The sequence below is a fragment of the Psittacula echo genome (assembly GCF_963264785.1).
Source record: "Psittacula echo genome assembly, chromosome: 1".
Classification (NCBI taxonomy): Eukaryota; Metazoa; Chordata; class Aves; order Psittaciformes; family Psittacidae; genus Psittacula; species Psittacula echo.
The window spans coordinates 10,918,312-10,990,400 of record NC_137735.1 but is presented as its reverse complement, the minus strand read 5'-3'; the positions used below and the strand labels follow the sequence as shown (position 1 = coordinate 10,990,400).

The 72,089-nt window shown below is 43.5% G+C and overlaps 2 protein-coding genes across 2 annotated transcripts; both read right to left on the bottom strand.

Annotated features, from left to right (window-relative positions):
• Positions 1-28,768: 28,768 nt before the first annotated feature.
• LOC308229049 (homeobox protein HMX2-like) lies at positions 28,769-30,065 on the bottom strand (the record flags this gene model as incomplete). Its single annotated transcript, XM_080632819.1, has 2 exons — positions 28,769-29,355; positions 29,867-30,065. 2 exons carry the CDS (start codon positions 30,063-30,065, stop codon positions 28,769-28,771), a joined length of 786 nt encoding a protein of 261 aa, XP_080488945.1.
• A 7,869-nt stretch (positions 30,066-37,934) lies between these two features.
• LOC308227841 (homeobox protein HMX1-like) lies at positions 37,935-40,407 on the bottom strand (the record flags this gene model as incomplete). Its single annotated transcript, XM_080630728.1, has 2 exons — positions 37,935-38,512; positions 40,146-40,407. 2 exons carry the CDS (start codon positions 40,405-40,407, stop codon positions 37,935-37,937), a joined length of 840 nt encoding a protein of 279 aa, XP_080486854.1.
• Positions 40,408-72,089: the final 31,682 nt, after the last annotated feature.

Below are 72,089 nucleotides of genomic sequence, written 5' to 3'. Positions count from 1 at the left end.
AAAAGATGGAAAACAGATCAGAAACAGAGGATGTGTATTATGGCAATGTCAAAATGAACTTGTGTCCTGAGAGGAATTCTTTCTTCTCCCCAGCTCCACAGAGGATAATAGCTGATAACTCATCAGGTCTTTGCCAAGTGTACTGCACTGAGCTAATACTGATGGAGTGGCTTTCTGTTTCCTCCAAGTTAAATATCGTGCTCTTGGCCAAAATATTTGTTATTACACAAAGACAAGGTTCTCAATTTCCTTTCATTTTTAACATACAGGCAATCAACTGCTTCCATTTTTTAATTGCTCTCATTTCTCATTTTGTTGGAATACTGGCTCTCAGCCGGATCCTTAAAGATCCCTCAATAATGACAAACAAGTAACAGTGAAATGAAAGCAGATGACCTCTTCTCATTATCTAAACAGCAGTAGATGGCAGAGGAATGCTATTTTCTTTGGGTTGTTTTGGTTTGGCTTGGTTTTCCACTGCTAGGTGTAGGTACATTTTCAGGTTGGTCAATAACATTGAAACAACTTGCTTAACACAGAGGATATCTTTAGTCTTCACTCCCATTATCTTCCCAGATTTACATATTAGGATTCCATTCATTTCAATTGACCATAATTTTAAACCTCTGCCACTCTCTCTTGCAGGATGGATGACAAAGCATGCAACCATGCTGTTCAGTTCTGGGCACACTGCAAAGAATTCCTCCCTAATTTGACATTAATGTGAACATAGAGTGGTTATAATCGCAGCACTGAGTTGTTTCACTGAGAACTAGACAAAGGATGAGAATCTGACTCAGAATCCAGGTATTTCAAGCCAAAAGCTACCCTTCCCAGTTGGCTTTTCTATTCCAAGAGATGATAAACTCTTAAAGATTCAGGGCTTGTGCTGCATTCCTCACACTGTGTATGATTGTTTCATACAACATACATGAACCCTGGGAAACAGAGACTTGCGATTTGTCTGGCATTTTTAATACCTATTCACATATATTCCACACTGCAGAAAGATAGAAATATTTCATCTTACCATAACAATGTATCTACCACATGAATGAAGGACTTGCAGCCCAATTCCATCTCTCTTAAGACCAATGTAAAATCCATTGTAAACAGGGCCATTAGGTTTTGGCAGTAAGGATCAGGAGACTTGGGCCTGATTCCAAGGCCAAGACCCTCAGCTGAGAGCGATGGAATTGTAGAGTATTAAATAGCTCTCCAGATTTTAACAGAACTACACAATTTCCAGCACTTTTCTTCTCTAGTCCTGATTCTCTCAGATACTTTTTTGGACCACACCTGTTACAGTCACATAATACACAGTACATCTACTTCATTCATCATTTACTTGACATTTTATCACGCTGTGGAAAACACTCCCAAGGTCAGTTCCCTATGTATGAAGCCCTCAAATGTCCATCGCTGGTTTGGTAATGTCTTGAACGTCACATTTCAACCATGTCTTCTGGACATTTTAACTATACTGACACTGCACTGGAAGCATACAGACCATGGACATAATTTTAAAAGGCCTCTGTAAAGTTTCTTTATGAGAAAATCTTTATTTCAATCTTCTCTTTAGATATGAAATTGAGGATTGTTAACAGTACTGAGCAAATCCACTGCTTAAAGCCACAAACCAAGAGATGCATTCATCCTCCAAAAAAACATTGCATCACTCCTGACTACAGAGAGCATTCTCTGCTATCACAGAGCCCTAACCACCCAGCAGAGCATGAAACTCATTCCACAGATAACTTTCCCATGTAATGTTTGTTTGGGGTTTTTTTAAAACTGTTCACAAACTATTTCCTAATTTGCATCTTCATAGTTTCATTTAAAAAAAGAAATAAAAAAAAAAAAAAAAAAAAAAGAAAGAAAAATTAGCTTTCATGTTTGCCAGAAGTCACAAAGTCCTTTAAAAAACAGCCAGCTATTGGGGAAGCTGGCAGATGAGCATACACACTTTGTTTTCCTGTCTCATTCACAGCATAGAGGTTTCAGTTCTTACTCCTGCCCCATGTTACTGCCCAGATTCTGTTCACGATAGATAAGCCAATCAGTATACCCTTTTTATGATAAAACAACAACTCCACTGCAGTAAGTTGAAGACTTACATTCAGCAAAGCAGTGATGTTTGTGAGGTGGTTTAAAGACTATATTGTTTTGGAAGATAACTTTTCTAACATGTTCAATTCCTCTATTTTGTTAAATGAACCAACCCGAGAAATGAGGCAGCCTTTTCTTTTTAATGCTTTCTCATGCGGTCATTTCCTGGTAGTCAACAGAGGGGAAGTATGAGTCCAAGTAGAGTGTAATCATATCTTTATTTCAGTACTCACCTGCATATGAGAACACTGTACTTGTGCCAGATTTTGCATGGACAGAAAACAAAATTCTTGCAGCCATATGCTAAACATGACATGTTTTGAAGCAAAAGCTGGAAATTTGGTACAAATACCTACAGTGATGGATAAATTCCTTTCTCTGCATCCTGGATTTGCCAGAATATATTCCCATTTGCAAGGGCATCCTTGTGTGTTTTTTCTCCTAAGTATTTACTATCCAGATTTTTTGCTAGAATTTTACTTCCTGCACAAAACATCATTTCACAGAAATATAGGCTTCTCTATTCAGGAAAAAAAAAAGTGAAAATGGACAGAGAGGTTATCTTCACAGCTGTCTACAGTTTGTATGAATGCAAAAAGACATTTGCCTGCAAAATATCACAACTGAATCCTTCCAGTAAATTATATGTAGCCTGATTTATTCTTTCAGTGTCGAGCAACCTGTTGAGTGCTATTTTTAGTTGAAGCTCAAATCTGGAGTCTCATATGTCCAGGAAGACATTTACATTTTTGCAATGAATAAAGCCTTGGTGAAATTAATGGTATCAAATAGTTGTTTGATTGTCACTTGGCATCCTTGATATATTTTGTCTTTTTTGCAGAGAATAGTATCTTGAAAATCCTCCCTATGCATTTTTGTTCCTTACAGAATTATGCAGCGCATCTATGGGAAAAATCAATCTTTTAATTGGTATTTGAAGATCTGTTGCTTGGTTTTGTCATTATTGTGTTAAAGGCTATTAAAATGCATACTGGTAGCAATGACTTATTGCTGTAAAGTCACCCTCATACCATCCCCCTTTAAAAAGCAGCAGCAAGAACAAAATCTGCTCTCTGTTAAACAGATGCAGCTTTTACCCGAAGAGTTCACTCAGCTTAAATATCTGGTTGCTGCCTGCACTAAATTTCATTCTACAGGCCAGGTGCTTGATACTGAATAAATCAAATCTTCACTAAAACTTTCTGTTGATTTTTCATCTTTTTCTGAAAATTAAGTTGTTTAAGCCTGAAGGTCATTCAAGCCATTAAAATGGAAAACTTGCCATTTCTATTTCATACTCTAGCACATTTTTAATCAGCCATGAATAACAGCAAGGAGTCAGTGTTAGAAGCAGACTTTCTGCACAATGTCCACTGTTCATTTTTCTACAGATGGTCCAGAAGGGACTGCCCAGAGTCGCATTAGAGGCCATAGGTGTACAGGCATTGCTGTCCTCTCACTTCTGCCAAAGACATCGAGACAACAGACACCTTCCACTTCTGCTGTCACCATAGGGTAAGTCTTCATTTAACCCAGTTTCTTCAAAAGAAACCCAACCTATTGCATGTACCAGTGCGCAAGTTCACCATTAGCAAAGAGTTTTATGAAGTATTCTCTCTCCCCTGCTTCTCCCCATCTCCACCCTGCAGATATAAAGCACTGCACCTTACAGGGTGAATGCAGGTACATGAGCATGACAAGGGGAAGAAGAATAAAGTAAGGCTAGAGAGAGGGGGGTGGAAACCTGTATTCCTTTCACTGGTTTGGAAGGGCAGGGTTGTCAGTATTATGAAGCGCATTGAGGACATCCACTTGTTTCTGTTGAGAAATGTTTTACTTTTTCCCTGGTTTTATAAAACACAGTGGCACCTCCCAAGTCTTTGCTGGTTCAGGTACTGTCTCACACACATCTCCCAGTGATACAAATCCTGTCTGTGATGATGTGGACTCTGCCATTCCCAGCCTTCATGCTAGATTTCTTGTCTTGTTAGTCTGTAACTTTAAATAAGTCATAATGGACATAGCACCTGTTTTCTCTCAGTGTAGGTGATTGTCTATTTTTTTTGAACAGAAATGAATCTATTCACAGGTCTAAGTTTGTGGTTAAATACTTTACTGGGCCAGGTTCTGATTAACCCTTGCAGAATGTTCTGGTAAAAGGTAATAGGAAGCAACAATAAAAATCCATTTACAAATTTTCACTGATTTTATAACCTTTTCCCTTTGAACAATTTCTACCAAAACCAGTTGGTTTCATCAGAAAAAGAGTTTACATTTTTAGCTGACATGCTCAAATGCAAAATCCATGTCTGCTGAAAATACCCCATGTATCAGTTATTATATTTTCCTTTACCTCTGACATCTATTTTCCTGTCCAGGGCTCATCTAAATACTTGTCAGTTAGGCTAGCTTTGAGCACCTACTCGTACCAAGGTGCAAGTAGACAGGTCTGTGACCAGGCTGCCGACTCTGAAGCAGGAGCTAAACAAGACAGAACGAAAATACAGGGCTTAACTAAGAGAGATCTGCTCCATAACAACACCCTGCAGTGGTGCAAAATATACAGCTACTACTACTAATAGCAACCAAGTGCAAGCAGATTCGTCTGGGAGATATGAATAAAACTATAGGTTTAAACACCTTTCTCCATTGGAGGCATTGGGACACATAACCAGCATAACAATATAGTATATTGTGAGAAGATAAGTGCAATGTATAACATGCAATGTTGCAATCATTTTAAAGGAAGCTTGTTCAGCTTGCTTTGAAAGCTGCTGTGGAAGCAGGGGGGTGGGAAGAGAGCACCTGGAGATTGCAGATGGGAAATCTGATGCTCAGGTTTAAAAGTGAACTGTGTCCGTTGTCTATAATAGCTACAAATGAAGGCAATCAATACTATGTATGAAATACCATTGTACTGCTCTATAGTCTTAGATATTGCTAAATGAACACAGATGGCATGTGTTCATTTGAAGTACTTAGATCAGATGGAATATAGCATAGATTTTTGTCCCTAACAAAGCTCGACTCAAAACAAGATGCAAAATGGAATGGGCCAGAAGGTCGTGTTAACCTTGTGGTTTCATAGCAAAGTGCAGTGGGAGACAAAAATGGCCCAATGTTTAGAAGTTTTGCACATGGGTAGAGCCAGAAAGTCTGGCTGCTATCTGTTATCCTAGCATTAGCAGGCAAAGGAAGAAGCGTTAATGGGGGTTTAAGGCAAAGATTGGTAACCTAATATTAGTAAACCAATATGTCTGTCACTTTTGTGTTCATTAATTTGATGAAGCTGTCAAAGCTTTAGGAGACTGGTTGATGGAAATAGATCTAGCGATTCCCATTTAATAGCCAGAACTACTTCTATCTCTGTACAGTCTGCTTCAGCATTCTCCACCAGTGTGGGGCCGTAGCAGTGTATCAGATGCTGCAGCATTTCGTACACAGGCTGTGACAGTCTCTTGAATGTTTTGAAGACAGCAGGAAGAGAATGATCAGTCAGTTATATGTTATGTAGAGAAAACATTGAGGATTCAGATAAATCTTCTGAAAACATCAGTAAGTTTAATAGAAGCATTTCCATTCAATGCAAATGATAGAAATAATGCAGCTGCTTCAATTTCACCTCATTTTATAAATGTTAGTGGATACACAGTCTCTGCAGCCTTTCTGGATAAACCAGAGATTTATGGTTCTTTGGCAAAGATTCATTTTGCCAAAAGGATTCATTTTGCCAGACAGCAGCCTGCATCTGAGCTTATGGCACCCTATTTTTGTACCCAGCAATGAAGCGCCTGGCAGAACCAGCTGTCTGCTTGCAGGCACAAGGCTGGGGCTCCAGAGATTTCTCAGATCCTTATGTTTACTTCCAAATCAAGATAGTCTACAAATGGAAATGATTCTTCCAACAGAAAGACCAGCCTTCACCAGAGGGTATCTGTACCAACACCTACAGCCTTGATGCTCATGTTTAGTGTGTCAGACACTATTCCTGTCCCTAAGTAGGGTTCAGTAAGTGATTTCTATAGAAGTAGCGTCATTACTGTCCTGTGAAATCCATTACCTGCCCGCCATACCTTGACAACCTTGGAAAATACTTCTTCCCTGTTTTTGTGGGAATCCATAGATGTCAACAAGTATTGGTGCTTCCACAGTGTCATTATCACTGCTATAATAAACAATCTTTATAGCCTCAAGCTAAATGTAATACTTCAAATTTAAAGAGCCCAAATCAATAGTTTCATTATCTGCACTATAAATTATCCATTAATGGAAGCTCATTAGGAAAGGCACTGTCTTTTTTTCCCTGCACCTCTGAGTGTTGCTCTGGGCTCGCAGCTGGCATTGCAGGCTCCATGGCTTTATGGAGATTGTTTTCCTTAGAAATGGCCAGGAAGCCTGCTGGTTCCAGGCTCCAGAAAACGAGAAGAGAAGAAAGCAAGGGAGCAGGCAAAGCTCTTTTCCTCTTTCTTTTAGGCACAGTGAGAAGATAAGAAATATGTCAAGGCAGACTACTCACCTGCTTTGTAAGCTTCTAGCAGGAATGAACCTGATTGGGACATTTCTTTTTGAAATGGAGAGAGTGCACCGAGAGCACATTCTTCCTCTTCATTCAGACAAGAAGTACTTAACTCAGTTGCCCCCAAGAAGCAGAATTTGGAGCTTGAAATCCAGAAAGTGGTCACCACAGCTAGATTAAAATACCAGAGGATATTTAATTCAGCTGGTTTTACTGAATCCTTTCTCAGATCTCGGAGGTACTCACTAATTCCACCAGAAAAGCAAACAATAGCCAAAGTTGGTAGATTCGAGTATCAGATGACTTTCTTGTGCACATTGAGTTAATTAAGGTAAAAGAGGAAGCAGATTACCTTAAACAGCTATTTTCCTAACATGAACAACCCCAATATTTCATCCATATTCATAATTTAGCTGAATTAAAAAAAAATGCATTAAAATTCATTGGGATTGAAGTGGTTAATTTAGAAAAGAACAATAAATCCAGAATATAATTATGTTAGTTCAAGCCACAGCACTGAGGGAGGCCTTTGCTTCCTGAAGACCTTTTGCTGGCACCCATTGGTGCATTAGTTTGAGAGTTCAAACCCTCTGTAGATCTGACACATTCAAGAAAACTGGAATCTAGCAACACCACAAACCATATAATTGGGTATTTTGCATTGCCTTCACCTGTGGTTGAACTCCTCCTGCCTGACTATACACCAACTAAATATAAAAAAAAAAGTGTAAAAGGAAACATAGCAGATGACACAAAACTGGGGAAGTGACAGGAAAGCTCACTTCAGCAAGTTATGTTGCCTGGCTGAGACACAATGAGAAAATGTGGGAGCAAGTCTGCATTTTTGACCATCCATGTGTCACCCAGACAGCTTACAAATATGCAAGTTCATGGTCTGTAAAAATGTTCCTAACAAGCATTTGTGCTTGGTTTGGGGCTTTTTTCCAACTTGCTATCCATGTATGTGCCTTTTAACATATTCCTGATGAAGGAGAAACTGGAAAAAGTAGCTGCAATATGACATGAAAGGCTTCTTTAGCTCCCAACAGCATCCCAAATGATGCATTTCTAGGACTGTTGAAAGGAGCAGCACAACAATGGACATTCCTCTGGATCAGAGGCCCCTGGCCCCTTCAGAGCCAGCACAGTCTCCAGGAACAGGGGGCTTATAGGTATTAGGGGGCTTATAAGGATGCTGGGGAGGGACTCCTCATTAGGGACTGTAGTGATAGGACAAGGGGTAACGGGTTCAAACTTAAACAGGGGAAGTTTAGACTGGATATAAGGAAGAAATTCTTTACTGTGAGGGTGGTGAGGCACTGGAATGGGTTGCCCAGGGAAGTTGTGAATCCTCCATCCCTGGCGGTGTTCAAGGATAGGTTGGACAGAGCCTTGGGTGACATGGTTTAGTGTGAGGTGTCCCTGCCCATGGCAGGGCGGTTGGAACTGGATGATCTTAAGGTCCTTTCCAACCCTAACTATTCTATGATTCTAAAAGGGTCATCTGAGCTTCCAGAAAGCCACAAGCTCCAAAAGACTCAGAGCGGCACATCAAAGATATTTATAACTGTTCAACATTTGTGCAAGTCAGAGATGCAGCACATCTGTGACGTTCCCTCTGTCACATCATTTTGGAGAGCTGCCCCAAGGACAGCCAAAACTGCAGCTACACAAGTACGCAGACTGTTCTTCTTACGCAAAAAAATAATTGGTGGGTGATCCATTTCTTTTTTTTTCCTTATGATATTAATAAAATGTTTTAGTTTCTTAAACTGCTGCATCTTCCAAGGCAACTCATCATTTCTAAAAGCATCCTAATTCTCAGCAAAACCTTCAGCTTGATGCCAAATAGCCAGACTATATCTAGAATTAGGTTTCCTACCTATGACTTAACAAATCCATAATTTGTTTTACTTATATTGTCATAATGCTTGCAGTTATGCCCTTTATGCCAAGCGAAGAAAGAAACAAAGGTGTCAGAGAAGATTTTCATTTGGATAGAGAAAATACAACTGAGCCACCTTCTGAAACTGAGTTTCTGAGAAAACAATTTCTTGCTTTATGTCAGTGACATACCAAACTTGCAATCTCAGTTTTTCTGACTAAAGCAGGTGTTTCTCAGGAAAAAGAATGCTAAATCATTTTTTTTTATTTCTGCATAAATCAAAGTTGAATGGAAAAATAATTTTCCTTAAATCATTCAGCCCAAACTTTCTCATTTTACTTTTATTAAAAATAAAAAGAAATTACAGATCATTTTCCTCTTATTTATAGAGAAAAAAACCTCAAATTTTTTTTGAGGGAGAACGCAGGAAATAATAATAATTAAGTTTCAAACTGTCTAACAATTTCACCTAGAATTTGCTGTGTCATTGAATAGAATTTATTTTTATCTTCTCTTTTTAATATTTTGAACTCACTTTCTAACTTCCAGGTTTCCTATGTGTGCTCCTGCCTTTTCTTTTTCGCACGCAGTTCCATAACTGCACGCCAGATCCTGAATCACTGTGTAGGTGGCTTTGGAGACACAAAGCTAAGCACTGAAGTGAACTGTTACCCCATCCTACACCAGCAGGACTGGTAATTCCTTCCAAAATACTCAAAACAATGTTGTGTGAGTTTTTCACCCACAGTTTTGTACCTTGGCTTTCAACAATCAGGCCAAACCTAAGCAAACCCTTGAAGGGAAATGTAACACGACTGTTCTGCTGTGCACGACCTCTCAACTTCTGTTTTACCAATTGCCTTTTAATAAAACTTGTCAATTTCCACATATTTCAGACAGAAAATTAATCCTCATAATTGTCACCTGCAACCAGAATATACAACATTCACTCTATTCTAGCTGCTCAAACTTGCCTTTGGGTTCCTTTCTCTAACCAGTTTGTCATCATAGCCTCCAACTCAAGTTTAAATCAAAGACAACTGGAAGCAAACATGGTCGCTTTGTGGTACATTTGTACAGTTATAGTCCAGCATTTATCTTACCCAGCTGTATATCAAAGAAAGTATAAATTGAAGTCATGCATGAACAAAAATACCCCTGGATACAGGGATCTTAAATTGTCAGCTTCTCACTTGTGACATTTATTGGAAAAAACAACATTTCTCAAACACCTTTCTTCCCTATTGCTGTTAGCAAATAAGACAAACAATGACAGTAAGAAAATAACTCTTGATAATGTTACAGCTCAAAGACAGGTTCCGCTATCAGCCATAATGCATATAAGAGATATTTCATACCAGGAAGATATTCAGAATGAAGTCAGGATGGTAGGATGTGCAGAGAGGGCCAGGCTCTTCAGAAAGCTTGTCCCCAGTGACGGAGGAGCACTTCAGACCATGGGGTGCCTATTCACCAGTGGACAGACAAGTGAGGAGCTGAGTAATTCACCCTCAAGGCCAGAACTTGCCTCCTGTCTCACCCCCACAGCTCTCTGTCAGCAGCCAAAGCCATACCTCCTTCCCTGGTGACACAGAAAGTCTTCAGAGTATTCAGTGTTCATATTTACCATGGATAAAGAAAACAGACTTGTAAGAAAATCTCTCAGATTTGTTTCTCACATTCAAACTTGCTGTTCCATCCTCCATCTATACCACTGCTATAAGCTTGGTGATGAGGTGAAATATGAACTTTATGGAAACCTGAGGCAGTGAGGCCATAAACGCCTCTTGGGGCAGTTTAAGTAAGCCAGGTTAAGAGCTAAGAGTGTTCAGCACCTTTGCATGGGTCTCAGCATGCTGCCAAATTTAGCCTTCTTGGTTTTAGTTTCTAGTTACAGCTATTTCGAACTATTCCATGCTTCACTCCACACCGTTACTGTTATTCTGCAACCTCATAAAGTTTCATACTCTGGGTATCTGTATGCTGACCTGTTAGCTTCCTTTCTGTTCGGGTTTAAATTTCCTTCCTTTGGTGTATGTATTTCATCATTTTTCTAGTATCATTTCCTTTGGTTCTTAGCAGGTTTAAAGTCCACAGTATAATCAAAAGATTTTGGTCTACCTATCCTTGCTCCAGCAGTAATGTTTCCTCTGCAGTTGACCATCCAAGCTGGATCTTAATGGCTTTACTACGACTCTAGTGACTGCGCTGAATCCACTCACATGGAAATTCATATGTGCTTTATCAGCTTTATCAGAATTGATCTATATCTTCAGGTTTCATAAGCAGAGACACTCTGGGAAAACAAATGCTGATACTCATCATTAGTGCTTGTGGGAGCCAAGTTTTCTATTTGCATTCATAAATCTTCACTGGCATACATAACCATGGGCTCAATATTACATCACTCACCTGAGCAATCACCACTGATCAGCACAGCTCCCATGGAGCATTATTGTGTGCATAAGGACCGTTCTGAACACAACACATGAACTAAAAACCTCCAGACACTGTTTATTTAGATGAGAATAGAAGATTTCTTACAAGGAATACTGAGGAAATCATGGTCTCTTTGTAGACATTCCTCTTAAAGGAAGAAGATGGTAAATTCTCATATGTAATTTGTGAGCTGCTTTCTGTTACAACTGGAAATACATCAAGAGGACATTGTGGTAAAAGTACATTACATCTTCATTCCGTAATTCAAACCTGCAGAAGCAGCGCCAGATGGGGAAAATTTTCTGTCATGCACTGCTAAATTGTATAAACTCAGTATTCATCACAATAAAAGGGAACACTATGAAAGCGAAAGCAGTAATAGCAGCTACAAGTTGTATCAACCCACAAGCCTTGTCTATTTTATTACTTCCTTAGCATAATACAGAAAGAAATACATATTTCATTCACTGCTGCTATTGCTATCATCAGCAGCATTGAAGATAAGAGGTCTGTCATGGAGAAAAATTGATGAAGGTGGTAAAATATCAGTCCTGGTTGTCAAACTTGATAAAAAACTGACCTTTTATTGAACAACCCTGCTAATAGTTTGACTCATCTATCCCCAGTGAAAAACTAGCCCCAAGAAAAGCTGATAGGTGGATAAGAACATGATAATATGAGATATAGACTACAACTTTTTGTTATGAATAAACTATCTCATGTTCCTTCATGCCCTTATCTTCTCCTTGACTTGAAGTGTGACATAATGAGAGGCCAGAACAACATCAACTGAAATGTACATTACACAGACCATCACAGCTTCTCACTTTTCTGGTGAATAGTAAAATCACAGCAAAAGGTAGTTGAGAGAAGATGGGGAATACAAACATATGATAAACATAAAGGTGAAGGTAGGTTTTGGATTAAGGTGCAGCTTGGCACTCACTGGACTTATTTCAACTCTTAGTTTTGGTAGAAAATTACTTTGTTCACCACTCTCATACAGATTAAGGAAAATATACTATTTATTTGTTTCATTTATTTAGATTGATAGTGATGAGCATCAAAATCTGTTCTATACTGTGGGCACAGAATGGATCTCTTGGGCTGGCTAGTGCCTTTAGATATCCTATAATACAAATCATAGAATCATAGAATCACAGAATCATAGAATCACAGAATGGTTTGAGTTGGAAGGGACCTTAAAGAACATCTAGCTCCTACCCTCCTGCCACAGGCAGGGCCACCTTCTGCTAGGCCAGGTTGCTCTAAGCTCCATCCAACCTGGCCTTAAACACTTGCAAGGATGAGGCAAACACAGCTTCTCTGGACAACCTGTTCCAGTATCTCACCACCCTCACAGTAAAGAATTTTTTCCTTATATCTAATTTAGATCTGCTCTCTTTCAGTTTAAAACCGTTACCCCTTGCCCTATCACAAAAACATTGCTATGCTTTAAAAATAAATAAATAAATTAATAATAAACAAATAAATAAGCAAGCAATTGTAGGGAAAAAACCAAGAGGCAAAACTAAACTCAACAACTGTAGCTGTTGCCTGAAACATCTTTCATGAGCTAAAGCAGACCTGCAACAATTCTGCTGTTATTTTCTGAGGTATTGGTGAATGTTCTTTTCATTGTTCAAAGAACAAGATATTAAGAGTAAGATAGACAGAAGTGGTGCCTGCCACCAAACTATCACTTCATCAGCATCTCCACAGAAGACAAATTAACCAAACAAAACACACTTTATTGCGGTAGGTTGAGTTTTGAGTCAATTTTTCAGTTGAAACACTTGCACGGAAGCAACTACTGGCCTGCCTTGGAGTGCACAGTCCAGTGCACACAGAGGGAGGGTGATATCAAGACAGGACTAACAGGGCTGCATGAATAAGCTGAGAGGAAAATCAGGGACTCCTGCAAACTGTGTTCTGCTTTAGGCATCAAGACACAAAAGAATTTTTTCTAGGAAGCTTGATTGGGAGTCAATGTGTAGACCTTCCAATGGCTTTAAGACACAGGAAGAGTAGAGCAATAAAAATATTAACATAGAGTGGGTGAATAAATGCATGAACCAGATTAGATAGAAAGAAAGGGAAGGGCAAGCAAGCAGCTAAGTTATAGCAAGACCTCTAGAGTCTATGCAACCTCTATGCAACATTGCAGGTTGCCCATATTCCATGTGAACTGAGGTTTTCAGGATTATGTCTCATTAGCTACCACCAAGTTGTAACCATGAAAATAAGGCCAGAAATTATTCCAGAACCAATCATTCTATCTATGCAAAGGAGTATAATAGAATGGCACAAAAGGATCTCAATGCCATGCAAAAATAAAGATCCTTCTAAAAATTATCTGAATGGAAGCTGTTTAGGACTTCATCCCATCCTTTATGTGTTAAGAGGGCAAGAAAAAAACATGCATACACTTTCTCTGATGTCTTTCATTTGACATTAGGGCTTTAACTGGTGAATGGACAACACTGACGTGGCATCACATTTTTCATTCAGCTTTAACATAAGACATATGCAAGTTATTTTTGTTTGTATTGGGCTGGCAGATGCGTCCATTTGAAAAAATGTGCAATGGGAAGCTTGCTAGACAATGACGCAACACAACGTGCAGTGCCAAAGCAAACTTTGTGTCTGTTTCTTTTCACAATGACATTAAATGAATTGGAAGTAAATCCACTGAAGTGACTGGAATTACACTCATCCAGAAAACAAGTTAAAAGTGAGACTCCCACATAATGTCTTTGCACAAGAAGGGAAGCCAAGAGATCCTTGTTCTTCAGGACCATCTTTCTCCCTGACTCTAAGAATTTAAGACAGTGCCAGTAAGCACAACCAAGGTATATATTTCAGTGGGGACTTCATCTCCTCTCCTGCCTTTGAACACCCTGAATTTCATAGGAAGGAGGTGACATGATTTGTTATTCTTTTCGAATGGATTTTACTCAAAGCTCTGTACAATAAAACATAGAACACATCCCACAGATTTTCCAAGTCTTATGCAAGAAACCTAAAGAAATAAAGTACCTTTAGACTCCTTGCTTTGTCACAAACTTTCTGCCTTTAGCTCTTTCAAAGTAATGGTAGTAGTACCAACATCATGTGTGTATGATTTCCATCTTCTGCTGAGAAGTGGAAAGACCTTGCACTGAAACTCACGCTCAAAATTTCTATACATCAGCAAACTTCCCATCATCCAAGACCTGGCTTTGCTCACCTCTTAAAAATAGCAAGCCTGTAGAGTCAGTCCTGTGCTTCCTACCTAGGAAGCTTGCCTACAGAGGCCCCCTGTCAGCAAAGGTCATTATACTTCACTAAAAAGCATACAACAGCCTTTTCCCCTCTCTAAATCTCGGAACAAGTGTTTCTGTTATATCGCTACTACAGATGCTACCCAGTCCCTAGAGAGGTAGTTTAAGATTATGTACACATATAACCAATTTGTAGGGACTTTGCCTTTCTGGAGTATTTTAGCAATTACTGTTGTTGCTCCTTTCAGGAAGCATGCATAGAAGATCCATATGAAGCTTCATCTTGTGCAGCCTGGGGCTTTTTTCTGCCATTGCCAGTCAGAACACCAAGTCAGAGCTAAAGACCCATGAACAGAGCTGAGCATTTGTGTAGGATAATGGTTGGATCAGTTCATATGTACTATGAATTTCCTGGATGAATCCTCTTCAGGATGGAGTTCATTTATAAAATCTGTTAAAATCTTACTGTAGACTTTTTCCAAGTCAATTTCAGGCTGCAAATCTAAAAACAATCATTCGTATATTTAACTTGATGCACATGAGCAGTTCTATTGATTCCTCTTTATATTGAGTTCAGTGGAGCTACTCACATGTGTCAGGGTATGCAAAAGCGTAAGTGTTTGTGGGACAGTGATTTAATTGCTCTGATCGCTTTTTCTTTTTAGCTGTTCTTTGTGAAGGATTGACTGCTGGAAGAAACCACCAAATGGGGTAGTACATTTTCCAGCTCTGGTATTTTCAAATCAAGTTTGCAAATATTTCCTGGAAATATACTTCACCAGCCCAAGGCAACTTAACTGAGCAGTAACTAGGTGAAATGTACCAGCCTGAAAGAGGCACAAAATCAAACTAACAGTATTCTTCCTCATCTTAAACATTAGTGGTCCTCTGGAAAAAAAAAAAAAAACAAAAACAAAATTAATCCTAAATATCTGACTCTAGAATCCTTTTTGATCTATCTTATATCTTTATGGTTTTATATCTATATACACATATATACTGAATATAGTTAAATATATAGTGTGATAACACACATTTCTACATAGTTATATACCTACTACATATGTTTGTTTTGGACTGAAGGTAAGAAACAGAATATTGCACATATAATAAAATAATCTGGAAATATTTATCCCTTTGATTTTTCTTTCCTCTTTCAGAGCAATTGCATATTTGCTGCCCCAAAATATTGATAACCCAGCACAAAGTTCTACCTTCTTCTCATTCATTCTTAACATTTAAGACTGATGTTGGTTTTTCCTACCCCCCTCAGTGGCTTGAACATTAAGAGGAAAGATTGAACACTGAATCTATTTCTCTGTGCACACCAGCCTTCCCTCGTGCTGACCATGTTCAAGAAACTGCACTAGGAATTTTCTTTTTTCTGCTGAGAAGGAGAGGATGAAGGACGAAAGAATGACCAATTATAAACTTTGTTGTCTTTAGATGAAAGAACCTTTTTGTGGTGTTCTTCAATCTCTTGTTTGGGCTGTCAACAGCAATTTGATAAAGAATGTTCCTATGTCTGACCTGTTTTTTCAAGATAGTAACCTATATTGTGTATCATCTAAAGCCAGGGGATAAGCATCCATTATACTCTGTACTGCTGTTCCTGCAAGCTGAGCATAGCCTTTAAAACCCAGATAAGTTGATTGATAGTTATGTTGAGAAAGCTGCTACTAACAATATTTTAGTTAAAGGGGGAAAAAATTAACGTTTCTTTAATCTGATTCTCCCCCACCCCCAACACCACACTTCAGGGGCCAAAGCTCATGATAACTGTTTTGTGGTGAATGGTCAATTGTTACAAAATTCTAATTGGTTCTGGGTCAGTCCCTTTGAAATGGCTGCTGTGCTCTAGTAATTTTTTCAATTAATTCTTAGCAACTGACAAAACTTTGGATCTTGTCAAAAATCATTCAGATTTTTATAGTAGGCAAGAACACGGAACAAGATTAGCCTGGATTAAGACAGATTCTTACATACATTATCACCAAGGTTATAATTATAGTTTAGCGCTCTTTTTTCCTTTGCTCTCAAAATAATGATTAACAAGCCCAGCAGGGTTTTCTTCCCTGTAAGTACTTACTGAGTACTTTTATAATGATAAATTGGAAAAATGCATATGTGTATTCCTTGGTTGATTTATGAATAAATTGGGCAAATGCAAGGTTCAGTTAGGAGTCTTATCAGACATGTTTTCACAGAACTAGATTTTTGGACATAGACAATTAGTGTGTTACTCTATCTTAGGCCATCATTGACATAAGTCAAAAAGTGACCAATGACCACTTCGCTGGTTGTGTTACTCAGAGAAGCCTCAAGACTAACTATTTTTCTATTGAGTTCAGACTTCAGAGAGGATGAACATGTTGAAGGACAAAGTCAGACCACATCTTTCACCAGAAAGTCCTCAGACAGACAATGAAATTACCTGTCAGGTCTCTTTTCTACAGTAAAAATTATCTCTGAGTCTAGGAGCTGATTATATCAATTGTTTGCCTGTAAGACAAGCAGATAAATATGAAAAACTGTCTGAATTTTTCGTATTGGTCTTTCCTTCAGCAGCAGTCATAAAAGTATACAGACATATGAAGTCATGAGGGGTGTTAAATCAAAAGTTCATGAGTAAATTATATTATATTATAGACAACAAATTATCTGTAACTCTAGACACAAATTTCCTAAACTATCAGTAATGCTTAATTGTTTACACAGGATCTATTTCATAGCTTTGTTGTTTGTTCATGAAGACAGAAAAAATTGAGTCCTCTGCAGCTCTGGACTCTGGTGCAAATCCTTCTACCATAACTCAAGCGCACTGGCTTAACTGAAGTTATCTTTACACCTGATCATAAGTGGTCAGCCACTTCATGGAGAAGGGATCAACTTTAACCCACTTCATGCATTTTCAGCCAGCTTGACCTGCTGCACGCTTTTCATAAAAAGACCTATTCTGATGGTGGTTTAATGAACTTGTTTTGATCACATTCATTTAAAATCAGAATCCCACCACTGGAAATATACAATATCTAGGTTATAATGTAAACTAAACATGTTTTAATCTAACAAGAAACAAAGGTCACTGATAATTCTGCAAGCTGGTAACGTTCACTGAATCCTTATTCTGAAAATGCTGTAAGTGCATTGTTCCCGTCCCCTACTTTGGGTTTTCTTTTCATTCTTACACAGCCAATCAAACATGTTAATTCTTGACTTCTTTTCCAAGACTCAATTATTTCCTTGGTTCCTGGTATAACCACTACTTTACTGTTGATGGTAACTTTTCGTGTCGTTGGTTTTGCATATATTTTCCTTTATTCGCAAATGGAAACCCAATTCTGAAAGGTTTTTCTTAGAATTACCCACAGGAGTTTTCCACCTGAAAAGCTTGCAAAATCGAGCCCTTAATTATGAAAGGAATCTGGTTTCCAATAGCAATGTGTTGCCTTCTCAGGATCTACAAATGGAACTTAGATGGTACTTAATCTGGCATTTATAGATTCCAAAAGATTCTGAAACAGGCTTCAGTCTCCTTCTCAAAAGTGTGACAACTTCTGTGTAGATCAGTTTCTGTTTTCCAAGTTCTCAAGAGTTTTCATTGCCTCAGCTACTGATAAAAAATGCAAGTGTGCGTTACTTCTTCAACAGGGTTGCATAAGCCATGGAGAAAGGGCATGGTTTCTCTTTCTTTTCAGGGAATGATAAAGGAAGTATGGTAAAACATACATACTGTTAGCAGAGTTTCAGTCACACTTTAGACTTTTATTTCATGCTCCAGAGAGCAGTTGTGGAAGTCTGTCAAAGTGCACAAAGGTGGGTTATTCAGAGTTAATTCTTGCTGGTCATGTCAGACTACATTTGTTACACTTGCACATGTAACATTGCACTCCTCAACTTTTTGCTTGTGAACTAATCCGTGGAGTACTTCCAAAATATAATTAAAACCAATATTGATTTCACCATATTGTCATTTGAAATACTGCTTGAACAGTCTGCGTGCATTGACTTGTGCAATAACATGGGACAAGAAGGACTGGATTTTATAGATACTCAGCTGCCTTCACAGCCCAAAGCATGACTTTTTGTTGGGTTGGCCCCTAACGTGACAAGAAGCCAGCCTTAAATCCAAGAACCAAACACAACTTTGAATGGTGAAATTAGTGAAAAATGCTCAAAAAGATCTGAATTTCCTCTCTAATCCTTGTTTAATCTGTTAATGGAATAATTTTACAGCACCATAAATATTGTAATTTTCAAAATGTTGCTATTCTAAATAAAGCTGTCAAAAAGTGGAAACAGAACATAAATATTCGAGAATTGGTTTCTCTCATTGGTCAAAATTCCATTTCTACTGCAGATATTTGAAAATTTATTCAGTTGATCTGTAATTCTTTTTCCTCTTTTATGAAAAAAAAATGCTTTCTTTCAAACCACGAAATTAGCTCTTGTCATATTGAAAATATTGCATCTGAAAATTCTGATGATTTTACAGTATTTCCAAATGCCCAAGAGCAAAGTATTCCAGCCAAATACCCACTTTCTCATGATGGGCTTCAGATAAATCAGCATCTATAATTAAATAAGCATTTTGCTGAAAAATTTCTTACGACATTTACAACAAGTATTCCTGTGTGAGGGGAAATAATAAAATGAAAATAGGAACCTTGAGATTCTCAAGGGGTCTCATCCTAACCTTGTCACAGATTACCTACATAACCCTGAACAGCTTGGCTGTTCCTCTCCTTCAATTCACCTCTTTTCAGTTCTCTCATCCCCAGGACAATATTAGCTACTAAATGCATACCAAGGCTAGTTGTATTATTTAACACCAAATTAATCACCAAAACACCCTTACATCCTGGCAGGGACAATTAGATCACAGAATCACAGAATGTTTTGGTTGGAAGCTCGTCCAGTGCCACCCCTCCTACCATTGGCAGTGACACTTTCCACTAGACCAAGTTCCTCAAAGCCACATCCAACTTGCCCTTGAACACTGCCAGGGTAGGGCAGCCACAGCTTCTCTGGGCAACTTATGCCAGCTCCTCACCACCGTCATAGTGAAGAATTTCTTCTTCTGGATGTTTTATTGTTTACTGTCTTCTGTATTTCAGGTACAGGGTAGACCTCAACCTTGGTCAAGTATGCAGAGGAACTTGCTGATCTGGAGTTCCTTTACATGACATTTAATAAAGCTGTTGTAGAAAAGGGAAAAAGTGTCTTCCCTATAAATGTTACATGCAAGACAGGGAGGCACTGATAGAAAATGTGATGCTCCAAGGCAGCCTTGGCTGCAATGATCATGAGATGGAATAAGATCTGCTGGCCAGAAGCAATAACGGAGAGAGGACACCAGCACCAGCTCTGAAAACCTACTAGAGTGATGAACATATTACGCATTTTACCTTTCACAGCCCATTTCTTGCACAGCAGCGGTATAACGAAATTTGCACGAATTTGAGTCCAGGCTATACCTTTCCTAGAGATTACTCAGCCCTCATGCTACATACGTTCCCTTCAGATCCATCTTCCCCTTTCCACCCTAAGGAATTATGCTACTTTTCCAGTCATTCCCATCTGTTTGCAGATCACAAAGATGCACAGTCAAAATTCTCATGTGTATGCTACATGCAGATGTAAGAAAGATTACATATGTAACCATAGAAATCTTCACTGATAGATGTTTCTGGTTGCTTATCTGTATTTAGTGACACCCAGGCTCTCCCTAGCTGGACTCTGTTTTCCAGCATTCACACAGTGAGAAAGTTGGAGTAGATTTCAAGTTACTTCATATTTACTCAGCAGAGGATCTCCAACCACCCCACCAGCATCATTGCTTGTGTACAGCACACTTCTATTTTTCAGCCTTAAGATCATAGCCAAGATGGGTCCCATTTTGCTATGCTAAATACATAATAAATTATATTTCTTCTTTACCATTTTCCCTTGGACATAATATTTAGGGCAGTGGGGTCACTGACAAAATGCTCTTGAGAGACATGCTGCTTACTTGAAAATAAGGGTAGGAGCCATAGATCTGCTTCTGTGAGCAAAATATGTGGTGTTATCGATATACCATGGTTAGATTGCATAGTGGAAGTGGAAGTGAGATAGCTATATTGACAGACAGACAGATATGTGGATAGGTGGGGAGATAAAAGGATTCATTCCACAAATAAAATTAAACAATATATTAAAACACTCACCCTAAACAACAATAATTCAGAAAATTTACATTGCATTGCAGTGTATTCTGTCACTGGAACATAAAGAAAAGGGGATATAGCAAATTTTTTTAAACTTTTAGTGTGCATCACCAGCTTAGGTACTACTTCACTGTACTATGAGTGTTTCTGGTCTATGCATTTGGGAAGGAAACAAAGCAAATCATACACAACAAACACTTCAGGAAAGGGTAAAGAAAAGCCACATCAATGGTAGAAGGATTGGACAGGATCCCAGTTCATAAGCCTGAGGATGGAAAAGATTACACAAGTCCTGGTGACACTGTAAACCTCTTCAAAGTAGATGTTTTAAACAATGTGAAAGTGATCAAACTGAGGAATACAGCCTAAAACTACATGTCATACAACACGAGCTCTTCATTGTCAGGCAGGAGAGAATGGTATCAGACACAGCAGTTAAGCGTTGAGAGAGAGGTAATGGAGGTAATTGAGGCACCATCACCAGAACTATTCAATAATAGATTAGATAAGTAGTAGAAATAATGTAGGGGAATATCCTGCATGATGCAGGGAGTTGAACTAAATCACCCAGGAGGAGAATAATTGCAATTATAGATCTGTTCCATTGCCACTACAAAATGGTGGTGCCAGGTGCAAGTATTAATTTTATTAAAAACTGAACTGGAATGTATATACTCTCAAACATAACCAAAAGCCATATATATTCTATGTAGGAATGAGACTAAACCCCATTTCACAGACATTGTGTTACTTTTAAATTTTGTCAAGTTGATGCTCTATGACAGTAGAAAAGGACTATAAAGTCTGATGAAGGTAAGCCACTTCTCCTCCATTTCATTCATATTGGGAGAGTGAACAGCTTGGCTAGCTATCCCTCTCCTTTAATTGACCTCTTTTCAGTTTTTTCATCCCTGGGTCAATATTAGCTACTAAATGCATAGCAAGGCAACATATATTATTTAACGCCAAATTAGTCGCCAAAGCACCCTCACTTGCTGGCAGGGACAATTAGATTTGCTGGTCAGAAGCAATAAGGGAGAGAGAACCAGCTCTGAAACCCTACTGGAGTGGTGAACAGGTTATATACTTTACATTTGACAGCCCATTTCAATATGTGAAACTGAGATTTCATTGTAGTTTTTTGCATGTTCATTAAAAGGCCTTGGAATAATCTGAGTATATAAAACAAACTGAGAATATAAACAGTATATTCCTCTGGGCCCTGTAGATGAAAGCAAAAACAGCAGTGGAAAATTAGCACACATAGCCTGTCACAAGATGCAAGAGCTTCTCATTTTCTCTAGCTATTTTTAAGAGCCTGATGTACAACACATTTCCAGTGTGGTCTTGCCTCCACTAAATTAAGCCATGGTTTTCTTACCATTTTTATTGAGAGGAGCACCCCAACTCTCCTTCAGAAAACACTTCATCAGGAGAGACTCTTTCTAATCCATTTGACTTACTTTGGTATCATAAACCCATGGATTTGCTACATGTGTTCCTCAGCTTCCAAACAGACCTGTGAGGGTTAGAGTGATCTAACGAAGTCTGATGATAACACTTCACCAAAACATAGCTTCAGTGTGAAATGCTGCAGGTTTAAAAGTGCATGCTTTTCAGAAGTTCCCAGGGCCTCTCCCCAGATTGCTTTCACTTACAATGTTTCTTGGTGTTTGCTTACAGTGATCTCTGTCCGGATTTATGGTGGAAGGTGCTTTCAGCTCATCAAGTACTGTCCCCTGTCACCATCCTAAGTAGCCCTTTCATAATACAAAGCTAGTGAATTCAACAGAAAACATGAGAATCTATCGATCATGGTATCTGACCCAGGGCAAAAGATTATACAATAAAGGGACAAGTAGACATATTAGGGACATTTCCCCATTGATTGAGATCAGAATCCAGTGATATGGTAAAGGGGGCTGATGTCCTAACTGTACCTGCCATCTGCTATTCCTGATAGTGATGCTTATAGATTCTCTGTCTCTCTTGAGATATGCAAATGTCTAAGAGATCGAGTTTCTGTTATGGGGAAACTTCATTAAAGGTGGGATTTGTCTTAATGACTAAGTTGCTGCTCTTACTTATTTTTAAACTATTTTGTGCTTCTAAACCAGAAATCTTCTTTTCAATAAAATGTTATTTCAAGGTAAAATTCATCTAGCAAAAACCACCATGTGAACATTAAGAAACAGTATCTGTAAGCTACTTAATATGAAGATATAACTATATTTTCCATGTACTTTTTCACAGATTTTATGATGCAATCCATAAATTCACGATGCTAAACATACTTCTTTTTTAACTTAAGTGCTGTCTTCTCATCTATTTTGCCTGGATCTCAATTGTACAACTTTTACCACATGGTTATTAAAAGCTTGCTGACATGAGGATATATAAACTAGTGCTGTTCTCCTTATCCATTAAAAAGTCAGGTTTAGGAGTCTGGGGAAGCAGACACATATGTGAAGTAATTATCTAATAGTGGAAATTGAATGCAGATATTCAGTTACAAATCCACAAATTACAAGCTCTTTTAAAAACATATGCACATCCTACCACACAACATTTCCTACAGAGTAATTAGAGCTCTTTGCATCTATAATTTCACATTAACGACTTTCTAAGCAAACACTGAAATTACACGGTAACATACCATAACGGCTCCAGACTGGTTCACTTGTGTTGTACAAAAAGGCAGAGATAACTTATGTCACTGCATGCGTCAGAGAAGTTTTCAAACAATCCTACATGTACAAAATCTTACAGACTGCCACAAATAAAACTCTTAAGCATTTAGTATTTTTCAGTGTTCTACTATACACATAAAACACATATCTGAAAATACATGAACATCAGTTCTATACTCAGCTAATAACTAGGAATCAGTGTAAAGATCTGGCAGATTTGGGGAGAAGAGCCAGGAAAGCTGATCCAGATTCAATCAAGTGCTTCATCAATTGCTAGGATGCCATCCCTACCTGAGAAGATCCATGCTGGTTCAATGATATAAATCCAATAGAAGATAACCATGAAGAACTTCCCAGTTGTTCTTTCATATAGATGTATCCTTTATGAAGGTCATACTACTGACCTCTGTAAATCTGAGTGTGAATGTAATGAAAAACTCAAAAACTGTGGGGAAAGTATGCGTTGCTTAATAAGTTGTCATTTCTCCCTGTATAATGATTCACAAACAACTGATGAAAAACTTTTGGGCAAACTTGGTGGGGTCTGCTCCAACCAGACCAGCTCAGGCACCACCATCCCAAAGGACACATATGACTGCAGTAGACTGTGGAGAGCAAAATCCAGACATGGGTCTGTACAGTGAGGTCTTTACACAAACCTCTGCCACTGCCTTTGTCCTTAAACCCACCCATCGATTCTGGTCTGACACAACAGCCCATTGTCCTGGTAGACTCATAATTTGTATCTCATCTATTGGGTTGCTAACTGCAGATATGGCTCTTGATCCTCTGACCACAGACCTGCTTGTAAAGCAGCCTCCGTTGCCCACTAGGTCCCAAAAGGCTCACAGCTGGGCAACCGAATAATAATCTGTTACCTGCTGCCCTGATTCAGCCCTCTTCAGAGCTCCCTTCAGGCATGTCTGTGTCTTCCTCTCCTGCTTTGTGCCTTCTAGGTTACTGCAGATTGTCTGATCTTGCAGACTTCCTTTGCTTGTATATTCTCAATTGCTTTTTGTGCAAAATAACTTGATGTTGATGACACATCTGTGAACATTGCGCTGTTTCACACTGGACATTCCTTCACATTTCATTTTTCTTGGAATGTCTGGTAATGTTTTCTGGTCTCTGATGAATTTTATACAAAGACTAGTACCAGTGTAATTGATTTCTTGAGAGCAGAGAAGAGGCAGATATGATCATCCCCTCTGTGCACTGATGATATTGCAATCACCATTTCCACTTCAGAACACACTGTCTTCTGTAGAGTTAAATTCTTCTCTGAAAGAAAAGGCTTCCTGCTTTTAGGGGCAGAGCATTCCCAGGTACTACAACACAGCATGGGACACAAGGTAAGTAATCTTGCTACTATCCTATTTGGTGGCCTTTGTTTTTGGTAATAGATGGTGTCCAGATTTTCATTTTAAGACATTTATGTGCAAGCTGTACTTTAAAGTGACAGATGAACCTTGGCAACCACTTCTTATGATGTAAAACTGTGTTCAACATCAGTGTTGAGGCAGATGTAGATGCATGGAGTAATGAGTTACATTCTTTTCCAAGGCTCTCCAGTAAATCCATACCTTATTTTTTCAATACAGTTACTATTTCAAATCATATCTAAGAGGATATTACTACTTCACGAACTTTAAAGAGGAAAATATTTAAGGACTCAATCTGACAAATTCAACTCTAAGTCAAACACATTGTTGTGCCTTTTCTGTGATGCTGTGATGAATTATCTTGCTTAAATTTGATTAATCTTGCCCAGGTTCAAAGGAGTCTCCCCTGGGAGGTAAGGCTATGACTCCTCTTCCTTTGCCTAATTGTGATGTAAATCTATGGCAGCTTCCTTGCAGCACATGAAAGATTACTGAATTTGGGCGTAACACTGCAAGCCTTCCTGTAGGAAGATGGAGCCCTATTTTTGCTTATGAGCATACAAAAGGGGTGGTAAGTTCAACCTTTTTCTAAAAAAAGGGAAAGGGAAAACAAGCTACCATTTCAAACCAATCAAATAGTTAAACAGCAAATCCAGGAGCAGGGAAGAAGCAAGTGAGTTTTATCAAGTAGATCAACCCCTGGGAGGGCCAAACAGCTACGATGAGTAACTTTTCTCTCTATATTCTGTACCGTACCTTCCCCTCACATTCTAGACATGAGCCTCAGCCTGATTATGAGCAAAAGTCCAAAGAGCAGGGGAGCTGACAAGAAGGGCTGGCACAACGTCCTTGTCCTGGTCCATAAAGATGTCTGCATACATGGTGATCAGAGAACAGCAAAGCAAAACAAAACAGTAGCAAGTGTCTGGATGAGCCACCTGATCAGGAAACTCCAGGAGGAAAAACAGTCCTAAGAGAGTTTTGTAAAACCTTCCAGCAGTGAAGTGAGAAGTTAAAAGACTTATTCTCCAGCAGAAATAATTGGAAAATCTGCCACATGCAGCGTGATTGATCATCCAAATCCCAAGGAATTTTAAGTCACAGATGAGATGAAAATCAAGTTTCAGCCATGTGGGGCTTTTACAAAGAGACAGAGTGTTTTTTTAAACCCTTGCATTGCACTGTTTAATGAGCAATGAGTTTATGTATGTATCCAGCTGCTTTTCATATATATTTTCCTCTTGATAAAGGTTGTGTTTGATCATGATCTTTCTTTTGGAAGACTCAAGTGCCAGGTCTTAGCCATATTTGTCTTTTTCTATTCAGTTTGTAGAGCATTGTGAGCCAGCCTGTCATCACGTACATGCCATGTTAACAAAGGTAGGGAATCTAACTATTCTTCTGAAAAAAAAACCACAAAACCCAACAATCTGCATCACTGCATAATTATGATATTTTACTAAGCATCACTTAAATATGGAAGCACAAAGTGTCTTTCACCCGCTTCTCACCTAGCCTCAATATCACTTTTCATGGTGTCAAATGCTAACAGAACATTGAAAAATCTCGGCTCCAGCACTGCTTGGGGTCTGGTTTTAGTTTGGTTTTGTTGGGTTTTTTTCTTCTCAAATTGTTTGGAAGTGCTCACAGAGGGGGGTTTTGTTTAGTTTTGTTGTGGTTTGTTTTGGTTTTAGAAATATCCCATCAATAGATTAGCCAGTGCTAATCCCCTGCTGTACGGTGGCGAGTAGCCATCTCTTCTTGTAAGAAGGAGCAATTTATAATTGCAGATGCAATTGGTTTAAGCCAAAAAGAAATGTCAGGAATATTCAGTGTGAGCATCACTGACTGCTCAGCTGGGACTCCTGATACATCCTGAACTCGGTTATCTTCAGAGAAAGCCACCCGGCCACTGGCTGTGTTGCACCCAGTAGCAACAGTTAGGTTAATATTTTTGGCCAATGATTTCAAAACAAGCATTTATCTCTTTCTGAGAAACGAATATTTCGGCATCTGATTAACTTTCCTAGCTCCCGGACGTTTCAGGCATTCATTATCATTAATTCCTAAGGATAGTAACTTTGGAGTTGATCGGCAGCAAGTTGTGAATTCGCACTATGCACTGCATCTACGGCATGCAGAACATCTATTTCTGTTGGTTTTATTATAAAATAAGTCACTCCTTTTGGGGGAGTCGTATTTTCTTTGCCTCTGTAACTGCAGCAACAGCTCGGACCTCAAATTGACAAAATAGAAGAATAAGGCTGAAAATGGTTTGATAAATGCAGTAAGAAGTGGATTAATTGCCGAAGAGCGACAGTTTATATAAAACATTTCACCATGTAGAGGTCTGAGGCTGCCGTAATGTAGAAAGGCAGTTTCTTTAAATGAGTTTTAGTTCCATGACAAAGAACTAAAGAAAGTGGCCTTAGTGTTTAGCTGTGGCATCTGATCAAACTTCCATTGGTAGGAATTTTGAAAAGCCAGATTTACCTCTATCGGTATTGATTAATCTGGTGGGGTTAACCGAGTTAGGGTGTGTCGACACTGGAAATAACAACCAAAGGGAGGTTTCGATGTAGATTATCAATTATGAAAAATAGGCAGACACGAACCACGAACCCTTAGACATAAAGACATCGACACTTATCTGTGCCTCCAACTGGTTTCAGCCACAGAGTAACTAGCGGATTCAGAGGATCTAACATCTTAATTAAGAAGTAATCTTAATTATTATTATAAAGTCAGATTGAAAAAGAAGGGTCGTTGTGTGATGCAAACCCTTAATTCGTCGAATGCACCTTCCCGGGAGCTAAAACCGGGGAAAGCTGAGCTGTGAAGCGCGCCCGGCAGCTCCCCTTCAGCGTGTCCACTTCGTTATGCTGCCCTTGTAACATCCCCTGTAGTATTAATTTTCCAGGGCGAGGGCACCCTGTGAGACTCTGCTCCTTGACGCTAACTCGAGACCAGTTATAAAGCGGGAGGGGAAGTCAAACGACGCTCCCACATCAGCGCAGCCGTTAGAAAACCCCACAGAGCCGCCGAAGCCACTTCCCAGGGCTCGGCGGGAGCCGGAAGGGCCTCGGCACCTGCTGCCTCGGCACCGGCTCTCGACTGCTCGGCACCCCGAGGCGCCCGGGACCGTCCCGTCCCCGCTGCGGGGAACCGCAACGGGGTCCTCTTGCCCACCGCTCGGAAGGGGGCCATTGCACACCTGCGTTAACTGCCCTCGGAGAGACAAACTGGAGGGGAGTGGGAATAGAGAAGAAAATCCCTTCTCCAGCCGATACACCCGACAAGTTGCCCGTTGTCCCACGCACGGGTTAATTTCGTAATGGCACCATTGAGTTTTTAAGCTTTATTTTTAAAATAAAAACCATCTATGCACTCTAGGAGTTACCTTTCGTTTGATACTCCCCAATAGTAATAGTATGGAAAAGGCATGCGTTTCATCTTTATGAGAAGGTTTATTTCCAGCCTTTGAATATAAAGCGTGTGAACTTGGAAACCAAAGAACGACAAAAGCGCTTGGAGATCTACAGGGGAAAAATAATCTTTCCTCTAGGATAGCAGATAAAATTGTCCTACGAGATTTCGGGGTGCGGGGGGAGCACAAGAAGTATGAGACAGCTTGTATTGTTCTGCAAAAAAACATCAGACGAGCCACAGTTTCAGAAGCAGTTAGCACAGAAATTGTGAAGACAGCTTTGATTTCCTCTGGAGGGGAAAAAATAAATCAGAGCCACAGTTTAAGAACGAGATCTAAGAAAAGGTGTTTACAATTTGATAATGTCAAAGACGGAGAGGAGTTAATCAGAGGGATATCAGAAATGGCGAGTTTGAACTGATGGAACACATGGCGGCCTTCACTTTTACAAGCTGTATTAAAAGTGACTCGGCTCACGCTACAGAGGTGGCCACGGCGCTGGGGCAGCCTCGGGGACACCGATCCCGTGGTCTGAGCAGGACGTCAGCTCCCCGGAATACAGGCACGAGATAATTTGGGAGAGAGGGAGATAGAACACATCCCCGTTTCTTTGGTGGCTCCGTGTTTACTCTTCCGTCTTGACCATAGAAAAAGCTCTGCAAGAACCAGGGCGGGCTGGCAGCGCCTTTTCAGGCTTTACCGACTTGCCGGCAGCCCACGAACACCCGTGGGACAAGGCACGGCTGCCGCCGGCTGTGGCCAAAGCGGACACCCCACCGACACGGCGAGGGCATAAATAACACCGGGACGGCCCCCATCAAGAGGAAAGTCGGGGGCCTAGAGAGAGGCTATACGTCCCCGTCCACCAGGCTGAAGTGTTTGCCGGGCCCGGGAAGGCAGAGGTAGGGGATGGCGCTTCCCGGGTAAAGCAGGGGGAAGGGCAGCGGCAGCAAGCAACGGCTGAGCAAGGGGCTGTCCTTGTAAAGGGCCGGGAAGGAGAGAGCAGCCGTGGCGGCGGGGGACGGCGGCTCCACGGGGGGCTCAGCCAGGCTCGAGCCCTCGGGCTCGGCCGACATCTGTCTCTTGAGCTTGTTGCGGCGGTTCTGGAACCAGATCTTCACCTGGGTCTCGGTGAGGTGCAGCGAGGCTGCCAGCCCGGCCCGCTCCGAGCTGCTCAGGTAGCGCTTCACGTCGAAGGTGGACTCCAACTGAAAGACCTGGCTCTTGGAGAAGATGGTCCGAGTCTTCTTCCTGCCTCCCGCCGCTGGCGACCTGCCGCTCTCCCCGCCGCAGACCCCGGCCTCCCGCGGTGACGGCTGCGGGGCCCCGTGCATCCCCTCTGTGGGGAGCGGGGAGCCCATCCCGCCGCCACCCTCCACCTCCGGGCTGAGGCCGCGGTTTGTCCCTTCGTCCCCGAGCTGGCGGGGCTCGCTGCCTGCAACGACAAAGCACAGCATCAGCTCCCGCCTCCGCCCGCACCCGCGCCCCACATGCACAGCCCGACTGAGGGCTGGGGAGAGGGGATGGAGCCGAAGGGTGAGGTGGGGCAAGGAGGGCAGGGTGTTGCCGGGAGCTGGGTCTCGTCCCCCCACTTCAAAGGGGAGAGGAAGGCTTAGGAGCCTTCAGTAAGGATCTATGGAAATCTCTTTGCCAGCTGCATGCAAAGTCAGGGGCTCCTGGACACGGGACAAATAGCCAAGGAGGCCGGGAGCGGGTAAAACACCCTAGAAAAGCCCCTGGGAGCAGGTTGGTGCGTGTGCCGGTGCCATCTCCGCCTGTCCGTCCGCAGAGCCCCGGTTCCTCCTCCGGCGGCTGCGTGAACACCGAGGCTGCGTGTGTGTGAGTGCGCGTGGCTGCGTGTGCGCGGTGCCAGCCCTGCCGCGCTTGAGAGGCCGGGCTGCGACCCGACGTGTGAGACAGCCTGCGGCGGGCTGCCGGTTCTGTACCCGAGTTGCTGGAGCCTTTACTGGAGTCTTGCTCTGCAGGCCCCTCTTCTTCCTCCTCCTCCGGCAGCGCGCAGCGCGCTCTGCCGTGCTGCCGGGCCGGGCGAGGGGGTCCGACCTGCAGGATACTGTCGATGCTGAAGGCCGGCGGAGCGGCCGGGACCGGCGGTGGGGCTGGGCGGCTGCCCCCGAGCTGCACCATGGCGTGCCGAGCGGCAGCCAAGCCGTGCCGAGCCGTGTCGCACGACTGGCTGAGGCGGGAGGGCAGCAGCGGCAGCCGGGGCGGAGGGAAGGCTGGGGCGGTGGAAGGGAGGAGGAGTCGGGGCGGCGGAGGGAGGGGAGGGAGCTAGAGGCTGCCAAAGGGCTGAGGACAGGGGGAGCGGTGCAGGGGAGGGAGAGGGGTTGAGCATGCGGCAAGGAAGAGAGGGAGCGAAGAGGGGAAAGCAGAAAGAGCTGAAGGGAAGCGGGAAGGGAGGAATGAGAGGAACAAGCCGAGGTGCCCCTTTTCTTGCCCCGAAAGGGCGGCCAGAGCAGGGCAGGGCTGGCTGCCCTCCTGCCAGGACCGTCAGTGTTGGGATAGAAGGAAGGCAGAGTCAGGCCCAAGAGAGCCCACGGGAAAGGCAAGGAGGAGGTGGGATAGCAAGATGGAGATTTCTGGATGGAAGGAGAAGAATGGAGGTGAGGACTAGAAATGAGAGTAAGGATGGGGTGGAGTGCGGCAAGGAAAAGCAGCGGTGGCGGTGAGAGAGAGAAAGTGGGAAAAAGGAAGCTGGGAGCCGGCGAATCCCTTTCGTGTGTTTGTACAGCATCTCCACGACCCCTGACAATCTGCTGGGAGCATTTGCTGCAGATTATGATGCCATTGTAAAGAGGTGGGGGGCCCTTGGGAAGGGCAATTCACACAGCCTGAGTCTCTTCCCTGTGGTCCTTCCACCTGCAGACCTTCAGCCGAGGATGCAGTTTCCCTGAGAAGAAAGGAATCCGCTTTCCTTCCAAGGAACCCCGTGGTGTCAGACCACCCCGAAATCCACACACGTACACACGACCGTGGCTCTACAGAGCCCTTCTGTAGTTTTCAAAAGCTAAAAGTTGCATGAGACCCAGCACTTGGTACGGGATAATGAGCAGGAGGGTTGCACCTTGCGGGATATCTTTGAGGGATGGAGAAGCGTTCGCCTGTGGGACCTGGGGAAGGGTGGGTCTGTTTCTCCGTATAACAGAGAACTTTTTGTCCTCATCACTTATAAGCATTGGAACGTTTTAAAACCCATTTGCACGACTCAAGATCCAGCGACTCTAGAGTTACCATCCGTTCTGGATCGCAGGGAACCCCCTCCCTCCCTGCGACCATGTGTAAAGACAGGAAAATGTTTCCAACCGACTTTTAAGAGGCCTTTTAGTCCTATTCTCGAGGTTTCCACTACGAAAACTGCTGAGGGCAAGCGAGAAGCCCTTGAAAAACAGTTGACAATAGAAGTGCTGACAGGCTCTTAAATATTGTGATGCCAGAGATTCTGCTAGCTAAAATCAGGGCATCTTAAGGCGTTAATCTTCAACGCGCTGGTACATGAGAAAGAGGGTTTCAGCTCTTTTTCACGAAATTTGTTTCACTTTATAAGTGCACTCAGATGTTAGTGCAGCCATCTTCTGGAAAGCTGTACGGTTTCCACCAGGTGGAATATGTGTGTGTATGTATATATATATATATGTATATATATATATATGTCTTCCATTGACACGATTATTGGCCAAAGGCCTGAACTTGTTACAATCTCCTGTACTGGTGGTTCTGATGGAGCAAAAAAAAAAAAAAATAGAGAAAGCGACAGGGCGAGGGAAGGGACGGGGAACTGTGGTACAAAATGTGAAGAAGGAGCTGGAAATATGAGTTAGGAAATTCCATGTGAGATGGTATAATTTGGGGCACTTGGGTGCCAGGTAGGGTCGGTCTTTGCCTTGCGCTCCTGTCTAGGCCTCCTCTCCCGCTGTTTTGGGGCGGAGCACGTCCCAGGTGCCCACATCTCTTCTTGCTGCAAGCCGTTTCCCTTTAAGTCTAGCAGAAATCCATCTTTTAAAAAATCCAAAGCATTGACTCAGTGTGTTTTCCTAGAAGACATTTTCTTGGAAGAAAAATGAAAACTTGAAGAAGGCAGAAAATAAGAAGGAAATTGAAGAAGACATAAGTTTCAACGCCCAATTTTTTCACCGTAGCCCACTCCACACCCTGAACAGTCCTAGCCCAGCACTTGGAGACTCCGTTCTCTAACAGTCCGCCAGGAAAGGCTGCTCTCCTTTCCTAGCCCCATTTGGCCGCTGTACAAATTCAGTTTTGTGTTTCCTGACAAACCCTGCCCAGCGAGGAAACACCCTACAGTCCTGGTCTCCCCAGCCACTGGGGAAAGATCAAATCAATTCAGTGTCAACAAGAGTAGCCTCCGGGGTACCCCCTGCAGCAAGTCCTACAAGCCAGACCCGTACCGGGCTCCTCATGCCCTCCCCTAGTGTCCTTCCTTATCTTGAGGAAGGGTTTAAGGACCTGGCTTCGCATGTTTACCTGACAGCCCCAGCCCAGCGTATCTTGCAACACCCAACCAACCAACCGCCTACAAAGTGCACCCCTACGGAGGGTGTCTCCCCTCTTGGGTCCGCTCCAGACCCCCAGCAACTCCTCCGAGCTGCATTTGTCCCAAAACTGATGGGGACTGACGGTGTCCGACGGAGTGGGAGACCTTGGCAGAAACCAGAGGTTTTGCCAGGTGAATGGTTCATCCCAGATCGGCCAAGGGCGGCTTTGCCTGGGCTCTCCGAGCACTGGTTGAACCAGAAAGGGCGGTCTCGCTGCCAGAGAGGGGTCCCCCCCGCAACACTGCTGCGCACGATCGCTGTTCACTCCCAAAGAGGACATTCCGAAACCCCGTCGGTTAAAAGTAACAACTTTCCTTACAATGCGTGCGCATTTCCCGACACTGGTACTTTTTAATCCCGCGTTTCATTTGTATTTTATCCGGGTGGAATCTTGTCGCCTGGGACATGTCACGACATGGAGGCCGGTACCGCGGAGCAGCAGCACAGGAAAAGCGACCCTTTTTCTCTGAATAATGTATTCCTATATTAGAAGCTAATATCATGCTGAGTGGAAACCTTTTACCTAGGAAAAGCTTTTTACCAGAAATCACCCAGCAGACGTATCTTCATTTCCATTTTAGCTCAGAGCACAGAAAGTTTCCTGTTCCAAATCTAAATCTGATGGAAATGAAATCTGATTAGATTCCCCAGAAACGCCAAAGAGTCCGGGCTCGCTTGGCTTACGGAACCGAGCTTGGTTTATCCCTCTATTTACTCGAGGGTAACATGGGCCCTTTCCGGATCTCAGATCCCTTTGCAAGCAAGACTCCGGTCTTTGCGCCTTCCTCTCGGCTCTTCCGGCAGGTGGGCCCAGAACAGAAGCGCTGTCTGAAAAGTTCATGAAGATAATCAAATGGCTTTGATCCCTGAAACAAACCTGATTTGGGAGTTCGCCATTAGCTGGATATAGCCTATTGCTATGGTGTGGTCCTCTCCTGGCTGTCGTCCCCTCCTGGCGCCAGTCAGGACAGAGGGGACATCTGTCGTCGGGCATCGGGGGAAGAGAAAAGGGTTTCACAGAGGGGAAAGCAGCTCTCCCTCGGACCCGGAAGAAGGCAGTTACAAATGTCGCACACAAACAGGCTTTTCAGGGAGTTGGGTGCACTAAGCTGAACCCTTCCACCCAGAGGTGCGGGACAGAGCCTGTGAGGTGACCCTAGGAGAGAGCGTCCCTGCCCGAAACCTTCTGTTCCCCTCTGAGGGCAGGTCAAAGTCCTCGGCCAAATCGCCTCCATGTAACCCCTGTGCTCGACACCAGAGACGTGCGGGAAAAATCCTAAAGGGGATTTGCGAATAAAGTTACTAATTCTCGGCTTTTCAGTAGATGTGAGTTGCTTAAAGGGAAGGGAGAGGAGAAGAGAGGAGAGGAAAGAGGAAAAAAAAAAAGAAAAAAAGGAAAGGAAAAAGAAAGAGAAAAAGAAAAAGAAAAAAGAGAAAGAAAAAGAAAAAGAAAAAGAAAAAGAAAAAGAAAAAGAAAAAGAAAAAGAAAAAGAAAAAGAAAAGAAAAAGGAAAAGAAGAGAAGAAAAGAAAAGAAAAGAAAAGAAAAGAAAAGAAAAGAAAAGAAAAGAAAAGAAAAGAAAAGAAAAGAAAAGAAAAGAAAAGAAAAGAAAAGAAAAAAGGAAAAGAAAAAAATTTTTAGTTGCACATCTAGATTTCCATTAATATCTTTTTTTGACATTCCTGTATCTCACCACATAGAAATTATAACGTAGGATCCTTAAGAAGAGTTGAGAAAATCAAGGCAGGTAAATGAAACATTAAGACACCCGCCACAAAGTTATATTCATCGGCAATGGGACAGGAAATGTACGAGAATTGCCTGGATCTTATTTGACTGAGAACACTAAATGCTGCGAGCCCGCCGAAGCCTGGAGCGAGTCTCTCCCGATCGATGGCGAGAGCCGGGCGGGGGCAGAGCCAGGCTGCCCCAAGGTAATGTAGCATAAGAGAAAGGGGGGAGGCATCGATCCAAATAAATTGTTCAACAGTGGAGCCAGCGCGCACCTATGAGATTTATCAAGTATTGATTTGCATGAATATTTTAGACCCGTGTCTACGAGAAAAGTTATAGGCCAGCTTAAGCCGGTGAGCAATATACCATTTGCAAAGTAGCCATTTAACAAGGTGCTTTGCAGCATATCGATTATTTTCATTTAAAGTGTAATTAATAGTAACATCTTACGGCATCTACACCAGGAGTTTATTCCAGAAGTTCAGTTCGGACCCGAGTTTGATTTTCGTTTGCTTTGCTTAAAATGAAAAGAAAATAAACCTTTTCACTAATTATTTTTAATAGCGTCCCATAAACAAAAGTTATCTTTGTGAGCAGTCTGGCAAGGTTCTCCTTTGCCTCGCCTCTGGAGTGCCATCTAGCTAAGCTGTTGTAACAACATTCATTAAATAAATGTCAACAGACAAGGATTTATGCTGCATAATAATATTACAGCTGTACTGTAACTGGATTTATTTTAAAGCTATTCTGAGGTTGCTTTGATCTATAAAGCAGCAACGTATGTCTCTATATGTCGCAAACAGCCTTTGCGAAACTACTTCGAGCTTAACAGTCCGCCAACATTTTTCTTCTAGCATTCTGTGAGCAGAGGGATTACAATGTGTGATTCTTATTTCTTTCATTTGTTTGATAGAGAATATGCAAGGGGAAGAAAACTGCCAGGAATCTGTTGTCCTGATTTGAGGAGGGGGCTTGGGACTTGGTGGGGGGTTTTGCCTGTTGAAATTGTCAGTACACATACTTCAGGAACTATGGCTGCTGCTGGCTGTTCCTCTGCATCCTGCAGAAATTTCTTGCCAGCAGATACAAGTGTCATTAAAAAAACCTACGAGGTAAAGAAACCTGAGGAGTATATGCTTCTACTTTCAGCACATACTTTTAATAAGCCACCACAAAGCACTTTCTGCAGGTACAGAATAAGGCGTAAGTAAGCACTTTTTCTTAGATGAATTCATGTCTTGCACCTTTTAATATTTTACTATGATCATAAGTTACAAGTACAGTGTATGAAAAAAATCTGTTTATTGGTATAATCAGAACGTCTTTAAAAAACAAACTAATGTCAAAACACATTTTAAAAATCCGATTGATCATTGAGCCCTGCCAGTTCCTTAACTCCAAGAAAAGAATATTTAGTAGAATCAGAAGTATAATAATCTCATATGTTACTCCAAAGAAAAGGCATGTGGAGAGTGGCAGGCATGTTAAGTTTCGCGTTGCATTACAATCTACTCTGATATGACTGTAGTGAGTCAGGATTTTGTTCCAGTAGGTAATGCTGGGGGATTTGGGGAGCTGGATATGACTTGGGAAACGCTCTAGCAGCTTTCTCCCAGGGGCAGCCAGACTGTGAAGGGTATCGAGTCAAAGGGTTGAGCCCCGAGAAAAATATCGCCCCGGGTCCTCTCCTCTGCGCGTAGAAAGGCTGAAGCCCTCCCGGGGCCCCGTCACCCCCAGCCCCGCCGCGTCCCAGTCCTTCTTACACCACTCAGGGCCGGGCTGGAGAAGGACTCGCCCCGAAAGCGGGGATATGCAAAGAAAAGAGCTGGCGAAGATCTCCCGGAGTGAGACGAGGATTTCGTAGTAGTTGGGAAAATAAAAACAATTAAAGCCCCCAAAACAACAACTTCCAGAAACGCGGCTCAAATCGAAACGAGCATCCCGGCAAGTTAGCATTTTTCTCAGGAACCCGGCATATCTAGATATATTTCATTCTCGAGTGCTTCTGGGGCTTCCGGCATCCTTAATTAGCTGTGGAGACTGATGTCCAGAGCCGCGTTTCAGGCCAAAGAGGAAAAAAGGAAAAAAAAGAGGAAAAAAAAAGGGAGGGAGGGGGAAGGAGACGTTGGAGATGTTGTAATCCGCCCCTGCCCGTTCTGCTCAGGTTTCGTATCAAAGCTGAAGCTCCACTGCATCTCGACGATCTATTTCATACCAAAAAAACCGTGAGATTGCTCCAAATACAATGTCAAGCGTAGGAAACAGCAAAGATTAGACGCTTTTCTTTCACTGGAGGCAGGTCCGCCCTCATGTACCCCGGTAGATCCAGCACCCAGCTCTCCCTGCGGGGACGCCGAGTGCTCCGAGCTGGTCGCTTCAATTACACCTGATTATGCCCTAAAACGCAGGATCAAAGCTTGACCTTCCACCAAAGCTGTATTTTATAAGGTCATTTCCCCCTTAATATTTGGAAAATGAAATTCAAGCCTTTATAAACAATGATGGATCGGATATTCATTTTAGCAGTGGGGTAGAGAGGGGGAAACGAAACAATTATTAAAGGAAACAAAATAGAGTGGCATGCTTAATACTTCATATAATATCACATTACAGGTTAGCTTGCATAACTAGCCATACAGCTCCCCAGTCTATCCCCACCTGATTATTTTTCTTTCCTTCCTTTTTAATTACCAGCGCGAACTATTAATCGATTACACAAACCGTTAAGAGACGGACAAGCCGAGGTGCGCTTCCTTCAGCCTCCTCAGGAGTCGGAAATGTGGCAAACCCACTGGTAAAATACAGTATGTTGAATTATACGTGTATATATGTTTTAACCGTGTATTTTAGCCGATAGTTTGAAAGGGAAATATAAACTAAGACAAAGAAATCAAATCCTCACAGCTCGGGCTTCATCGAATTCATTCCAACAATTTGCCTTCAAGTTGTTTCAAATCAAAAAGCCTCCAGCGGGAAGAAGCAGGGGGCATTAGCACATGCTGGGGTATCGATCGGGTGAAAATCAGAGTAACAATGGAAAGGGGGGATGCTCTGTACGGATTAAGTAGCTAAAACAAAGGGCCCTGGAGAAGCTGCTGGAGGCAGATCCGCTGAGTCCCCGCTCTGCACGGAGCGAGCAGCCAGGGCGCCGGGGACAAGGAAAGGCTTCCCTGCAGGAGCGCTGGCCTTGGGCAGAGGAGGACCTGAGGAAGGTCGCTTAGAGGGGAGAAAGGCGAACTTCGCCGTCCCTGGGTCCCCGGCCGATCCCTACATTCGTCTCAGGCTCGGCAGCTCTGCGGAAAGCGGGGAGGAAGAGTTTAGGGGACTGCGGGCCACACGGAAAACGCCGGTCGGTATCAGCCCGGGGCTGAGGCGGCGGGGAGGGCTTGACCGCTGCCACGGGGCTGCATTTTCTTTGGATGCGCAGCAGGGAAAGCCCCGCGGAGTCGCTCCCGGTTCATGGCTTGGTCCTCGTAGTCGTTTCTGTTTCCTCTGGCTGCTGCGAGTCGCTCCGAGTTTATTCCAAAAGTAAGTTTATTGCACGTTAAAAAAAAAAAAAAAAGAAAAAAGAAAAAAAGAAAAAAAAAGAAAGAAAAAGAAAATCAAAAAAAACCAGAAAATCGGGAAAGGTGTGAGTGGGGAATGAAAATTCCGGGGTGGAATAGGGGTGGAGCTGAGAGCCGGGGGAGGGGGAGACGGTCACAGGTGGGCTCTCAAACGAGTCCTGTCATCTGCGATCGTAAGAACGGAATGGAGGCGGCGGGGAAGGTGCCCAGGGGGTAGCTGACGCCGCTGGAGAAGCCCACCAAGGGGGGCGACATATGGGGCAGGGGAAAGCCCAAGGCGCTCGCCGGCGAGTTCTCGTGGTACAAAATGGGGACCCGCACTATCCTTTGGGCGGCGTGGGAGAGGTTGGCCGCCTCCAGGTCGGCGGCCAGTTGCCGCTTCCACTTGTTACGGCGGTTCTGGAACCAGATCTTCACCTGGGTCTCGGTGAGGTGCAGCGAGGCCGCTAGCCCAGCCCGTTCCGAGCTGCTCAGGTAGCGCTTCACGTCGAAGGTGGACTCTAGCTGGAAGACCTGGCTGCGGCTGAACACCGTGCGCGTCTTCTTCTTGCGCCCGGCGGCGCGTTGCTCCGGCTCTCCCGGCTCCTCTCCGCGCTCCTCCTCCTCCTCTTCGCGGCCGCTCAGGCCCGGCTGTCCTCCCGCCGGGCCCCGCACCGCCGCCCGTCCGCCTCTGCTCGCCCGCTCTGCCGGTTCTTCGGGTAGCTCAGGAGAGTCCCGGTCGCTGGCTGAGGAGAAAGACAGAGAGTAAGAGGTGGAGCTGCTGCTCCGGGCAGCGGGGGGAGAGGGAGAGCATCGCCCGGCCCCTACCCCGCTCACCAGCGCGGCTGCGGAGAAAGCGGGGCCGGGGCCGGCCCGCCGGCAAGGGATCTTACCGCTGCTGCTTCTCCTGGGATAACCCCTCGAGTGTTTGTGTACACACACGAGCCTACATACTTACATAGAAACACCTAGATGGTGTTTCATGTATGTATACGTATCCTCAGCTATGTACACACTCCCATATGTGCGTATGTGTAGACACTGCAAAGTGTATGCATGTATTTTCACTCGGATCTGAGTACATGTTTGCTACACAAAATACAAGTGTACGTGTGTATATATACACACACGTATATATTCAGAGAAGTATGTACATACACACATTATCTAAATAGATGTATGTACTTTTTATATCTGTATGTACACATATGAATACACATGAGCTTTAATTTATATACACGCATGTATATATTTACACACAGATATGGCATAAATATATTCACGCACATGTGTACACCCATATACTTACACGTACATACATAAGTATATTGCTGTGTGTAGAAGGGGCAAGTATAGGAGAACATGTGTGTATATAAAGAGAGGTTAAAAAGAAGTATTTTCCCTTCACGTTATTCTGAACTTGATAAACCAAATGATCGGGTCAGATACTCTAATACCGGGACGTTGCCTCCCTGAGGAATTTCCAGCATTGCGCTCTCCATTTGCAATTTCAAAGGAGATAAAAAATCCTATTCTTTCTAGAACAAGAGAAAATCATAACAGGAAAAAAAAAAAAAAGGCAAAAAGTTAAAGCAGCTGTTTCTAGAATAGATTTCTGTTTCTAGATGTAGCTTTGAGAGAAATTAAAAATATTAATAAACCTATATCTGTGAAAACAAATTTACTGGATTACAAATCACGCCTCTTTTCCTTATTGAGCAATCCTGAGAACCCTAAAGGCTCGTACAGGATCATAGAGACGCGTGGAAGGGTAATATTTTTTCTATCAGGATAAAAATAACCAGCCGATGGCAGCCCATAAACTTTTTCAGATGCTAATTTTGCCCCCCGAGCCCAGGATCTTCCTCCAGCTCCCTTTCCAGCGGGGTTCCCGCAGCCTGCCCCTGCCCCAGCCGCTCTGATGGAGGAGGGCAGCGCAGGGCCAAGCCCGACGGCTCCCCTGGCTGCCCAAATTCCTGTTCCACATCTTTTTGGCGTGATGTGGCACCAAAAAATCAATATATATACAATACATACATATATATATATATATAAAAACTAAACAGACACTTCTCTTAAAAAAATAAGAAAGAAAAAGAGATGGAGGGGAGAAAAGAAACCCCCTGAGCCAGCACACGACCACTGTTTATATTTTGGGCGGCTGGGCGGAGGCTCCAGGTACCGCACACACAAGGAGCGTTTCCGGAGATTTGCCCGCAGAGCCAGGGCGAGGGCTGCGGACTTTCCACGCATCCTACTCCGCGCCTGCCAGCGGGGCGGGGGAGGGGGCAGCGGGACTGGACACCTCGGGGGAGAAGAGACATCCCCTCCCCATCCCCAACCGGGCCTGGCCATCAAGGGTAGGAAAAGGCGGCTTACTGTCGGGGCTGGCGCAGCCCAGGAACGCGGCGTGCGCTCGGCGGTACCAGCCGACGGCGGCGTCACGGAGGGGGCAGCCCGGGGCGCCGAGGCGGAGCGGGGAGCGCGGCCCGCAGCGCGGAGCTCCGCGGGGACCACCGCCCGCAGCCGCCCGCCGAGCCCCGCGGCCCGCCGCGCTCTCTGTGCCCAGTAGGTCCTCGATGAAGAAGGACGAGACGCGGGCGGAGGTGGAGCCGGCGTTTTCCGTGGCTTCGTCCGGCATGGTAGGAGAGGAGTGCGGGAGGGGGGGTCCCGTCTCAGCCGGCGGCTGGCTCCTCGGCGCGCCGCTGCCCAGCCGCCGTCTCCCGCCTCTGCCTAGCCCCGTGGATGCTCTCCTGGTATAAAAGGTTTTTTTTCCGGAGTAATCATTTCAGATCGCGGTTTGCCATCATTTCCTGCAAGCTAGGAGGGGAGGGGGGAGGGGGAGGAGGGGAAGGGAACGGGGAAGGAAAAAAAAAGAAAAAGCAGCCCGACAACCCATCGGAGGCGCCAGATTCTGCGCGAAAACGCTAATAACGAAATAAAAATGTCACGCGAGTTAAACGCTGGGCGCGAGAGGGGGAATCCTGGGATGGGCGGAGCACCGAGGCCAAGGGTGGGGGGGTGCGCGGGGGATGCGCGGAGCGCGGCGGGACCGATGCGTGAGAGTGTGAGGGTGAGTGTGCGTGTGCGGTGCGGGGGGTGCGCGCGCCGCCGTGGGGCTGTCACTCACGAGCTCCTTATTTAGGTCAATTAGGGAGCAAATCCCGGAGCCGGGAAGGGCGGCAGTGTTTAGGGGGGAGTAAAGGGAAGGCTCGGCCGCTCCACGTTCTGGCTCTTCCATTGGCTGTAGAAGGCTCAGCGAGCAGCCCAGCTGGCCAATCCGCGCCGCGGACACCGCCGTTATATTAATATCATTAATAATAATGATCCCCTCTGCCACCCCCTGCCAAGCGCTTCCATGTTCGCGGCGGCGGCGATGGACGGGGGAGATGCGCCCTCCGCCGCTCGCAGAACCCGGCAGCCGCCGCTGCTGAGCGGTGTGTTTCCCTCCGCCCAGAGACCCTGGGTTGAGGCTCTTGAACCTGGGGAGGGAGGTCAATGGAGCAGGAGTATCCGCGGCCGCGGACTGTCCCGCCGGTGGAGGGGAGGGTGTCCGGTCCAGGAGGGAGGGGAAATCTCGGCTACAGCGTATCCCGAGGCCCGGTTGGTGACATTTAACCTTCTACTTTATATATATGCATATATATACATATATATGTACTTTCTTATATATGTGTATATTATGCCTGTATAGTTTATTCTAAAAGAGCCAGCCCCTCCCATCGAAGCCGGGTCCGTTCACTAAGCCCGGGCAGGAGGCAGCGGCTCTGCACTGCCCGCTCCAGCACCGAGCCCAAGGTTTCTGGTGTTACCTCTCCGAATCCCCACCTTTTTTATTATTATTTCTACTGTAATTCTACCTCACGAAAAGCCAAAAGCCGCTCTCTGCCTGTCCCCTTTTCCCGAGACTTCTGGATCCGCCCGCCTCGACACAGGCACCCCCAGCAATCCCACAAATCTCCCCCTCGCTGCAGGGCGCTGGAGCAGGAGAGTTCTCCTCTGCCTTTTTCCTTGGGACCAGGCAAGTCAGGTTTGTAGAGGGGCGAGTGGATCCAGAGTGCACGCCGAAGACCCGTAGAGGTTTGGGTGAGTACACAGATGTCATTGCGATGTCCGTTTGCAGGTCAGCTTTTTCCTCCCGCCCTGCTCTTCCTCCTCTGCCGGGATACCCTTACCTGTTCCCCTTTATGGAACTCCTGGGGAAACACCTTTTTCCCAAGCCCCACCTCCCCTTTCCCTCTGGAGCGAGGGTACTTGCTGCCTAGCGGGAGTGTCCGGTGGGGCCAGGGCGCAGCCCGGTGCGGAGCCGGTGCCCCCGGTGCGAAGTGGTCGTTTCCTTTGCCGATTGGCAGTGGGGACCTCTGAGGTCAGGGCCTATTTAGGAAAGGGAGGAAAAAAAGACATTTTAAATATGTATATGTAAATAAATAAGTAGAGGGAACAGGAATAATTCCACTTCCAAAGACTCGAGAAAGGTGTAAACAGAGCTCCGAAAGGGACTCTGGAAAAGCAGGAGTATAGGGCGGCATGTTTTGGCTTTCGGTCTTACCTGGGAAGAGCCCTACGGTAGTCCGGTGAGTTGCAAACGGAGGGGAAGGGCATTTGTCACTTGTTGCACAGGAGCGGTGTTAACAAACATCGCTTTCATGCTCTGCGCACCTTGGTGCGTGTTGCTGGGTAGGAAATACGAGTTTGACCGAGATGTCTTCAGCATCCATAAACCATCAACTCTGTTTGACTGACAGACTCATAAAATAGATACGGGCTTTCCGGAATAAAGGGGAAAACGTGGACCCTGGTTACTTCCATACATTCTATATGCAATGTGCAAGTGATACGTGTGTATTCCATACCCATGTTTTATAAAGCGTTCTTATAGTGTGGGCATTCAACTTATGTCATATTTTTTGCTTTACACTTAGAAATAGTATAATAAAATCAATAAAAGTAAATTTGCTCTTGTTTTTCTTTCTCGGTATTTCTTTAGGATAACGTATAACTGTCTGGGTGCAGTAATGCAAAACAGTGTTTGTGCAAAGTCATGTACACTCAGGCATATTTCTGAAACGCCAAATCAGGATAATTCTATACCTGCAAATACATGTACGTACATGTTCGCGTGCACGGGATATTATTTAAAGCTTGTAGTTATAAACATAACGTGCCTTTTACATTGTTACAGTGACTTGACACTAACACTTATTACTCTCTGTGAGGAGGAGGAGGAACAGGGAGCTTGTTTACTGGGTGTCTCCCCACCACCACCCAGCAGTGCTCCGTGTAGGGAGCAGAAAAAGCAGCCGGGGATGGTATTTTCCTAATTCAGTGTCAGAAATACACCCCTGGCTCCTGTCCTAACTCCTTTTGGTGTCACTTACCAGGCAGTAAAGCTGCTTGGGGGAGTTCCTTGCGCCGAGGACATCGCCAACCCCCCCAGGGCATCCCCAGCCGGGCTTGGGCCGTTCCGGCAGGACCTCTCCTTCCCCCACCGCCTTCTTTCCCACAGCCGCCTCTTTGCGGCATGGGAAACCTCTGCTTTTTGCAGGCAGTTGAGTGGAGAGGCTTTCGGTGGGCATCCAGCTCCTGCCTGCTTCCGCGGGTCAAAAAGGAGCAACGGTGGTTTTGACACCAGATTTAGACTGAGGGTTGCGGGCCCCTTTTTTTTTCCCGTCTCAGGTTCTGTTTCTTTTCCGGATATATGTTTTTATCCGAAGCTCTATAGACACCTCTAGATCCGGCCAAATCTGGGAGGGGCTGGAGCTCCGGGGAGCTGCTGATGGGGTCTTTCCCGCTGAGCAGCTCTGGCTCCCAGACTGTGTCGACCACTGGCCTGGGATGCCCGTGGGATAGCCCACCTCACCACCTCCGACGCCTCCCGAGCCCTTGGCAGTGTTTGCTCAGCGAAGGTGCATGGCACGGGATGGGGATTTGGGGCCGGGCTCCGGGGGGAATCAGCAGACTGAGGGCCGAAAACGTGTCCGTGGGTGTGACAAGAGCTGCGGTGAAGCCGGGCCGGCTGCTCCCGCAGCTGTTCTCACACCTCCCGCACGGAGCAGGCAAGCCTGCAATGTGAATGCAATTACCCTGCTGGTGTCTGATGTCTCCCCTGGCTCCCCCCTCACCAGCACTGCCTCGATGTGTCGTAAACTGGAAGCGAAATGAAAGACGGGCTTGAGCGCTCTGTGCCTAACCTCTGCTCCTCCGCACCGACGGGCCCCCAGGCTCTGGGAGCCTCATCTCTGCGGGACGCGTTTAACCCCTCTTGCAATGGGCAGCGGGGGGGCTCTGGGCAGGGGAATCGCCTCTCCCCTCTCCACAAGGAAACAACGGTCCCGAACAGATCACTCAGTTCCTGCCACCCTTCTAAAAGATCCCACGACAGCGCTGCGGGTAAGGAAATTCTTGGCCATCATCTGCCACTGGTTGATATTTTGAGATATATAGATATTTATGTATATACTTGTAAATAAAACCAAATTTTCAGCCAGGTTCGGTTTAGTTGTAAAAATAAACCATGTAAAGACCGTATTCTCATCTTCAGTAAACAGTCGGGAGCCAGATGCAAAGCAGATGCAAAGCTGCGTTTGGGTTTGGGGTCCAAGGCTCCTTCAGAGGAGCAAAGGTGGCGGTGGGACGGTTTGGTACCTACTGAAAAAACGAACATAAAAAAATCAGCAAGAAGATATTTCAAATCCTTTAAACCTCTGTGTAACATCTTCCTTCTCCTCGCGGGGAGGGCTGGGTGAAAGGGTCCGCTCAGCTCCCGGAGCAGCCGCCCAAACCTCTCCCGCCGGGGCTCCTCTCATCCCTGCATGGAACTTGCCAGGTCTCTGCTAGGGGTCCGCTGCCCTCAGAAAGTCGCAGGGCAGGACCCGGGGTAGGGTAGACACATCCCCCTGGGACAGGAGGAGGGGACGTTTCAGAGGATGTCCCGCACAGCACCTACTTCCAGCCTCGGTGAGGGTCTCTGCCTATCTTATGGGGGTACCCCATTTTGGGTGGCCTTTCCTGCAGGGAACCTGCAAAGGACAAGGGCAACACGGCAGTGGGAACCACTTTTTTCTTCAGGTAGAAAGCCCTAAGCCACTTCAAATATGGGTTAGATAGCATTTGAATGCAGCAAAACTTCGTGTAATACATTTTTAAATTTGCAGCAAATTTGACAGGTCCCCAAGGATGGCAAAACAGAAACTGATAACTATGGTTTGGGGTTGTTTGTTTGTTTGGGTTTTTTCCCCAGTAAATTATCTCTATAAACACAACCCTACTCTATTCTTCACCACCAGTGATACTGGCAGAGAACTTTTTTCCCTTTCAAGGACGCTGCACGCTGATTCCCATGGATGTATTCATTATTCACAGATAGTCACTAAGTGCTTTGGATGGAAACTTCCAGCCTGTAGCGTGTCCTAACTGTCCGTTATGCTTGTTTATTGCTTGTTATACGTGTCATACAATTGGGAGCATGAATCGCACCCCTAAGTGCTGTTTCCTTGCTAAGTGAGGGGTATTTAAACCCATGATAAATTACGAAACTGAGGAATATCCTTGGGTATGTGAATATATTAATGAATTAAACACTTTGAGAAAGATTTTGGGGAATACCTATTCCAGTGAGTTAAAATTCCAGAGCCCTTTCAGAAATACTTATAAATTGTGTGACTGGAGATGGATCATCAGCAAATCAAATTATATGTTTAAGAAAAGGTAGTCCCCACTGAAATGAGCTAACAATTACAATACACTCCTGTTTTAAAGTGACTATTCCAGAAAGGTCTTTGGCATTGATTTCCTTACACAATTTTAACATGATTGTGGAGGGGGTTTTTGTATGTACAGTGAGAGAATGTGTGGTTTTATTGGTACTGGTTAGGGTCAGCCACAGGAGAATTTTGGAGGTCATGTGAAATAGGTGCCAATAAAGCTTTTATTATTTTTAAACAGACAAAAGGGCATTATGGAAAGAGATCCTTACCAGGCCTAACCATGGATATTTTTTTCTGTCAACAATCAAGTTGGAAAATATGGAGAGACAGTAAAAACCAGTGATTTTTCAGAGTTGAATATTAACCTATTATCCATAGGAATTTTGGAATTATTTTCCCTCAGAAAATGAAGTTCTCCTGAAATGAAACACTGCACACAACTCTTGATTTTGTCTAAAACAAAAAAAAATCTAGGGAAAAAATATATTGCACTATCACAACAGAATATAACTGCTTAAATAGCGTTTAGCAGTTGATTTTTTGTGTTATGTAAGATAAGAAAATCGAACTATTTTTTAATTAGGAAGATAGATTTTATCTCCAGTCTATATGTACCTACAATTCGAACCTGAAGATATTCTGCCAGAACATGAAGTTAAGGATTCCAAATTAAAGTTTTATCAAGATGCTGTTTCCTTCCCTCATCCAATCTTGAATTCTTTCAGGGGAGCACTAAATCATTGTCAAGGAGTGTAACGATATTTTGCATGTGTTGGTACATCGGATTCTTAGATCAAACTTCTAAAACAGTTGGAGCTTAGTACACTTAGTAAAAACCTCATACCCTCTTAATTCTGGTTGACTCAGGAGTTTTAGATTAATTCCAGGACAGGGCCAAATTCAATCAAAGAAAGTATTAAGAACTTCCAGTACAAAACATCCTTTGTATTTTTACAGTCGTGTAAAAGGAAAATTGATGCATAGATCAAAGTTAGCCCCGAAATAATATTGGGGTAAGAATTATACTAGCTTTTGTACTTTGATAGTAAAATGATTCAAACTGTGTGCATTATGAGAGAAAAGTTCAAGAAAACTTGTAAAAATTACATGGAGCTTTATTATATTAAAAAATCACCTATATTTGTGAGTTACATTAATGAGAAGCAAGTGAGCTCTGCATAGATAAAAACCAGCATCTCATTTCCACTGACTCGTAATTTATTTATCATAAAAGAGGACAAGATATCAAGCTTTAAAACTGCCATTAGATCAAATATTTTTCACTGTCATGTGAAAATTATACTTCGGCAAATCCTGTTTGAGTGAGGGATATAAATTCCACCTCCCAACCCTCTGTCACTAATGATTTATATACAAATGTAAAAGCATGATTTTATTTTAGTCAGTGCAGAAATAATTTATATAAATCTATGAGCAGTTAATGTGAGTCATTAAAATCTTGGGATGAATGTAATTTTCAAATGGTTCTGCAATGCATTATAAATGGTTTTGCAATGCTCCAGCATATGTGTAGATAGATATCTGGAGATATATACAGTTACATACATATGAATATCTTTATTATGATATACAAGAATTACATTTGCATGAAAGTAGTGTTGAAATGCCTTTAGAAAGGACTGGACCTAGTCAAAATTAATACTGTAATGAACTCAGATCCTAATGCAAATCAATGGAAACCCCAAATGCATTCAGTTTCTTGTTGTGAATTATTTTGTGATCAAATCTGATTAGCCCTAGAAAACCCTGAAGCAGTAGGAAGGCTGGGTCAAACACTGAGTGAACTCCGTGGTAAAGCTCTGCTTTCCCTTGGCAAGCAGCACTGAGATGTGCTATCTTCCCCAGGATCTCAGTGGGGCTCGGCAGGAAACCCAACCATATCAGCTCCTTCTCATAAGATTCCCCTTTGACTTCACAAACTCCTTGAGTTGTGTTAGGGCAGCATGAGCCAGTTCCCACAGTAATTCCTCATGAAACCTGAATACCACAGCCCACATTCTGCCTTTGAGAGGACATGGGAAGTCAACCCAGAAATTTGCACAGGCCTCTGGCTATGAATAATAAAATCTACACTGCAGTTACCTGAAATTGGAGCAATAAGTGGACTTGCTGAAGGAAAATTTCCATATCACACTTTGTAAATCCATGTCTTACCCAGAGGAAACAAAAGTCTTGATTTAAATGGAGGCAGTACTGGAGAGATGGGCAAGGAGAGCTTAATGTATATCAAAGGGCAATGCCCTGCCAACTAAGTAGGAAGAGGTAGCAAAGTCCCTTTTATCTCCTTCTCTCACTCAGAATTCTCCTTCCACATCTACTAGGGGAGTGGAAATTAATCAAACTAAATTGAGATCTCTACATCTAACCTTTTCATTCTGTGCTGCTGTTAAAGACAAAGAATATCTAGCCAATATTGTCCACATATTCAGGGGCTAATTTTCATATAAAAAGCCAGCTGAATCACTTTGCATGTCTCTGTCAAGCTCTCTGGTCTTGGGGGGGCTTTCTTGCCACTTCATGGCAATACATACCATAATGCAGATGGGTGAAAGGCAGCTCCGCAGAGAAGATGCAGTCAACTGAATTTCATAAGAGGAAGACACTCAGTTGGAGATGGACAGTTTAAAAGGTAAAGCAAAAGCCACATGCACAAGCAAAGCAAAACAAGGAATTCATTCACCACTTCCTATGGTCAGGCAGGTGTTCGACCATCTTCAGGAAATCAGGGCTCTGGTTACAGTGGAACAGTTACTTGGGATGACAAAAGCCATCACTGATCATTCCCCTGTTTCTTCTTCTTCCCCGTTTTTCTATGCCGAGCATAATACCATACAAGATGGAGTATCCCTTGGATCAGTTGGGGTCATCTGTGTCCCCCCCTGTGTTGGGCTGTGTCCCCTCCCAACCTCTTGTGCACCCTCAGCCTACTCACTGGTGGGGTAGGGTGAGGAGCAGAAAAGGCCTCAATTCTGTGTAAGCCCTGCTAGGCAGTAATTAAAACATGCCTGAATTACCAACACTGTTTCCAGCACAAATCCAAAACATAGCTTCATACTAGCTACTATGAAGAAAATTATATCTACCCCAGCCAAAACCAGCACAATTTCCGCCCCTTACTGCATATCATTTATGTCATGCTTAAGTCCCCCACTATCCAATACATTCTCATTACACACCACCATCTTTTCCATCCTTTGATATAATAGACATAATTTCCCTAATTTGTGGATCACTCACGTAAAATGTCCACAAAATGCCCATAGATTTCACGTAGTCCATTACTTTGTGCTCCATCTGTTATGATAGGGATGCAGGACAGGACAGATTGTGTATTGTGTGAAATTACTGGGCACCAAAACCAGCTCAGGTTGAAATTAAGTCCATCCCAGCTAAAACCAGCACACCTTGTCCTGCTCAAATGCTTCATACGACTTGATTTTCTTGGCTGAACACGCATAGGCAAGATAAAAAGGATCATGTCACAGGCTTAGGCAAATGTCTGTTCATACCCCTCACTGCATACTTAATTTCTGGCAGATTTTGCCCTATCAGTCCCCTTCCATACCATGTCAGGGCATTTATAAGAAAATAAAGTTCATGGACTGCTCCTGGTAGATATCAGACCACTCTGTTTTGGAATGGAGGAGCATGTAATCTGCAGTTCCATGCCATGCCATGCCATGCCATTTGCATTTAGGTTTAGTGGATGGGGTAGACATGGATCCAACCTGAAGCACCCAAGTCCTTATAATTCATTTGGCAATGGTCAGCAGTTTCCTCAGATAGTAGGAAGAAAAAGTGCCCTGTCATCATGGTGCACAGTTATGGTACTTTGGGTAGGTGATGTGTGTTTTGCAAAGGAAAGTATCTCTTGCCTAGACATTCTTCTCTCCCCAGCCAGCATCCTTGCAAAAGCTTGGCAAACACCAGCCCTTTAGCAGTATTTATAGCTATACCTCTATCTGATGAACCACTCTAAAAGTAGGCTAACTCAAAACATACCACATCTTTGCTAGGAAATGCAGACATGAAGGGATATCTGGTTCTAATATACAGATCACCTTATGGTGTGGCAGGTTTCAGTTTCCACAATAGAGAGTGCATTTGTGCTAGGAGTGATTTAAGCCATTTGGGACCTTCAAAAGCAGAAACCCTTCATGAACCTTATTGGAAATGACTACACTTGGTGAAAAAAAAAAAAGGAAGAGAAGCTAAAGGGGTGATCCAAGATCACACACATCTAAAGAGTGGAAAGGAAGCCTTTTCCAAAATGTTGCTCTTTCTCACAGCAAATGCGTAAGTTGAGTGTGAGAGAAGTATCTCTATTCCCTTGCTGAGCTATGGAGTCCCGCTAATGCTGACATCATACTGCAAAAAGCCACCAGGTTTAGTTCAGAACAGTGAGTTTAGTAAATCTTAGCAATATTTTCTATTTCATTTTCCTTTTTGCATTTCTCCTTTTGCTGAGGAAAGCAATAAGGAAGACAACAAAGCAGGCTTTTCCTTTCAGTTACACCTGGTGCATTTGAGCTGATATTTCTCTTTCTTTCACTGCAAAGAAATCCCTTAGGAAGAGCAAAATATCAGCATAAAGATCGGCTGTGCAGATTGAAAAGAAAGATTTTGCCCTTGGGTCCAAAAGCTGGAATGTTTTCTGCAGATCATAGACTCCATAAAACATATGTACTTAATAAATAAGCAAACAAGGCTTGTGCTTAAATGGGGCTTCTGTGCAGTAATGGAGAACAACATTTGGCAAGTTGGGGTCGGGGAGTTGACACTTACATCTCTTGTAACCCAGAGCCATGGTATTTTTTGCAAATACCTAGTTTTCTTCTTCACACCAGCTGTGCAGTTGAGGCGCACAAGAGGAACCTTTTGTAAGCTTATTCCATGTGATCGGAAATGGTGCTTCCTCACAGAGCTGTCTCTGTGCAGAAAATGGAGGGAATAAGTCTACCTTGTCAAAGAAGTAAACCAGATGAGATGAGAAGTGTTTCCCTCATTCACATCTACTGTCTCACTGCCTGCACAGGTCAGCATGGAAAACAACTGAGGGGAAGCAGATGGAATGATGCCAGCACTCTGGGCTTTTGGCACCCCTCTGCAGGAGCTCAGGGTCCTTTTGCATCCCTGTGCTCTGCAGCTGTCAGCAGGTAACACACTCTGTCATATATCTCAGAGCTGCTGAAATATTATGTGCTCTGTCTCCACCTTTTGCAGAGCATGCCTGACCCTGCCTTGCTCCTTGCTTAGGGTGAGGTGTTTTCAATCCCCTTGGCAGCCCTGATGGGTCACCCAGGTTTGGTCAAGCCTAAGAAGCTGTCCTCTTCCATTTAGCAAGAGAGAAACATGTCCACCATCTGCTTACAATTGCTCTCTAAGATGCTGAGCATAGTCTTTGCTTTTCCATGTCTCCTGAACATTTGACAATCAGGATGCCCAGTGTGAGCAAGATCTTATTGGTACTTTATGGTTGTCAGACCAAAGGCTCGAACACCACCAGGTCTCCATGGGGTTCAGCTGGAATGGAATACGCATGTGTAAACAAGGTGGCCGTTCACAGCAGTGAGCATGTTTCCAGCACACTGTGATCCCCACTTGGGGTAGAAGACAGCCAGAAGTTAGATGTCAAGTCTTACAGATTTATCTTGGCTTTTTCTGGGTGGAGGGGCAAGAGGGGCACCTCATAAGGGTGTCCCATCTCCCCTGCTCGTGCACCCCTGCTTAGCAGGGATGAATGCTACTGCAAGTCCTGCCAAAGGTCATTGTATAGGACAATGGCATTAAACCGAACACCTCATTTCTAGTGGGTTGATGCTGGTTGAGATGAAGCCTACCTTTATTTCTTCATTTCCTGGCTGCTCCTAGCTTGTCTAACTGCAATAATCCTTTCTCCTTCCTTCATTTGTGTCTCTTGGTGTGAAGAACAGCAGAAGCAGATTAAGGACTTTTTCCTTAGCCTTAAAAATGCATTCATATAGCCTCAAAAATATGCCATACAAAAATGTATTGCAGACATCCCTTACATCAAATGGTAAGTCTTGTGTGATTGTGACCAAATCATTACATAGTACAGTGAAGTCAAAGTTAAGTTCAGTTAAGGATAAAATCCACAGTGTTTGCTTAGATTTGTTTTTCTTTTAGTCCACAGGGATAAAAAACAATTGATTCATCTGGAACTCTTCATTTCCAGCATAATTTTGTTTCATTAAGCACAACAATTCTATTATTCTGAATTAACTGTGTTTGGTTCTGTGTATCTAACCTCACATTCAATTCTGAAAAAAAAAGAACCCCAAAATAATGAAGTGACTATGAAATATTTCCTTGGGCTTTGTGATAGTGAAGTGTTGCGGGCACCTCTGGGATCAACAGAAGATTAATCAAAGACTTTGATTCTGAGTTAAAAACCAGCAAGCGTCTTTTTGTCTAATGTTGGGTTGTTGCTTTCTGTCCTATGCTGATGATTTCAAGTGTTCCTAAATACAGGTTTTTCTATTTAATATATCTACTAAGGCCAGTTCTAAAAAAATCTGGAATCCACTGAGATTTGGCTCAAAAAAAGCTACAAATTTTTTGTGTTATCCTTGAGAAATCTGAGTAATCTGAACTCTTTCTTTCCATGAGGACCAAATCTATAGTTTGCATGAGGCATGTGAAGGCTAAATTGCGATTTAAGCAGTTCTTGTATCTTCCTTTTCCCAAGTGACAATCAATGTTATTTAGACAGCTTTGGGAGCCTTGCTGACACTTAATGAAGTCCTATAGGCTTTTAGATTCAATTTAAATTCAGATTAATATTCCAGTTAGATCACTACTACCAATTATGCAAACAGTAGTAAAACTTAAAGGTACTATCTGTACCTAATCAGAAATTAAGCAGGACATGTAAATGCAGACTCTTTGAAAATCTACCATAATCACCATGTTTAAGAAAAGAAGTATAAAGTTTTAAGGCTGTCTTTTCACAGAGTCTGAATCTGGGGAAATTCTTAGCTGGTATGTGAGTTGATATGGCTTCCATTTAGCTTTAGATCCATGTAGTGTGGTTCTGGATGAGATCTGAGGAAAATAATCCAAAATCTGTGCCTTTCCTTGAGCTGGTAATTTTCTGATTAAGTATCTGAATCAGACCTCTTTCAAGACTCTAATCTTTGACTGCAGGCCACACTACTTTTTATCTTGATTTGCCTTATTTCTATTCTGCAGTCTTATCTGATGTTTATCCCAGGTGCACATTTAGCCAGACTTCCTTGGTATGAAACAGTACACCTGTGAAGTAATACATGGCAAAACATTTTTGCTATGAGGAATCAGCATTTCCCATCTTTTCCCCGTGCAAACACAGTCAACAAAATGAGTGTCTGGTGACTCTGAACTTCTTTTGAAAGAGATTAAAATCTTTCTTGTTCCCTGCCACTTTAGTTTCCACTTCTTGTACTGGATGCATAGATTCATGGATTGCTCTATCAGGGTGTTTTAATCTACTTTCAAAATGTGTGCCTGTAGTAACTTGCATGGAAGAAAATGCAAATAGAAGCGAAACAGAAATGAAAATAAGATGACAAAGAAGAACATCTTTGTTAACCGTTGCCCACAGGTATGATGTGTAGATGTGTTTTAGTTGCTTAAATACCAGGGCAGAGAGCTACCTCGCCGCCTTAGGATAACTGCAGACACAATCGGCCTTACCACAGTGCCATCTCCAGGCCAAATCCCTCTCCTGATCAGGCTCAGACCTCTGCAAAGGGCCCTCAACTGGCCCTAGGGTTGCGTTTTTCTAATTTCTCTTACTAAAAGTTTAGTCGGTATGAACCCGTGGTGTTAAAAGGCTCCAAAAGGGTCCTGGTACCTCAGAACCCATCGGGATGTTCACAGATGTTGCAAGACCATAGTGCATGTAATTGATTTCAAACAAAAATCAGTGCTGAGGTCCAGATACAGTAACATTTTCCCATTTTCCCTAGCAGTTCTGTCTTGCACCATCCAAATGCATAATAAACTTAGATCTGTACTTTTGCCAAGTTTCAATTTATAAATAAAAGGGCTCAGAGCAAGCCAATTTTCCTACTTAGTTTTAATAGCTAATACTCTGAAAACCTCAAAGCTAATTAAACTGTTCACTGTCCTGCTGCATTTAATTATTCAGATATTGATCTAACAGCTTAACACACAAGACAAAACAGTGACATATTTTATATTTGGAAATGGAAAAAATACGAAGCAGACCTGGTTTAAATGGATTTAGCAGTTAATAACTGAATTCAAAGAGCAGTGTTTCCAAGTGTTGATTTTTTCATGCCCCAGTCTGTCTATTAAAAAAAAAAAAGGAAAAAAGACAAAAATTTAAGATACCCCAGACAGCCCTATGAAATTGGCAATAAATCTTGCCTCAGATTTCACATCTAGCTGAAAAAAGATCCTAGACAGTACAGTGCCAAACCCATGTGTCCCTATGAAGATGAAGACGAGTCATTTGGCTAGGAAAATCAGACCAGCACAAAGGAGTCCTGTGCTCAAGTTCTGACCCTACCTGAGACAGACCTTGGGCTAATAAATATTTAGCTTGCCTTGTTCACACTAAACCGAGTCTTGGGTGACATGGTTAGTGCAAGGAGTCCCTGACCATGGCAGGGGGGTTGGAACTAGATGATCTTAAGGTCCTTTCCAACCCTAATTATTCTATGATTCTATGATTACTGCCTGCATACTGAGCCTCATATGTTTCCCTCTATAACTGTTTAAACTTAGGTCACCGTCTATCCAGTATGCGACTTGGTCTTAAGGGATGCTTAGCCTTGGGACCAAAGTAGAAACCCCACTACAATACAGAACAAATTGCTCTATATGGACAACCATAGTGAGGTTCTTCTTTTGAAAGAAGGGGTTTGTGTTCCTCCTTAGGTTTTTCTTTGTTTTTCTTTGTCTTGGAAACATCATCACATTCTTGGGAAGCATTCTCATGATTTCTTTGGAAAAACTATTTTCTCCCTCCCCACCTGAATTTGTGAGGCCTTTGGAGAATGAGAAACACAGATGTTCTGGGTCCACCAGCATCATTTCCATTTTTATTACTACATAAAGGAGAAAAACAGAACCTAGCTTATTTGGAGTGGAAATCATCTATAATTTAGCCATTTACAGCTAGCCTAGACACCCTAAATTGCACAGAAACATATGAACATAGCATGCAGTCTGTCTCATCCAGAGGACATATTTATCAGATGTCCTGTGCCCTAAAACTGTGTAATACCTTCCACTGGTTATCAGGAGAGCCCATGGTGACTGGATGAGGTACAGATGTCTAGAACATAGTTAGGCTGCTTAAATGTGGCTGCTTAGTGCCGTTTGGTATTCCCAAAGACATCCAAGGTATCTGTACAGGACTTCAAGCGTGACATGGGACCTCTGAGGGACTCACATGGTGCCAGAACATGACCTTTTGATGCTGTATGGCTCAAACAACACTAGACATATTGGTTTGGTAACTAATTCCTACCTTCAAAGACAGTGAGACAAATGCAATCATTAATTACTGTGGTTTTTTTAGATAACACATTAAAAAGCAAAGTGATTCATTAAATTGTAGGCAACTATTCACTCTGGATTTGATTCTGCCTGTTGGATGTGGCCAGAAGCTCCCTGGGGTGAGGGCTCATGCTCCTGCTATGGATCAAGAAAGCAAACCACCACAGCACAATTCAGTTGCATAGCTGTCTGTTTACAATCCCTCTAGTGACACTTAGAAGGCCACATTGAACTTGGCTCTGAGGCAAGAAAGATCATGAAATTACTACAAGGCAATGATCTGCACAAGCAGGCTCCTATGCAAACCTCTCAGACATTTTTGATTCCTCTAGAGACCTCACTGTAAGATTAATGTAGACTGCTGACTCAGCCCTGAGGACTTGTTCACACAGGGCCGCACAGGGACTTTGGTGGGAGAGGCAAAGCCAAAACTGAAACAGCGAGGGAGCACAGAAGATCGCAACAAACTGTAGGAAGGGCTTTGTATGCCTTAATCCGTGCCAAGGTTGCACTTCCATTCAGGACTGTGACCCTACAAGCTGTTAAGGTCCTGTGGCTGGTCATTACATAGTGCTGGGATAATATATTTCTCCTGAGGAAGTAAATTTAAAGTTCTAATAACCAACATGTATTTCAGTGCAATTGATCAGCAGGGGGTTGATTTAAAGCCTGCCATTTGTGAGACATCCACTTTATGCAAGATGTGCTTTGCTTTCCATCAGGAGCAAACATGGCTTTCCCTTTAATTGGATCTAGCACAGGTTGTAGGTAGAATACATATAGAGGAAGCACACAAAATAACGGGTGACATATGGTCATTATTGCAGAATTCACTGGCTGGCAACTCAGTATTCTGCGTTTCCAACTTACAGTAACTGACACCAGATAATACAGTTGGGATTAATCCAGGCTTTATGAAATGTTCCAAAAACTCAAAGCTAATTACTACGCTTGAGATTCCCAGATTGGCATATGGTGTTAGAAAGCATTGTGCAATTTAGGGGAAAACATAAATTCTGCAAGAACTGTAGTTTGCCAAGGAGCTAGCTTTCCTCTCAGATTAGTTATTGTTAATTGCAGGGAAGTTTCTTATACATGTCAGTGCATTTCTTTTTTAATCTGTTAGTCCAGTTCCTAGTGCCTTTTGAAAAAACCACCTTATTAAAACCATCAGAAGAAAATCTGGTTCCCAGTCTGGCCAAGAGACTAGATTTGACTGTCATAAACCGTAGCAGATCACTTGCAGTCACATTTAAATCAAGCTTAATAACATTAAAGCTTGTACATAGTGGGAAATTCCATTTTAAATTCCTTCACCATCTGTTGAATAAAGATTAGCTAACAGTATTTCCCTTTGGCTTCTCTTTTCCTTAGGACTCTCGGCGCACAGATGTAAGTTTATAAAGGCTGTGCTAGAAGTGGGGGGTCAGGAGGGTGAGCAGAAGGAGCCGGACCGAAGCGGGACATGAGGACTGCTGATGGGCATTGGGGACTGAAATGTCACCTTGCCACACACTGGTTGATCACAGTGAAATTATTCTGAAGCTAAGTTGTTTGTTACGCCTTTTCACAACAGATCTCCACTGTTCAGGTTCTGGAATCGCTGATGGAGCAATGTGCTGTTACACAACTGTGGGTGAGTATTTTTTGCCCCATAATATAGCACTTCTCTGTAGCCGTCCGAGCCCTCCCTTCTGCCATCTAACAGCACCATCTTCAGGCACATTTTAAAACCTATCAATTACCTAGCGGCGACCCAACCGTTCATCACGCCGGGGATGCTCTTTTCCTGGTGCTGAGTTCGCAGTTCTCCTGCTTTTTCCATGGGCGCTGTCTGTAAGGCTTGACACTCGTCAAAATTAGGCTATCAACTCAAAATCCGAAGGCCAACCGCCTCTCAGTTGCACCCTTTGTGTCTGTGTGATCGAATCTTTCCTCAAATGGGCTCTTAAATATTCTTTAACCTTTGTACCTGTTTCATACTGTTTATTTTAATTATTTGTTGATCTTTTCCCAATCTCCTCCATAGAAATACTTATTTTATTTTCACTTTATTTTCAAACAGCTTGTTTCAAATTCCTGTTTTTTAACTTTGAAACAAAGAGATTTCTAGGTCAATTATATTTCATTACCTACTTGACTTCAATGTATGTTTTTAACACAAACAAAATCTAGTGAAGTCAAAAGAAATACATGAGTTATTAAGCTCCAGCAGCTGTCTTTGTTTCATGTGTAAACCAAAAAAATCTGGGCCTGCTGAGTGTTCAGATCACAAGAAAATGCAACGAGAAATACTCAGCACACTTTAGAAGGTCATCGCAACCACCTACTTAACGAAATGCCATTTGCATTATCTGTTCATACCTCACTTTATTTTTTTTTTTTCTATAGTCCATAGGCAAACCAGCAGTAAAGCTTCAGTTATCATGCAGTTTTCTGGAGCTACTGGAAGACAAAGTGGGACAGGCAGAGCCCCATGCCTTCTACTGCTTGCCACCACCCATGGTTTCTGTGCGAGGCACATGTAAAGCGACTTTAATTTCTTTATGGGAACGTTTAGCTTCTAAGAAGCACGGTAACTGTTTCTGTACTTTGTTTGCCAGGTAATAAACGCAGAAAAAAACCCAGTTTCTCTTTCCTGCCCTCTGGTGCAAAGGGAAGAATGATGCTTAACTTTAGGGAGGGTCTTCACATCGAGAGGTGCCTCTACAAGTTTTCTCTGAATCCATGGGATCTCTTCAACTGTGAGTACTGTGTCTGGCAGCGCCGATGGGAAAGTACACGTTTTCCCGCTTTTGCATCACTAGATAGACCAACAACGTGGTGACATTTGAGGTTTTCGTTAGGCTTTATTTGGGAAAGAAAGATTCTTCAGTACCAAAGATGCCGGATTTGCCAGTTTTCAGTGCATTCAGTTTTGCAGCAAAAAGGTAATTTCATCGAAGAGTTCTCATCAAAATGATAGCCTCTGCACGGCGTCCATAGTAAATATTGCAGGAGGCAGCACGTTTCAGATCTCATTTTATTGCACGCACTTGCCGGGCGCAGCCGCAGTGTGAAACGATCACCAAATGAAAGGGAGAGGGAGAGGGAATGCTGGGGGTAAAAAGCCCGGCCCGGGGCCGGCGTCCGGAATACGGGGGTCTGGATCGTGGAGTGGGGGTGGCGGGGGAGACGATTACGGACCCAGAAGTGTGGGTCTTCGGACATTTCCCTCTAGGAAAAGGGCTTATTGCTCGCCACTGATTTGCTCCCTCCTGCCCGCAGAGCCGCACCTGGAGGACGCTGGCCGGGGCGCCGGGGGCCCTTCCGGGGGATGCTGCTTTCTCCAGGGGGACTGGGGAAGAGGCGAGGGGTCTTGGCCTCTGGACACCGAAGCCGGGCGAATGCCTCGGAGAACCGGGCCGGATGGCACCGGAGTGTCTGAGCCCCTTGGCTTTGGGGATCACGGCTGAGAGATAGGGGTGCGTACAGGGGTGAAGGTTCCCCGCCCTGGATAGGAGTTAGGCTGTTCATAATGAAGGGGCTTTTTGATGTCTTGTAGCCGAAGACAAAAATCTTTCTGGTCCTCCGCCCCAGACTTTCCTGTGCCCTACTTCTGGGCGAGAGATCACTTTTGTGGGTTACTTTAAGGAGATGGAAGAGGCTGCGGTACCGGCCGGGAGGGGAGGGAAATGCTAGGAAAGCACCGAGGGGGAGGCCGTGCGGAGGAGAGCGGAGCACCTCGGCCCCACGGTTGCAGGAAGCTGGTGCCCTGGCCAGCCCCAGCCCCTCCTGGTCATGTCTGGGGAAAGGGAACGCCATCGATGCCCTTGTCCGCCCCTTCGGTCAGGTCCGGCTGGCACGGGAGCCGCAGGTCCCTCAACTCCTGCAGCATCCTCCCCAGGCCCGGCTGCGGCAGAGCAAAGGCCCCCTACGGCTTCGCCTCCAGGTGTCGTGGGCGACCCCCCGAGCGGGCCTGCTGGCGAGTGGGAGCGCAGGTCAGATCCCGAAGCCCTCCCTACAGTCCGGCACCGTAACCGGCCCCGAAGAGGCTAAAGCTCCACCTCACTCCTCCACCGGCTCCGCGGCCTGCCACTCCTGAGAAAAATCAGGGATAGAGGAAAGGATACTTTTCTTTTCTTTTCTTTTCTTTTCTTTTCTTTTCTTTTCTTTTCTTTTCTTTTCTTTTCTTTTCTTTTCTTTTCTTTTCTTTTTCTTTTCTCTTTTCTTTTCTTCTCTTTTCTTTTTTCTTTTATTCCTGTCTATCCTATCCCACTCTACTCCATACTGTTTTATCCTATTCCACTCTATGCTATTATATTTATTTTATTTTTTGATGGAAATCCGTTTTTCAAGCTCATTTGATTTTGCCAGACCCCTCGGCCCCGTAACCCCGGGTTTCAGGGCCTCCCACAGGAAGAAGCAATGAGATGCTTCTCCTCTCCAGACGCCTTTGGGGTCCCCCCGCTCTCCCAGCGCGGAGCCGGAGCAGCAGTGCCTGGGCGGTCCCGTTAGCAAATCGGGACGAGCGCAGCCGGGGTCTCCAGTGGGAGGGCAGGGAGGGCTGGGAAACAGAAGACTCAACTTTTGCTTCCCAAAGCAGCTTCTCTGCCCAGATCGGAGGCGAATTCCAGGACGGTCCCCTCCCAGGGACACTTTTCCTTCCCGGCCCGGGATGCTGCACCGCTATCGCGGGATTTGGGTGAAGAGTACCGGGTGCCGACCGTCCGGGGGATGTTTATTCGATCGTTTCTCCTTGTCCCCGAATACAATGGCGATAATCGCGGCAATTAGAAGACGAACTCGGAGCAGAGCAGGATGCCGGGCGAGGGGACCCTCACAGAGTCCTCCTGACGGAGGATCTTCTCAGTAATTTCACTTCAGGAATCTGTCTCTTCCTTCCTTTGGCTTTATCCCAAAGCAGTGAGATGTTTTTTGTCTGTTTGTTGGTGGTTTATTTTCTACTTATTTATTTTGTATTTATTTTTAGAGGTGTAGCTGCCTTTCCTGGTCATCTGGAAAATGGATAAAGAAAACGGGAATATTTCCAGAGTATTTAGTTTCCTTCAAATAAAGATTTTACACTATTGGGTTTTTTCTTTGCTAGCACTTCCTGGGGCTGGACCAAACAAGGGCTGGTCTTAAATTAACACACAAAAAAAAGGTGGCTATCCAAGATGAAACATATACCCAGCTACAGCAGCCTCATGTAGGAAGCCCCTGAGTCCTGGCATTCTCTAATCTTTTCCAGGTTTGATTTTACAAAAACAAAGGTCTTTAAAATAAGTTTTTATTCATCTCTAATGTGCACATCCTTGGTCATTTTGTTGCTCTGGAGCCCTGTTCAGATCCATCACAAAGGAAACTTTTACCTTCATTTTTTGGTGAAAATCAATAGCAGAACAAGTATTTTTCTCTGCGATATATCTCACAGAGATCTGTCCTGCCCTCTGTGAACATTGTAACAGCTTCTGAGCACGGGCACAGAACTCCTCATGAAAGGCCAATGACAGCTGACTTTCCACATGCACAGTTTTCAACAGATTTTCTCCTCTAACTTCTGCACCTGCATCTTCATTCTTTTTTTCTCACCACCGGGGCTCGGTAAAGCCCTTCTCCAGCCAAACGCGTTTGTTACCACCCCATATTTTTTTTTTTTTACACCGATTTACCCTGCTCTCACTGCCCGTCACATTGCTCCTCCGGATTTTTGTGTTCTTCTTACTCAGAAGATGCTGGTGGCTGCTTCTGAACTTTGTTCTGTCCCACAATATCGGCACATTTACAGTATTAAAAGGCAGGTTTAAATAAATTGTATAAAGGATAACCAGAATACAATGTATACCAGATCCTTCCATTCTTGAAGCTGAGCTCTGTCTTTGCCCCTCTTGGAGAGCCTTCTGGAGTGTATAAAATACTATTTTGAGCTGGTATTTAAGTTATCAGGAGCCTCAGAAGTCATAATAGTATACTGCCAACAGAAATCATACCAGTATACTGCCAGCAGAGTTTCTACCCCAAAGAAAACAAGAACTCAACTATAACTTCTGTAGCAACAAAGATGCTAACCTGACTCTTCTATGCCAAATTTAGAGTATCACTGTCACCAAAGATTGGTACTGTCTGTGCTTGCAAAACTCTGTTAGATGCAAACCGAAGGTCACTTTTTGGGGAGGCTGTAACCTCTGGTTGTCTCCTGACAGTGTGATATGTTGTTAAAAGACTTTAATACTGGGGAGATGCAAATCTGTTCACACTCTGAAAATCCCTGAGGTTTTGCATTTTGGAGCTTTTCCAGTTCTGTAAGACATTTAAGCCCAAATTTTATTACTTTATGAAACTGGTTTTGATTGCTTGGGAACTCAATAATGTCCATGTGAAATCTTACCTACAAAGTTCAACAGAGCAAGGAAACGCTGAAATTAACTGTGCAAATTTGGTCTTTATGATCATGTGTTTTGGAAAGTCAGAGCTACAAGGAATTAGTGTTAAAAACACCGGAAGAAGTTAGAGAAGACTGAACTCATTGCCCAGATTTTGGTACTAAAACACAAACCACATGCTTTTAGGGTCTAGGTTTGAACACCAAGCTGAGTTAATTTAGATCTGATCGTATATATAATTATGGATAACATGCAGGACCAATTCCATGCCCCACTAGTAGAGCTGCATGTTTGTGGTATCTGCGTTGTTGTGATGAGAAAAAAAAATGAAGCTTAATTCATAAACATTTATATCACTCATCTGGAAAAAAATGTCTGTAAAATGTGTGTGGCAATATTATTTCTGTCCAAGAAATGATTTCTCTTTCTTTTAAGAAACTTTCATCTTACTTTTAAGAGATTCAATATGCAGATGCTTTAAGCAGGGATGGCCACACTCCTACTCCCAAACAGTTCAAATGCATCTCTCCTGCCTGGGCCATATTGCATTGGTCTTTAACTGCCCAGGGGCTGCTGAATAATCCAAATTCCCAACACAGAGCAAACAAGGTGCCTTGGGCTGTGATCACACTCCCTGAGTCACTCTGGGGAATAGCTGCCCCAGATCTCCAGATTTTTGTAGGAATTCCAGATTTTCACAGGAATCCCCAAATTCTTTTGCACTGCAACTTGTTTCCAGAGCACCGGATCCCTCTCTGATCATCTTTCCAAGGTACGTGCCTTACAGTTCCCAGGCTAATGGCATTTTGGCATGCTGTTTGCAGAGTTTGGAAGCTTGGCTGCCCTCATACTGATCAACAGGAAAGACTCTATGGGATAACAGAAATCTGGAAAACATGAGGGGGGAAAGATGTGGCTTTGTTTAAACTGGGGAAAAAGAAAAAAAGAGCAGTAGGACAATAGCTTTCTATATGTAAAATGTTGCTACAAAGTTGCTCATGATCACTTGTGACCAACTGAAGAAGAATGAAAAATCACTTAAAACTGCAGCCAATTAAAACAGGATCAATATTAGAAACACAGACTGTCTCTTAAAGTGGTATCCAAGAGAAGGGTTTGGTAGAAATCCCAGAGCTTGTGCTGCAGAAATGCAGGTTAGAAGAAATATCCATAAGATATTATCTAAAGTGATTTACTTAACTTCCACACAGGGGGTTGGATGGTGGGAGAGTGGCCTGGATAATTTCTTGAATTCTCTTTTAGTGCTTCATTGCCACAAAACTATCATCCCCGCAGGCAAGGCAACTATTCAGCTGGCTGACAGCTGATGCAGGACAGAGTTTAAACTCAGCTGAAGGCTGACTATGGTGGTAGAAATATGTTGATTCATCTGGAATTCAGGCTCTTAGTTCACACCCAAATAGCTGGCAGGGCTGCTGCTGACTTCAGGAGCTCAGTATCAGGTCCTTAGCTGGCAGCTGCTACTGTGTCCCTTTCGCTGTGTTTTAAAGAAGTGTTGCAAGATTGGCCTGTTACCAAACCTATTCCAGCTCTGTGAAATACAATGGCTATTTCGGCATGAGCTGTATGACAGTCAGAGATCAGGGGGTACAGAAGGTGGCTAGGCTATTCAGTTCACATCTATGTTACTAAATGGAAGTATCAACCTTTTCATTCTGCCCTTGATTGTTTTAGTAGAATAATCTTAATCCAGACCTCGGATACTGGAATTATTGCCGGAGAAATGGCCTTAGTAGTGCAGACCAGGTATGAAATTGACCTCCTTATAGGAAAAAGACCTGCATTTTTACTTCAACCATCAAGATTACTTGAAGAACTCAAAGTAGGGAGCACTGTACTGCTTTTCTAAGTTTTGGTCATGGAGGACACTTATTGCACACACAAATGAAAATGATGTGATCAATAACATAGGGGCAAAAGATGTTTAAGGCAAAGTTTGAAAGGAGTTAAGGAAGCTCCTCGAGCAAATCTCCTATAGCTCTTCTCCAGATATTAACTTACCTGATTTCTTGTGATTTTCAGAAAAGTAGGAAGATCTAGAAACTCCTCATTCAGAAGGGAAAGAAAAGGCCCTGCTGCCTGGCAGTACAGGGAGGGGACTCTCATTGACACCCATCTTATGCTGTCATGCACTTCAGGATCCAGCTGGAGCAACTGAGGAATGATGGTCCTCAGCTGGTCCTATTGCTGGAGCTCTGTAACAGCCAGGCCTTTTCATAGCAACCATGGGAAATAACCTTCAGGGTTTTTTTGCTGCATAGATCTGTTTCATATGCACTGGAATAGATGAGTGCTCAATACAAGCAATTATGGCATCTCTGATGGGGCATGGCAATAAACAGGAGGGAGGTGGGAACTTATTTTGTGTCATATTTGTCTGCAGAGTAAGGGGGAAAGTGTACATGAAGCAGAAGGTGGTGGAATGGGTTGATAGTGAGGTGGAGATAGGAAAAGGAAATTAGGAAGATGGATACAGTAAGGAGAGGAAGATGAAACAGTGGCAGGTTGGAGATCAGGAATCAAAAAGAACAGTTTTAGAGTCACTGTGGAAAATCACTACCAAAGTAGCCTTGATGAGAAGAAAGCAGATGAAAAGAATAAGGTGAGTGATGTAAGAATTTAGGGAGGAAACAAACATGATCCTGGCATGGCTGGAATTGACACAGCGAGACATTAGGGTTTGCTCGTGACAACTCCTGGGCTTTCCTGCAAACGTTGCTCCTGGAATCAAAGCCCATGTCTGTGAGTGGATGTTGAACAATTCACAGCCAAGACTTGGGGAGTGGAGTGTGAGGAAGTAGGATGCTCCATGGGGACAAGCAGGAAATAGATGGGGACCCAAGTTAACAAATTACTCAACTGTGAAGGGCAGGGGATCTCTGAGGACAGAGAGCACAATGACTGTGACCCTTGTTGCCCAGCTCAGTTCTCACCATGTGTCTTCTCATCCTTTCTAGACACTACCCTGCACCAAGGAGCTTCACTGCCATCTCCTGCCACCTCCACCACCCATGGCAGGAGGAGCAATGCTGCCCTCGGCTGCTGCCACTCTCACCAGGACAGAAGCAGAGCTGTTGCTGCTTATAAACCACCCTGTGATTAACATGGCAGGAAGAACCACCCCTACCCTAAGGCATCTCCAAGAGCATGCATTCAGGTGTGTAATGCACTGGGTATCCAGGAGATGGTCACACCTCAAAATGGGCAAGAGAAGCTGAGCTAAAAGCCACTTGTCTGCAGGGATTAACCCATGGGCTCCTCTTCCAGCAGAGCACCAGACCTGCAGCCATGGGCAGGGAAGGAGGAGGATGCTACAAGCCTCCTCCAAGCCCCCACTGAAGACCAAGGTGCTTTTAATTTTCATCTGGGAACTTTCCCCTCATTACCCTCCTGACAGGATGGGTGCAGACAGCATTAGGAACGCTGGGCTACACACCAGCCCCAGAGGAATGTCCTTCTCTTCTGCGGCAGCACCTCGGCGCAGGGGAAGGCACACCAGCACTTCCAGCCAAACACCTTCCCTATAGGATTTCTTCTTTTCCAGCTGGAAGCAGATGCAGGAGGGCAGGGAGCCTCCACCCCATCCTCACTCGGCTCCCTGCAGATGCACAAGTGAGTCTGGCCGATGTGTTTTCCCAGGGCTAAAGGGGATTGGTGATTAAAGGGGCCTTCTGACCAGCTTTCCCCTAAAAGGAGCTTACAAAGTCCGTTTGTTTAACCTTTTCACAGCAGCTTGACCCTGTCATGAAGAACAAATCACTCCAGAACAATGTTGAAGTGTGGGACTGGTGGAGTGGCTCCCAGTCTCTTCCTCCTCTGCTGCTGCACACCCAGGGATGGGTCCAGCCCTGGTGAGGAACAAGGACCCTTTTCTGCCTCCTGCCAGCCCCACAGCATCTGTGGGTTTTGACCCCCATGAAAGGAGGACTGCTGGTGGCATAGATGTGACATATTGCAGGCAGCCTGCAATTCATCTCCCTGCTGAGAATGAGGGCTCTCACCTCCAGTATTTTCTAAATATTAGATGCACTTAGGGGGTTGTTGTTTTGTTGGTTTTGTCCCCACATCTAAATCCTTCAGCCAACTTTTGGGTTTATATTGCCTATTTTACACATTTTGTGGACTGGTTAGCAGTGAAACCAGGGGACAAATAGACTCATTAGTGAAGTTTAGAAATAAATGTTCAAATTCTGTTACATTCTTGATTTTATGGATAGGAAAGGAACTATTTAGTTAGAAATAGCCACTAAACATTTATCAAGATACTCAGATTTTAAATGATAACTTTCTTTTTGTCCTAGTCTAAAGGATCAAAGCAAAAATGCATGAACTAGACAAAAGTTCTTATATTCCAGTGTTTTCATGAAGTGATTTTCTACATGAACAGGAAAATGAATCTTAATCGCTTACCACAAAAATATCCTCAGGCGATGGTAGCACAATTAAGACTTTTTCTTTAAATAGTAAGCAAGCTAATGCAGTACGTATGGTGCCATTAGCAACTTCAAACTAGTATTTGGATATTCATTTAATTTAAAACAGCATGTGCTAACAGAAAACTGAGCAGTAATGATAAATGTAAACTTGGGTAGGAAAGTAAATAGTGCCATTTCTGTTGGGTGTGTAAGCCATTAGTCAAAATCAACAGAACCAGACTTTGATGCAAGTATAAGCACCATGTATTTTATTTCCTACAGTGATTTAAAAAAAAAAAAAATCTTTTGTTTGTCTCTGCTTTAAAAGAATAATTCTTGTGAAGAATGGTCCTATTTCTGCTGTATTTTATAGTGTGCGGTGATTGTCTTTAGGAAGAACTTTTCCTTTGTTTGTAAATAATGGAAAAAAATTGACAGCAGTGGAGCAAACTGTGTGTAAAATGAGGTGAATGAACTCATGGCACTGTTACAACTGCAAGTGTAAATTTAGACTCCATACTGATACCTTTGGTTTTTCACCTGATGACATTTGCTGCAGAATAGCAACGGAAACAACCTGATCAGCAGAAGGTGGCACTTTCCTTTTAAATGCCCCATGGAAAACCTGCTGTCTTAGTAGTCAGGTCCTTAAATTTCCTTTCTGTAAAGCAGACTGGCTTATTATTAAAGATATTGCTTTAATCCAGACCTTTTAAAATTTGTGGGACACTACTGAAATTAAGATTATTTACTTGTTGAGAAAAACATGGCACAGGCCATTCCTGCCAGCCCTTGCAAGGGAAAATGTTAGTTCTCCATCTCAACTAATTTTAGATAATGGTGTCAGCTGGAAATAAAAATAACAGCAGCACTGATACTAGGATAGTAAAATAAATAATCCACATAAAAACAGGGAGAAACTAACAGGATGAGAAAATTTTATTATAGGGGAGTTCCTTATTTTCACCACCCCTCTGTTCACAGCAGTTCCTGTGAACCTGGAAATCCCTGTGGGTATTACTGGTCCCTGGTGCCTCTCAGAGCTGGCCCTCGCTGCAGCTGCTGGGGCTTCCTCCATTGCATAGATGGTAAAGAGAGCTGAGATGTTAGGGGTAGAGGTGGGTACATGGCTTAGTAAAAATCTAGTCCTTGACCCTTGTGAAAAATTAACTGTTGGAGGGCAAGGGGTCCTCAGCAAAGAGCCTCAGCCCTGAATACTGCTGTAGAGCACCCTGCCCAAGCTCAGGGAGCAAGAATGAGAAGTTAACATATCACAATGCAAGCAGGAAACCTTTACCTGGCAACGAGAAAACCTGCATCAAGTCTCTGCACTGGGTTAAAAGGGAAGAAGTTTTGTGCAGTGCAGGAGAGGGCCATCAGGCTTGCTGGCACATGCATCCTCCTTGCTGGAGCTGTTCCACTTTGTATAAATAATTAAATCATCTTTGGAGCAAGGACTTGACCCTGCATCTCTCGTATCCCAGGTGAGCACCAGAACAACTGGGCAATAAAATCAATCTCTTACTTTTCTCTCACTGGCCCAATGAATATTTAATCGCCTGTACAAAGTGAAGCAGCTCCAACGGGAGGGAGTGAAAGCCAGGCACCTTGCAAAGCCTCTGTAGCTCAATGGCCCTCAGTGTTTGAGTCCTCATGGATAAAAGCCCTTGCTATATGAGAGAGGGAGCTGTGTTGTGTTCCCTCCCCTCTAGCAAGGTCCTGAGATGTGGGAGGCAACCCGTGTCTTCCTGCCTTTCCCATCCATAAAGGCTAGTCACCTACACATTTTCTTTTACAGCTGATGATATTAATGGCACCAAAATATATTGGCTAATGATCAGAAACAATCACCTAGGAAGGAGAAGAATCAGGCAGAACCCATATCTCACAGAAGACTCTGCTGCTTCTGCTCAAGTCAGTGAGAAAGTTGAACAGATGAAGTTACACAGGTGGGAAAGATCATGTGCCCACTGAAAGGAGTTTGTGTCTTGGAAGGGTCTCCCACATGGCTACTGTTTCCACTCCAAGTTCCTTACTTTCACTACTGTCTGATGCAAAACACAATCCAACACATCACAGCAGTAAAAAGCATAAGGAAGAGCTGCAGGGAATAAGAATGTAAAGAATAAGGTCATTCTGCCCAAGGCGCATCTTGTTTATTTTTGTAATTCCACAGGAAACTAGGCCATCCAGTGGGGGTTTTACAGCTAATGCAGGTTTTGAAAAGAAAGCACAACTGAGGGGGTTTTTAAAAAATGTGCTGAGCCAGAAAGGACGCTACTCAGGTACTTCTGTAGCTTATCAAGGTCCAAATGGAATGAGAAGTGCCCTAGAGGGATTCTAGGATCCTAGAATCCTAGGAGGGATTCTTCCTAGAGGAAGAATCACTCCTAGTCTCACTTTGTCCTGAACTGTCTCAGCAAGCATTATCTTAGCAATTTTTTGCTTATAACAGGCACAAAGAACTAAAGAACAACTGCTATTTACAACTGCATCAGATATCCAATAAAGGGATTGCATAGGAAAAAGTGAGGAAGATATTTAACCTATTTTCACAGATAATTTGCTATAAATCCTCCATTCTGCCAGCATACTGCTGCATTTTCCTAACAGACTTTCTTTTGGTAAATCTATCGTCACCTTAAAATAAGTTGAAATATTGTGTATTAAAAAAAAAAAAAAGATATTTTGTCTAGAAATGGCAGCTTTTCTTTCAGTTCACAATGTCATTACAGAGCTGTACATTTTGTTTCCAAAGGGATTTTTTGCTTAATTTTCCTTTTAAAAATTATTAACCCTCCCCAACATTTCTTAGGCATTCTTTGTTTCTGACAAAATCTAATGATGATCAGGAGGGATCACGCCAAGTCTGGGCTTTGTATTTAGGTGTCAGGGTTGGAACTGAGTCTGTCCATAGTTAAGTAGGGAAGAGATTTAAGACCTTCCAAACTGCCATTCAGAGCAGCGGCAACATATCAGCCTCTGGAGGTGCCTGATTCTGCTTCCCCCAATATGTGTCCCATTGACTTAATGGTGGCCTGTGAGTATATGGCTTTCTCCTCTACTAATTTCCCAGTCTTAGCCATAGGATGCAGACATGGTTCCAAGACACTGCCAGCCCCTTCATTCCTACCTCAGATACTATAAATCTCCGTTGTTTACACCGTCTAACCCAACTGTAAAATTAACTCTACCTGCTGCAGGATGAAGATGAAGTCTGGAGAGTCAATGACAGGAAAGAGCTACTGCAACAGGACTATCACTCTTTGATCAGTCATGGTGCAGAAGGAGGTGAAAATACAGGTACAAGTAGTCTTTCTAACTCTAGGAAAGTACTATTTGTTAAGCACTGTCTTGCATTGCTTGCAATGAATTAATTTATCACTTGATTTTACCATTTCATGCCAAACTTGCTGAGCCATGTTTTTTACCCTTTTTTTCTGCAGTAAGACTCAGTCGTGTCTAACAGAGCTTGCTGGCAGAGAGGATAGCAGGAAAACAATGAGTCAAGAAGAATCAGATCAAGAGGGTCATTTCACAGGCACATCAAAATGGCTGGCAGCATTTTCTGATCCTTTTCCTCTTCTAGCTGCAGAATGAGTTACCTTTGCTGAGCATGTTTAAACTAACCTTGGAGAAGGACTGTTTAAGAACCAGGAAATAGAAATAGCATTGCAACTACCACTGGGGATGGGAGAAATGCAGCCGAAGCACCACTTCAGACACAGCCTCTTGTCAATGCCCTGCAGCACCATGCAATATATGTACTAGCCATTGTGAGACCTGCCTGGCTGGCAAAGGACTCAGCCATTCCCTGTTATCCCTGATCCACATTGCAAAGGATTCCTTAGCTATGCTCAGGGCATGGATCTGGCAGGCTGTACCTGAGGAAACAATATTTATTTTATGCCTTTACCTGTGTGCTGTTTATGTACTAAATTAGCAAGACGGCTTTTTGAACCTGGCTAATTTCAGTCACCCTCCAATCTCATCTTCTCCATTTCTGAACTCCGAGTTGATATGCAAGCTAAGGATTCGCTGCAAAGGATTCCCTATTGTCTCATCACAATGATCTGTTGCTTGAGAGGAATTCCCAGAGCAAACCTTCCTAATGCTGTTGTTGAGTCAAGGGCAAGGGCTAGATTTAACCATACGTTCTTTAAAAGTGTGCTGCTTTGGCTTGAAAAAGCACTTCAAGCTCTTGCTCAAGCTGCCAGTGATGCCATCTCAGTTCAGACATGTCTGTGGGCAATGTAACTGTGTTTTTCCAGTGCTTCAAATTACCTTTCAGAAGTAGTCTTTGTGATGGGTTGCCACAGATAACATCGCTTCCAAAATGTTACGTATCACAAGAAGATCAAAGAGGGGATAATTCTCTTGAAAAATTAGTAGTCAAATCATGCTTGAGCTCAGAGATAGCTGAGCTTCACAGGTGAGGCCAGCAGTGCACCCTTGACACTTGGTGGTATTAGGGTGGCAGATCCAGAGAATGGATGGTGTTTTGCATACACTTTTCCAGATGCATCATGCCAAGGTGACGTGATAGGGAAGCCTGGGTTTTCCAAGGGTGTTGAGCATCAAGTAGACCAGCGGAGCTGGACACAGATTAAGAGGCAGACATTCAGGAGACAGCTATAGCATATCTTTGCTCCTTATTCACTCATTTAAATTTCAGTTTTCTTTCTCCTCTAGGCCTGTGCTTTGCCCTGCTTTGGGTGTTTTCCTAGTCTTCACTTTCTCATCTTGCCCTATATCTAGCTTTCCCCAATGACAGGCAGAACCTACCTAAATGTTATGCTCTCCTCTTCTCAGAAATGATGCAAATCCATGTAAACAGATGGTGGTTTGTGTGGTTTTGTGTGTTTTTCATATATCCACAAGTTGATTCAAAGAGACATTGCACACCCTTTGCTCTTCCCTCCTACCAGGGTAACACAGGCTGAAAACAGAGATCCTGAGGAGCCCCTATTCCTGCTGTGCTTCATAAAATCACATACAGCAAACCCTTCCATAGCTTGCTGGATGGGGGCCATATGCCTGGTATTACAAAATGTATGGAGGAAACATGTGCTTCTCAGTAATGTGAGGAAAAGCCACTCAGCAGTTCCCATATAATATATGGGTACTACTTTGAGCAATGTAGATGCCTGTCTTTGTTTAGAGAAGCTATCCTCATTTCAGCCATCACTGCTAGGAGAGTACAGGACTGGGGAAGGAGTGTCTAAGAGGTGGGAAAAGAAGAGTTTTAATTTGTGAGGCTGCTGTGGCACACAGAAATGGGTTATTGGTGTATAAACTTGTGGTTGGCATTACTGTGGGGGAGGAAACACCAATAATGCAGTTTGGGTTTGCCTTGTGCCATCTTTCAGCTAAAGACTAAATTTCTCCCTCACTGAGATGTCAATACCATGTATGTGGTAAGACCGTGTATTTATATGGTTTTGCTCTTACACAGCTCTTTTGTTCAAGAAAATCTAATGAAATTTGTGAATCTTTTTTTGTTGTTGTCAGGGACAAAAATCCAGCTGAGTCAGCACAGGGGCTGTAGAGCATTGTGGCTTTGCCAGAAAGACAATTCACATAGTGAGTGTATTTGAATTGGTTAAGCCTCAGGTCCAACATGCCCTCTGTGTGCAAAAAATAACACTTCAAGTGAGTGGAGTTCTAGAAAATGAAAGAACTAATTGCTGGGGTTAGAAGAATTCAGCCAGTCTCAAGCCATTAGGATCAGAGCTGAGCGGGGAATGTCATGGAGCCAATTGGAGCAAAGCTGCCAGGGCTTTACCACGCTTAAGACCTAACCTTAGGTTGCTCTGCGATCACACGACCACAGCTCTAACAATCACAGGCGAATATTCCCCCATGCCCCGGCAGCGCTTCCTTCCACAGATAAGGAAGCAATAAGAGCAAGGAATGCGGATTCCACAATACTCCTCATCACCAGCAGGATGGGGACAAACAGGCCTGGCCGTTTAATTTGCCTTTTTTATTTTCCTAGAGGAATAAAAACAACAAAAAGACAACCTAGTCTGTCGTGAGATTTCTGACTGATTGTGGAGTAATTTGGGCAGAATGGAATAGAGCCTGCTCAGTGGTTCATGAACAGCACTTATCCGTACTCCATTATTTTCCTTTTAGTTTGCTTTACAAATTAGAAAAGGGCACCAGTGTCAAATTCTTGATGCAAGCCTCTGTGTGAAATGATAAGCTAAATCCTAAATTGAGGTCAAAGCTGTTCATGTGGTTCCTGCTGCTAATAAAAAT